At 45.0% G+C, this 60948-nt stretch overlaps 2 protein-coding genes across 8 annotated transcripts in view; both read right to left on the bottom strand.

The window, feature by feature from the left end:
• Positions 1–2915: 2915 nt before the first annotated feature.
• On the bottom strand, positions 2916–27872 carry LOC140728569 (dehydrogenase/reductase SDR family member 9-like). Of its 4 annotated transcripts, none has more exons than XM_073047501.1 (6): positions 24680–24929; positions 23889–23965; positions 22768–23088; positions 13996–14254; positions 10278–10441; positions 2916–3423 (listed from the first exon to the last, which is right to left on the bottom strand). In XM_073047501.1, the coding sequence occupies exons 3-6, from the start codon at positions 23078–23080 to the stop codon at positions 3200–3202; spliced, it is 960 nt and encodes a 319-aa protein (XP_072903602.1). In that variant the 5' UTR covers positions 23081–23088; positions 23889–23965; positions 24680–24929; the 3' UTR covers positions 2916–3199. The 4 variants fall into 4 exon arrangements, with proteins under 4 accessions (XP_072903602.1, XP_072903601.1, XP_072903603.1 ...); XM_073047500.1 differs by having other exon boundaries at positions 23785–23965; positions 24680–24927; XM_073047502.1 differs by lacking the exons at positions 23889–23965; positions 24680–24929 and adding an exon at positions 27727–27872.
• Positions 27873–48199: 20327 nt separating this feature from the next.
• Positions 48200–60948, bottom strand: part of LOC140728566 (dehydrogenase/reductase SDR family member 9-like) — a 21898-nt gene continuing 9149 nt past the window's right edge. For 3 of the 4 annotated variants that reach the window (XM_073047490.1, XM_073047491.1, XM_073047489.1), the window contains 3 exons: positions 59239–59503; positions 55516–55679; positions 48200–48707 (listed from right to left, as the gene is read on the bottom strand). In XM_073047490.1, the coding sequence (XP_072903591.1) occupies positions 48484–48707; positions 55516–55679; positions 59239–59503 (653 nt within the window). In that variant the 3' untranslated portion in view covers positions 48200–48483. The remainder of the gene's footprint in view (positions 48708–55515; positions 55680–59238; positions 59504–60948) is intronic. The other variant, XM_073047492.1, reaches the window with a different exon arrangement.

The raw sequence follows: 60948 nt of genomic DNA, 5'->3' as shown, positions 1-60948 counted from the left end.
CCTTACTTTCACAATAAGCCTTGCACGTGGTACCTTATCAAATGCCTTGATGAAATCCATATTACATCTACTGTTCTCCCTTCATCATCCTCAAAAAATTCAATCAGGCTCGTAAGGCACAACCTGTCCTTGACAAAGCCATGCTGACTATTCCTAATCATACTATAACTCTCCAAATGTTCATTAATCCTGCTTCTCAGGATCTTCTCCATCAACATACCAATCACCGACCATGTTAGCATTCATTTCAAGAGGACTAGACTATAAAAGCACAGATGTACCATTGAGGATTTATGAGCCACTGGTGAGGCCTCATTTGGAGTTGGGTAGTTTTGGGCAATTTGGGTAGTTTTAGGAAAGGAAGTGCTGACACTGGAGAGGGTTCAAAGGAGGTTTACAAAAGTGATTCCAGGATTGAACAACTTTTCATATGAGTTCACTGGAATTCAGAAGAATGGGGGCTGACCCAATTTAAGCCTATCAAATGTTGAAAGGCCTCGATAGAGTGGATGTGGAGAGTATGTTTCCTATGGTGGGAGAGCCTATCACCAGAGGATACAGCCTCAGAAAAGTGGGGCGTCCTTTTAGCACTGAGATGAGGAGGAATTTCGTTAACCTGAGAGTGGAGAATCTGTGGAATTCCTTGCTACAGACAGTTGTGGAGATCCAGTCATTGGGTATATTTAAGGCATAGGTTGATAGATTCTTGGTTGGTCAGGGCATGCTGGGATACGATGAGAAGGCAGAAGACTGGGGCTGAGAAGGAAAATGGATCAGCTATGATGAAATGGTGGAGCAGACTCGATTGGCCAAATGTGCCTAATTCTGCTCCTATACCTTTTCGTCTTCGGGTCCTATACGCCAGTGATATTCAATCTGATTCTGATTTGGAAATACAGAGTCTGGTATGAGCTCTACCCTTGTTGGACTGTCTACATACTGTTTCAAGAAATACTCCTGGTTGCCTATAATAAATTGTATCTCATCTGAACCTTTGGTCAGTTAAACTATTTCTCCCTCCTCTCCATGTCCCAGCCTTCTGAATGTTTTATGTTATCACTATCCACTCTCCGCTTTGCATTCTCCCTTTACCAATGTGTTTCGCTCCACACTGACTCCCTCACTTTCTGCTTTCCCTGACCAACAGCTGCCTTTTCTTTTCATATCCCTGAACCCTTCAGAAGTTTAAACATTTATTTTCAATTCAGTGGCACTTTGTTCTCTAAAAGATGAGGTGGATACTCTCATTGAACGTTGGATTTGTTTCTGTTTTCACTGTGATATTATGTACAGAATCCTACTGGCCTTGTGCTTATTAACAGTGGTATTTACCGGAAATGAATTACAAGCCATCAGTGGATGTGGGATCAATGTGGTCTCTAGTGAAATTGTTCTGATCAAATATTTTAATGTTGAATGTGTTTAAGATGATGAGAAGCATTCTTCGTGTGGAAGTCGGAGGCTTTTTCCCAGGGCTGAAATGGCAAGCACGAGAGGGCACAGGTTTAAGGTGCTTGGAAGCAGGTACAGGGGAGATGTCAGGAGTAAGTTTTTTACGCAGAGAGTGGTGAGTGCGTGGAATGGGCTGCTGGTGACGGTGGTGAAGGCAGGTATGATAGGGTCCTTTAAGAGACTCCTGGGCAGGTGTATGGAGGTCAGAAAAATAGAGGGCTATGGGTAACTGATGCACCATCAATAACTCTGAGACATGGGTTAAGGTAGGCTTTTATTGGCTGGAAGAAAGAACAAGCAGCAAGTGACCATCACACTGCATCCTGGAGACTGAGGCCGGGGCTGTGTCTCCAATCGCCTTTATACCGGGGTCTGTGGGAGGAGCCACAGGAGCAGTCAGCGGGGGTGGTGGGGGTCCAGACAGGTATAGGTAGTTCACCACAGTAACTCTGGGTAATTTCTCAGGTTCGGCACAGCCTTGTGGGCCAAAGGGCCTCTATTGTGCTGCAGGATTTCCTATCTTTCTATGTTTAATTTTGCACATTATTTTGAATGTTAAAATAATTGTCTGTTCATTCCTTTTCCAGAGCTGCTGCCTGTCCTGCTGAGTTCCTCCAGCATCTTGTCTGTGCTTCTCTGGATATCCATCGTCTGCAGAAAGAATCGCTTGAGTTTAAAATTCAAGTGAGCTGCTTTATTTTGCTACAGAGTTCAATCACTGTCCAGAGCCTACAAGCTTCCTTTCAGAGGGAATGATCATCAGAGAATATCACAAAGCATTATTGTGGATTTGTTTCTGACTAGTTTTAACATTGAATTACCAAGATACAAATCAATATTTGCTCTGTCTTCTTCGCACCAAATATTTTCTGAACTTTGGGTTGCTGTCAGAAAATGAAAAGAAGGAAATACATAATGCTTTAAAGAGAAAGGCTGTGTTAGTATAGGTATACCATGAGCATACAGCAATGTGCAAAGGTCTCTGGCACAGAAACAGAGCCTATAAGAAGTATTCGCCCACCCTGGAAGTTTTCATTTTGTAGAGATCTGTTTTCACTTTGCAATTAGCCTGCAGGCATTTCATCAGCAGTCGTGGTGACACTCTCAGTGCACAGGTTTTGGTGTTTCTCTCTGGGACTGCTCACATTTAGATAGGACCCCATTGCTTGCCTCGGTCCTGATTGGCTACCCCTCCAGCTGAACTTGAATTACTGTCAGCATCCTGTAAACTTGAACCAGTCTGGGCATTCTCCTCCGACCTCACTCATTAACAGGCACTTTCACCCACGGAGCTGCCACTCACTGGATGTTTCTTTACACAATTCTCTGTAAACTCTAGAAAGCCTTGAAAGGATTCACTCACGGCCTTCCGAAAATTCAACTGGGTGGCCGAGGAACATTTCTCAAAATTTGTAAAATATATATTAATACAACAAACTACAGCGTAAAGAAAGACACATGAATCAACTTATGACCTTTTATTTTTGACCAGAACATTGAAACTTCAGCAGTGATAAAAGCCTTTTAATTGATAACACCTCAAAATCTACACCTCAAATTTGCTCCAAATTGTGGTTCGATTCTCCAAAATCTTTGATAGTTTTGAAAGTGAATATACTGACTGACACCAGAGAAAGGAATAACATTGCTTATTTTCTATGATACAGCAAGAAAGGGATCACATCATATTTTACAGTAGCGTCACCAGTACTATTTCCTCTTTATCATACTCAATCCCAAAATGATGCTAAAAGAGAGCTTTTGCTGGCTTGGTTTTATATAAACTGACCAGAAAATCAGATATAGCAGTTGGCATATAGGAGAGAGGAATCCAAAAACACTTTGCATCTAATCCAGCAGAGTACCGAGTACGAGGATGAAGAGAAATCAGAGCGTGATTCAGACACCACACCACTTTCATCAAATCTGGGTTTAATTGCCCCAACATATTGGTCAGCGGTTTTGCAGAGACTGTAAAACAATATGAAAAGTACATTTAAAGAAAATTGTTTTTTATCTATGATGTTGATAAGCACCATATATAACACGCTGCAGAACATTAGAGGCACAGATCGTTTTCGCAAAGGAAGGGTGAAGTTAGTTTTCAAGTAGATTTTATTTTCCTAAGAGTCCGCTAACTTTTGTGATGAGTTGTTGACTTGTGCAGTAAAGGCACACTCTCTGTGTTATGTTTTGTAATTGACTCAAAGGAAGATCTGGGAGTCCGAAATGCGGGTTTAACTTTGAGTTTACTTTCAGCGAGGCACACGTGCATCACGTGGTAGCGTGATGACGTTTGTAATTAACATATTTTAACATTTTACCCATCATGAATAAACAAAACTGATTAATCAATTAATATCTACATAAGATTACTCAAATATTATTGAAACACACAACAATCTGTTTGCTCTCAGAAGACAAAATAGGTGGAGTTCCTGCCTCTTGTTGCAAGTAATGGCTCTTGCTACCTGAAATTAAACAGGAAGTCCCCGGCAGACATCAATTTTTATATCTCCCACCCCTCCCATAAATAAAACCCCATGTTATTACTCCTCGTGTCTCTTGCAACCCAGATGACTGAGGAAGGATTTAATGGATTCTTTTTCTTCAATTGATGCTGGGTATATCGGCTTCCTCTCCCTTCCGGGAGACTGCATGGAGCTGCTGCTGGTGGGCTGGTGATTTGAGAAACTGGGATGCAACCATGCAATGTAGAGTTAATGGACCACCTGAACTCTTTCTTCCCATTCATTTGCATTTTTATGACATATAGAATTACTGAAACTATGTGTATTAATGCTCTAAGTTGTGGTTCCATTCTCTGAAATCTTTGACAGTTTTCAAAGTCAAGGTTCCTGACTGAAACTACTGTGGTGAACTACGTATACCTGTCTGGACACGCCCCCTGCTGACTGCTCCTGTGGCCCCTCCCACTGACCGTGGCTCCTCCCACAGACCCCGGTATAAAGGCGATTGAGGCCTGAGCCTGGCCCTCAGTCTCCAGGATGTAGTATGGTGGTCAACTACTGCTTGTTCTTTCTTCCAGTCAATAAAAGCCGATATCTCGCCTCACGTCTCAGAGAGTTATTGATGGTGCATCAATTTCATTGACTGGAAGTTTTAAATCATGGAACGTATTTTACATCCGGAAAAATTGGATTTGGACCCCCAAGTTCCTGAAGCAGCTCTTGCCTTTGAACTCTGGCTTACATGCTTCCAATCATACTTGGAGGAGGTTAGTGCAACTGAACCCGCTGTTATGCACAGAATTCTCCTCTCGAGGGTCACCCCGAAAGTTTACTCACTTATCAGGGACCTGCCAACCTACCAAGGGGCACTGGATGCCCTCAAAAGACAGTACCTGCGGCCGGTGAACACTGTCTATGCAAGACATCGCTTAGCTACGCGACGACAGCGGCCTGGAGAGTTGAGCGCCGAGTTTCTCCGAGCCCTACAGACACTCGTGCGAACTTGCAACTGCAAAACTTTCACGGCGGAACAGCATGCGGAGCTCCTCATACGAGACGCCTTTGTTACAGGGATCAGGTCAGTGTACGTGCGCCAGCGGCTGCTGGAAAATGCCGATCTTACCTTACGCTCGGCGATCGAGATGGCCAACACGCTGGAGGCTGCTCTGCACAATGCTGACGCTGTCCAGCCGCGCGATCCCCCGCCGGTTCCGTGGACACCTCAGACCCCGCCGCCGTCGGTTCCCGCGAGCGAATTCGCCAATGCCGCTGCCAGTCGCGATTCCACGAACTCCCCGAACCCGACCACAGCTGCTGCCAGTCGCAAGCCCATGCAGTGTTACTTCTGCGGACTTGAAAAGCACCCCCGAAAACGCTGCCCGGCCCGAGAAGTGACCTGTTCCAGCTGCGGGAAGAAGGGCCATTTCGCCAAGGTCTGTAAGTCTAAACCACGAGCGGGGTCGGGCAGCGCTGCGTGTGAGGCATGGGGGCCGCCATCTTGCATGCCTGGATGAGGGCGGCCATCTTTGTCGGCGCCAACATGCCCCGCCCCCTACCCACCGGTGCTTACCGGGCACCAAGACGACAGTTCAACTCTGGCCTCCGTAACCCCCGACCAAAGCGCTCCACACCAGCTTGCAAAGTCAATGATGGACATCCTGGTGGAGGGGCACAGGACTAGCTGCCTGTTTGACACGGGCAGCACTGAGAGTTTTATTGACCCGGACACGGTGCAACACTGCGGACTCGTGACACAGCCGGTATGCCAGAGGGTCACCATGGCTTCTGGGTCGCATTCCACAGACATCCGGGTGGGTTGTGTAGCGACATTGGTGGCGCAGGGCACAGAATATCGGAACTTTTCGCTACTGGTAATGTCTCAACTGTGCGCGCCTGTGCTATTGGGGCTGGACTTCCAGAGCCACCTCGAAAGTGTGACTATGGCATATGACGGGCCCCTCCCACCACTCACAGTCAGGAATCCTCAGTTTGGTGGAACTTCGCCATATACCCCGCTACTGACCACACACACACACATCCCACCAAGCACCATGCCGACAGCTGTGCTACTGACACCACTTGCAGCCTCTCCACCCTCAAGATCCCTCCCCCACCGCTGTTCGCCAACCTGACCCCCGACTGTAAACCTGTGGCAACTAAAAGCAGGAGGTACAGCGCGGGGGACAGGGACTTCATTCAGTCAGAGGTGCAGCGGCTGCTCAGGGAGGGGATCATTGAGCCAAGCACAAGCCCTTGGAGGGCCCAGGTGGTTGTTGTTCGGAATGGGCAGAAAAATAGGATGGTCGTGGACTATAGCCAGACCATCAATAGGTTCACGCAGCTTGACGCGTACCCCCTACCCCGCATCGCGGATATGGTCAACCAGATAGCTCAGTACAAGGTGTACTCGACAATAGATCTGAAATTCGCTTATCACCAGCTCCCCATCCGCCCAGAGGACCGCCCCTACACCACCTTAGAGGCGGGCAGCAGGCTCTATCACTTCCTGCGTGTCCCATTCGGTGTCACAAATGGTGTCTCAGTCTTCCAGAGGGAAATGGACCGGATGGTGGACCAGTGCCAACTGAAGGCCACATTTCCCTATCTGAATGACATCACCATCTGTAGTCACGACTGGCCGGATCACAATGCCAACCTCCAACGATTTTTCCAAGTGGCCAAAGCCCTGAACCTTACTTATAATAGGGACAAGTGTGAGTTCGGAACCACCCGACTCGCTATCCTTGGGTATGTCGTGGAGAAAGGGGTCATTGGCCCTGATCCCGACCGTAACAGGTGAAAGTTCTAACAGGTTCTAACCCCTGTTAGAACTCCCTCTTCCCACCACCCTCAGAGCCCTCAGACGGTGCCTGGGCTTCTTTTCCTATTACGCCCAATGGGTCCCCCATTACGCAGACAAGGCCCGCCCCCTGGTCAAGTCTACCACTTTTCCCCTCTCTGCCGAGGCATGTGCAGCCTTCAGCCGCATTAAAGGGGACATTGCCAAAGCAACGATGCATGCGGTGGATGAGACCATTCCCTTCCGAGTAGAGAGTGACGCCTCCGATTTCGCGCTGGCTGCTACCCTCAATCAGGCAGGCAGGCCAGTAGCATTCTTTTCTCGTACCCTTCAAGGCTCTGAAATTCGGCACTCCGCGGTGGAGAAAAAAGCCCAGGCCATAGTGGAAGCTATTAGGCACTGAAGGCACTATCTCGCCGGCAAAAGGTTCACCTTTCTGACCGACCAGCGCTCAGTTGCGTTCATGTTCAGCAACCAACAGCGGGGCAAAATCAAAAATGATAAAAATTTTGCGGTGGAGAATCGAGCTCTCCACCTACAACTATGATATCCTGTACCGGCCTGGAAGGCTCAATGAGCCCCCTGATGTCCTATCCCGGGGAGGGTGTGCCAGCACACAGCTCGACCAGCTATATGCCCTCCATGCACATCTTTGCCACCCGGGGGTCACCCGATTTTACCATTTTGTGAAAGCCCGGAACCTGCCGTACTCCCTTGAGGACATCAGGATGATGACCAGGGACTGCCAAGTCTGCGCTGAGTGCAAACCGCACTTCTACCGTCCTGAAAAGGCGCAACTTATCAAGGCCACCCGCCCCTTTGAGCGACTGAGTGTTGACTTTAAGGGCCCCCTTCCCTCCACCGACCGCAATGTCTACTTTCTCAACATTATCGACGAGTACTCGCAGTTCCCCTTTGCCATCCCCTGCCCCGATACCACTGCCATATCCGTCATAAAAGCCCTGCGCCAGCTCTTCACTCTGTTCGGATATCCCTGCTATATCCACAGTGATAGAGGGCCCTCCTTTATGAGTGACGAGCTGCGCCAGTACCTGCTGGCTAGGGGCATTGCTACTAGTAGGACCACGAGCTATAATCCCCGGGGAAATGGCCAGGTGGAGAGGGAGAATGCCACGGTGTGGAAGGCCACACTTTTAGCCCTTAAGTCAAAAGGGTTGCCAGTCTCTCGATGACTGGAGGTCCTCCCTGAGGCACTCCACTCTATCAGCTCCCTGTTATGTACGTCCACCAATGCCACCCCTCACGAGCGCCTATTCTCTTTTCCCAGGAAGTCTGCCACTGGGACCACCCTCCCAGCTTGGCTGACGTCCCCAGAGCCAGTGCTGCTCCGGAAACATGTGAGGAGCAATAAATACTCCCCGCTGGTCGAGAGGGTTCACCTTCTACATGCTAACCCTCAGTATGCCTATGTGGTCTTACCTGATGGGCGGGAGGATACGGTCTCTGTCCACGACCTGGCGCCCGCAGGAGCAGCAGACCACTACCCCGAACACTCCACAGTAACTATGAACCCTGTACCGGAGGTGATACCGCACACACCGAGCCCTACACAGACTCCTCACGACACTCCTATACCGGGCGTCTCATACGCGCATATACCAGGCGCTTCGCACACGCATGAGGGATCACTGACGCCTAGATTGCTGACACCTCCAGTTAGGCTGGAACCAGCACAACCACCGTCTCCGGTGCAATCACCACCGGTACCTGTGCAATCACAGCCAGTGCTACGTAGATCGCAGCGACAGATTTGACCACCTGATAGACTTAACCTGTAAATATACTTGTAAGAAACTTCGCCCCGTGAGGACTCTCTTTTAAAACAAAGGAGGGGTGAATGTAGTGAACTACATATACCTGTCTGGACACGCCCCCCCCGCTGACTGCTCCTGTGGCCCCTCCCACTGACCGTGGCTCCTCCCACAGACCCCGGTATAAAGGCGATTGAGGCCTGAGCCCGGCCCTCAGTCTCCAGACACATCTACTGTTGTCTAACGTCTACAGACATAGCAGTAAATAAGGTTGAAAGAGTACAGAGAAAATTTACAAGAATGTTGCCGGATTTGAAAGACCTGAGTTATAAGAAAGTATTAAATGAGTTAGGACTTTATTCCCTGGATCATGAAAGATTGAGAGGAGATTTGGTGTACAAAATTAGGAGGGGTATAGGTCAGGTAAAGGCAAGCAGGCTTTGCAACCAGAGGTCATGGGGTAAGAGTGAGAGATGAAAAGTTTAAAGGGAACCTGAGGGGAAACTTCTTCACTCAGAGGGTTGAACAACCTCCTGAGCAAAAGGAAAAGAGACCACAGGTTGCAGGCGACTGTGCAATTGTTGAGTTGTAAATGCTAATATGAAATGCTTGAAGTGGGATGTGAGGCCTTCTTCAAAATTAGCATCTTGTACCTTCAAGTTTGTATTGCAAAGACTGGTTTACAAGGTTAACACAGATGGTTGATAACAAAGGAGAGATACAGTGCTGCAGTTGTGCTGCTGAAAGATAGATGCTTTGTGTGGGAGGATGAGCTAGGAAAGATGGCGGCATCAGGTTTTGCAGACCCAGGCAACCTTCCAGTTTGTCCAAGGGACAGCTTTTTCTTCTTCTCTTGTGTCTTTCTTTTCTGTTCAAGATGTCTGGGGTTCTGTCAGAGCCTGTGATCTACTATGAACTATGGTTCATCACAAGCAGTGAGTCTTTGAACTGGCTGCGCAGCTCGGTGCTTTCCTGTCTCCAGGAGCAGGCTGCAAGACTTGCACCTTTGTGTCTGGCCCCACAGATGACCCAGTTCCTCCCTGATATCACCACTGAAACGTCATTGGAAACTGAAATATTGGGACAGCAGACAGTGTGTGCTGCTGTCAGAAGAAGGACTCTGTACTCAATTCATCCTCTAACCTCCCCCCCAAACTGATGGTGAGTGAAAGCTGGCAGGGTACTTGGAGAAGTGACTTGGCAGATTGCAACAGTGGGCCAGAAATCAATCTCTCCCTCTCTCTCTCCCTCTCCCTCTCCCTCTCCCTCTCCCTCTCCCTCTCCCTCTCCCTCTCCCTCTCCCTCTCCCTCTCCCTCTCCCTCTCCCTCTCTCTCCCTCTCTCTCTCTCCCTCTCCCTCCCCCCCCCTCTCTCTCTCTCTCTCTCTCTCTCTCTCTCTCTCTCCAGCTGCTGCTTCTGCATGGAAGGACTTAGGGAGAGGCTGGGCTTTATGTTTCTGATGTTTCTATCATTCATTCTTTGGGTTTTATTGTTTTGTGAATGTCTGTGAAGAATAAGAATTTCAGGCTGTATACATTCTCTATATCAAATTGAACCAATTCATTTGAACCATTTATATATTGTATGAACATAAAAAAACTAATGAAAATGGATTTTGCATTTTCTAAACTATTCTGCTATTACAGGTGAAGCATAGCAGTTGCTGAATAACATTTATTGAGACAAGCTTCCTTTAGGTAATGTATCCATTTCGATCACAAGTTCATAATTGGATATCTTTAATTAAAAACATCTAAATGTATATAAAATAAAAACAACTAACCTTTATCCATGTAATCAACCCCATAGTCTTCTAGTACCTCTGGTGGTAATCTACTCCAGAGCCCGTACATTTGCTTCAGTGGGCGGTCTGTATCAGTCAAGGGTGTTTTGAAAGCGCCTGGCTCAATACAAGCTACTTTCACTCCAAAACACTTCATATCTCTCCTGCAAAATTACAAAATAAATCTGTCATGTTGTTACAAACTTTTGTCTATTGGCTTTTGTTTACTTTGTCCTTTTTTATTTTACGTAAAACACTGTTCATGCTGCTTCAAATGATAGACTATGAGGAGAAGCAGTCAATCTTTTGTGAAGGAATAATAATAACATATTTATAGAATGCTTTCCAACAGACGATGTAATTACAGGTGATATACAAACAATAAAGTTTAAAAATGAAAACAAAATACAAAACAATGTTTGTAAAAAGCAAGGTGGAATAAATAGGTAACACACACAAGATAGCAGAGGAACACAGCGGGCCAGCCAGCATCTATGGAAACGTGTACAGTCACTATTTCTGGACAAGATTTCTGCCTCAAATATTCCCAGTGATCTGGCCTCCATGGCCACATGAGGCAATGAATTCCACAGATTATCCACTCTCTGGCTAACGAAATTCCTCCTCATCTCTATTCTAAATGGATGTCCCTCTATTCTGAGTCTGTGTCCTCTAGTCTTAGACTCCTCCACCACAGGAAACGCCTCCACATACTCTCTGTCAAGGCCCTTCAACAATCAATGTTTCAATGAGATCACCCCTCAATCTTCTGAATTTCAGTGAATAGACACCTGGAGCCAGCAAACACTCCTTGTATGACAAGCCTTTCAATTCCAGATTCATTTTTGTCAACCTTCTTTGAACCCACCCCAATAACAGCAAATTCTTTCCTAGATAAGGGGCCCAAAACCGCTCACAGTAATCCAAGTGAGGCCTCACCAGTGGGTTATAAACCCTCAGAAGTACATCCTTGCTTTATATTCAAGTCCCCTTGAAATGAATGTTAACATTACATTTTCCTTCCTCACCACAGACTCAAACAAAACAATTCATCTTTATGGAATCCTGCATGAGCACTCCCAAGTCCCTTTGCACCTCAAATTTTTGAATTTTTTCTCCATTTAGAAAATATTCTTCCCTTTTCTTTCTTCTACCAAAGTGCATGACTATTCACTTCCCAACACTGTATTCCATGTGCCAATTCTTTACCCATTCTCCAAATCTGTCTAAGTCCTTCTGTAGCCTCTCATCTTCCTCAAAACTACCTGCCCCTCCACGTAAATGCACACCGTCTGAAAACCTGGCCACAAGGCCAGCAATTCTGTCATACAAATCATTGATATGTAACATAAAAAAGAAGCAGTCCCAACACATACTCCCGTTGTACACCACTAGTCACTGGCAGACAACTGGAAAAAGCTTGCATTATTCCCATTATTTCCCTCTTGCCAATCAACCACTGCTTTATCCATGCTAGTATCTTTCCTGTCATACAATGGGCTTCTGAAGTAGCCGCATGTTTGGCAACTTGTTAAAAGCTTTCAGAAAATCCAAGTATTCAACATCTGCCAATTCTCCTTTATCTATCCTGCTTGTTGTTTCTTTAGAATCAACTCTAACATCTTCCCAACCACTGAGGTCAGACTGACTGGCCTACAATTTCTATTCTTCTGCCTCCTCCCTTCTGGAAGAGTGGAGTGACATTTGCAATTTTCCATTCTTCCAAAACCACGCCAGAAACAGCAGGTTCCTGAAAGATCATTAGTAATGCCTCCAGAATATCTTCAGCTACCTCTTTCAGAATGCTGGGATGTACACCATATGGTCCAGGTAACTTAGCTACCTTCAAACCTTTCAGTTTCCCAAGAGCTTCTCCTTGCACTCACTTCAATCTCCTGACATCCTCGAAACTCTGGCATACTGCTAGTGTCTTCTACAGTGAAGACTGATGCAAAATTCTCATTCAGTTCATCCGCCATTTCCTTCTCCCCCATCACTACCTCTCTCGCCTCATTTTCCAGCGGTCCAGTATCTACTTTCACCTCTCATTTACGATTTATATATCTGAGGAAACTTTTGGTATCCTCTTTAATATTATTGGCTAGCTTTACTTCAGATTTCATCTTTTCCTTCTTAATGACTGTCATTGTTGCCATCTGTTTGTTTTTAAAAGCTCCCCAAATCCTCGAACTTTCCACTAGTTGTTACTCTATAATATGCCCTCTCTTTAGTGTTGATATGGACTTTGACTTCTCTTGTCAACCACAGTGCCGTCATCTATATTTAGAGTACCTCTTCTTCTTTGGGATGTTTATATCTGTTGCCTTCTGAATTGCAATTCCAGCCATTGCTACTCTGCCATCATCTCTGGCAGAGTTCTTTTACAATCAGATTTGGCCAGCTCCTCTCTCATGCCTCTGTCATGTCATAATTACTGGCCCTTAAGGGTTCTGTTACCTTGAATTCTCTAATTAATTAATTGTGCAATTCCCAATCCAGAAGAGCTGGTCACTACAAACTCCTCTACAAAGCCATCTCACAGACATTCCTGAAATACCCCTCTGAGACCTGATTTTCCCAATTTACCGGCATATTGAAATCCCCCTTGACTATTGTAACATTGCCTTGTTGGCATGTATTTTTTAGCTCTCATAGTAACTTGTAGACCACATCTTTATTACTGCTTGGGGGTCTGCATGTAGCTCACATTAGGGTCTTTTCACTATTGAATGCCTTAGCTCTACGCACAATGATTCAACACCATCTGGTCCTATGTCACCTTTCTAATGATTTGATTTCATTATTTTACCAACAGAGCCAAACACCTCCCATTCTGCCTACCTGTGTGTCCTTTCAATACAATGTCTATGTTTGGACATGAAGCTCTCCGCTACAATGTTCTTTCAGCCACAATTCAGTCATGCCCCCAATGCCATGCATGCCAGTCTACAAGTTCTTCCACCTTGTTCTGTCTACTGTGCATATTCAATCCTGTATCCAGCCATTTCGATTTTGTCCACCCGTCAGCACTGCAACTCATTCTGTTGACTGCAATTTTGCCCTATCGTCAGCCTCTCTTTGCTCGCAGTCACACTACATACTGCCTCTGTTTGTTAACCAACTACCTAATCCTTAGCACTATCACTCCAGTTCCATTCCCTTGCCAAATTTGTTTAAGCCCAACACAACAGTTCAAACAAACCAGCCCGCAAGGATATTGGACTGCTCAGTTTCAGGTGCAAACCATCCCTTTTGTACAGGTCATACCTTCCCCAGAAGTGACCTCAATGATCCATAAATCTGAAATCCTGCCCTCTACACCAGATCCTCTGGCACGCACTCATCTGCTAAATCATCCTAATGGATGTCACTCCTATTAATACCTAAACGTACTTTTATTTGACCTGTTACACTGTCATTTTATGAAGTTTCCTGTGAATCCAGGGAGTCTAAAGGGAGCAGGACATTTACAAGCACCCTGGTCCCCTACTCCAGCTGCAAAGATGACTATTTCCTGGCCCCTGGAGCTCTGGTCTCCAAGCCCTGGTACCAGCTCTTGGCTCAGGGCTCACTCTCAGTACCTGGCTGATATTCTGGAGCAGGAGCAAGTCAGATTGAGAACCACCAGGATTCCCAAAAAACAAAATGCCAGATTAAATTAATTTTACTGCATATACAAAGAGAAATATCAAGGAGAGCATCTTAATTTCAAACTCACCTGAGAATATCGTTGAAGGCTTCTACACCAAATTTAGAGATGCAATATGGTGCACACATAGGGCTGATCCTTCCAAATGTACTTGCAATATTTACTATTCTGCCTTGTGCCCTCTTTATCAGCGGAAGTACACTCAGTGTGACTTCAATAAGTCCAATCAGGTTGACATTCAGCGCGGGTTTGAAATCACTTATCGTAAGCCAGTCAATAGGTGCAACGGTGTGAATGATGCCAGCACAGTTAACCAGCCCCCAGAGTCCTAGAATTGTTGAAATGAACAAAAAAAGACTTAAATGTCAGATTACCCTTTATTATAATTGATTGGCTCCTAATACTGTCTTGTGATTTCACACTCATATCGAAGCAAAAACATCAGCTGTATAACTTAATACATATATTTACATGCAGCCCACATAAAAAACGCTAATGCTGTTGCCTTAGTGTTAAAGGTTCATTATACTCCTTGCCTTATATTGCACATTTAGATGGAGAAATAATTGTAACACTTATTTACAAGTGTCACTGTGACCAGTCCCACACACACACACTGACCCTCACTGGGTCCAGTCCCACACACACACACTGACCCTCACTGTGACCAGTCCCACACACACACACTGACCCTCACTGTGACCAGTCCCACACACACACACTGACCCTCACTGGGTCCAGTCCCACACACACCAACAGGCTGGTATATGTCTAGGGGAAAAGGAGATCCAGCTACACACCAACTCCACCTCCTGTACATGCAGGTGCTGTGAGAATCAAGTTTATGCCTCGCGCCCACACAGTATCAAATTCACACCAGATACCTTATGAAATACACTTTAAAGAGTTTACTAAAACTAAAAGAGTACTAGGCAATACAATATATATGAAAGGAAAGAAAAAAAACAAAAGGCGCCAACTTATCAAAGTTCAGTCAGTTTAGTGCACATCGTTGGATCTCAACCATCGAACCATTTGACCCCTCGTCGCTTGCCTCCGACCTCCACGTCTTCACACCTGGGACCACCCCCGGTGGTCAACCAAGTAGTGCAGCCCACGTCCACCTTCCTCGGCGTCTTCCTCCCGACTCCCCTCAAAAGACCCCCCCAAGTTCCCAGCCTCACAAGACAAAATAACATTCCCCATTGGTTAACAAATGAATACAATCCCCATATCAGCAAGTCTAAAGCTAAACAACTGCGAGAGAAACACTTATCAGACAAAGAAGCATTCCTACTCTTAACAAACCAAAGAAGCCATTTTGAGTAACATACACAGGACATTGTACATAATGTAAAGCTTTTTACTCACAGATATGAAGGATGTAAGAAATAAAGTCAATTCAATTCAATTCAATTCAATTCAAAGGTCTAAGAAATAAATTTAATCACAGTAGTGGATTCCAGTTAATTGAGCCATTGGTTAATCAGACAGTCCCCAATTTGACACAACTCTTAAAGAATAAAAACAGATAATCAAGAAAACAACCAGGATGCTCTTTGTTTATTTGGAACATCATGGTGTTTAATTAGGACAGGAGACTGTTGCTAAGCTGTTCCTGATTAGAGTCAGTTAACTGATGGTTTGTCTTTTTTTGTATACCTTTTTAACTATTTCCATGAAACTTTGACCAATCGTGGTAGCCACTTACCTGAGCCAAAATGTACTGATCCTGATATGTCCTAACTAACCAGAAATCAGATCAGAACAGTCACTCCAAAGACAACACGGGATTCAATCAACCGACACATAATGCCAGCAATACTCTTAAGAGTATGGAAACCATGTCTAAAAACGGATTTATTTATTGAGATACAGCGTGAACAGTCCTTTGCGGCCCTTAAACCCACGCCACTCAGAAATCCCCTGATTTAACCCTCGTCTAACTGGACAATTTACAATGACCAATTAACCTACCAACCAGTACTGCTTTGGACTGTGAGAGGAAACAGGGTCACCCATTTTCCAAAGCGGCCTGGTAAAGGGAAGTGCCTGGTGTGAGAAGTGCTAGTCTTTGGCTCGAGAGTCCTCGGCGAGGAGGCTGAGGGAGGAGACTAAGTCAAGCACAATTGGAGAGGGTGAAGACATGACCGCTAAGTTGATTCAGTGTGCTACGTGCATGATGTGGGAGGTCAGGGACACTGAAGGTGCCCTCGGCTGCTACAGCTGTGGAAAATGTGTCCAGATTCAGCTTCTGAAGGAGCACGTTGCAGCACCGAAGAAAGAACTGGATGACCTCAGGTTCATCCATGAAAACGAGAGTTTTCTGGACAGGAGGTTGTTACACCGAGGATACCGGAAGAGAGAAAGGGTGTGATGATGAGGATGGATAGGATGCTTGAAATACAAGAGACCCCAGGGGATGTACCTCTCGTAAACAGGTTCACCCTCTTGGAAGCTGTCAGTACAGAAGATACTGCCAGTCTGAGAGGCGGACCGGTCTGCGGGCAGAAAATTGGTGCAGAAGCAGAGCCGAGGAGTCAGACATCAGGAAGAGCCGTGGTAGTAGGGGACTCCATAGTGAGAGGCACGGAAAGAGGTTTCTGCGGCAACAGGCGAGATTTAAGGATGGTATGTTGCCTCCCTGGTGCTAGGATCCAGGACATCACGGACCGATTGCAGGGAATCCTCAAGGGTGAAGGTGAACAGCCGGAAGTGGTAGTGCATGTCGGCACAAATTACATCGGGAAGAAGAGGAAGGACATTCTGCAGCAGGACTTCAGAGAACTCGGAAGAAGGCTGAAAAGCAGGACTTCCAGGGTGGTTATCTCCGGTTTGCTTCCAGTTCCTCGTGCTGGAGAGGGCAGGAACAGAGATAACGGATCTGAATGTGCGGCTGAGGAACTGGTGCAGGAAGCAAGGATTTACATTCTTGGACCACTGGGATCTGTTCTGGGGTAGGGATGAATTTTACAAAAGGGACGGGTTGCACCTTAATAGGCGGAGGACCAGCATTCTGGCAGACAGGTTTGCCACTGCAACACGGATGTGTTTAAACTAAGTAGTGGGGGGAGGGGATGAACTGGAAATATAAGGATGGAGTTAAAGGGAAAGTGAAAATAAGAAAAGTTAAAAAGGACAACAGAATCAATGGAGTAGAAAGTTCAAGAAGAGATCATACGGTATGGCCAAGTGAAATAGAAATTGATATGAAAGGAGAGGGGAGTAACAAATTAGAAGTATTATATATGAATGCACGAAGTGTAAGGAATAAAGTAGATGAGCTTGAGGCTCAGTTAGAAATTGGCAAGTACGATGTTGTGGGAATAACAGAGACATGGCTTCAAGTGGACAGGACCTGGGAAATGAATATTCACGGTTATACATCTTATCGAAAGGACAGACTGACTGGCAGAGGGGGTGGGGTGGGTCTGTTGGTGAGGAATGATATTCAGTCCCTTGCGAGGGGGGACATAGAATCAGGGGATGTAGAGTCAGTATGGATAGAACTGAGAAATTCTAAGGGTAGAAAGACCCTAATGGGAGTTATCTACAGGCCCCCAAACAGCAGTCTGGATGTAGGGTGTAAGTTGAATGAAGAGTTAAAATTGGCATGTCGCAAAGGTAATGATACAGTTGTCATGGGGGATTTCAACATGCAGGTAGACTGGGAGAATCAGAATGGTACTGGACCCCAAGAAAGGGAGTTTGTGGAGTGCCTCCGAGATGGATTCTTAGAACAGCTTGTACTGGAGCCTACCAGGGAGAAGGCAATTCTAGATTTAGTGTTGTGCAATGAACCGGATTTGATCAGGGACCTGGAGGTAAAGGAACCATTAGGAGGTAGTGACCATAATATGATATGTTTTAACCTACAATTTGAGAAGGAGAAGGGAAAATCGGATGTGTCAGTATTACAGTTGAACAAAGGGATTATGGAGCTATGAGGGAGGAGCTGGCCAAAGTTCAATGGAACAATACCCTAGCAGGGAAGACAGTGGAACAACAATGGCAGGTATTTCTGGGAATAATGCAGAAGGTGCAGGATCGGTTCATTTCAAAGAGGAAGAAAGATCCTAAGGGCAGTAAAGGGTGGCCATGGCTGACAAGGGAAGTAAAGGGCAGTATAAAAATAAAAGAGAAGTATAACATAGCAAAGATGAGTGGGAAACCAGAGGACTGGGAAGTTTTTAAAGAGCAACAGAAGATAACAAAAAAGGCAATACGCCAAGAAAAAATGAGGTACGAAAGTAAACTAGCCAAGAATATAAAGGAGGATAGTAAAAGCTTCTTTAGGTATGTGAATAGCAAAAAAATAGTTAAGACCAAAATTGGACCATTGAAGACAGAAACGGGTGAATTTATTATGGGGAACAAGGAAATGGCAGATGAGTTGAACAAGTACTTTGGATCTGTCTTCACTAGGGAAGACACAAACAATCTCCCAGATGTAATAGTGGTCAAAGGAACTAGGGTAAAGGATGAACTGAAGGAAATTTATATTAGGCAAGAAACGCTGTTGGATAGACTGTTGAGTCTGAAGGCTGATAAGTCCCCGGGACCTGATGGTCTGCATCCCAGGGTACTTAAAGAGGTGGCTCTAGAAATCGTGGATGCATTGGTAATCATTTTCCAATGTTCTGTAGATTCAGGACAGCTCCTGCTGACTGGAGGGTGGCTAATGTAGTCCCACTTTTCAAGAAAGGAGGGACAGAGAAAACAGCGAATTATAGACCGGTTAGCCTGACATCAGTGGTGGGAAAGATGCTGGAGTCAATTATAAAAGATGAAATTACGACACATTTGGACAGCAGTAGAAGGATCAGTCCGAGTCAGCATGGATTTATGAAGGGAAAATCATTCTTGACTAATCTTCTGGAGTTTTTTGAGGATGTAACTTTGAAAATGGACAAGGGAGAGCCAGTGGATGTAACGTACCTGGACTTCCAGAAAGCTTTTGATAAAGTCCCACATAGGAGATTAGTGGGCAAAATTAGGGCACATGGTATTGGGGGCAGAGTACTGACATGTTTTGAAAATTGGCTGACTGACAGGAAACAAAGAGTAGCGATTAACGGGTCCCTTTCAGAATGGCAGGCTGTGACCAGTGGGGTACCGCAAGGTTCGGTGCTGGGACCGCAACTGTTTACAATATACATTAATGATTTAGATGAAGGGATTAAAAGTAACATTAGCAAATTTGCTGATGACACAAAGCTGGGTGGCAGTGTGAAATGTCAGGAAGATGTTATGAGAATGCAGGGTGACTTGGACAGGTTGGGTGAGTGGGCAAATGTATGGCAGATGCAGTTTAATGTGGATAAATGTGAGGTTATCCACTTTGGTGGCAAGAACAGGAAGGCAGATTACTATCTAAATGGAGTCAAGTTAGGAAAAGGGGAAGCACAACGAGATCTAGGTGTTCTTGTACATCAGTCAATGAAAGCAAGCATGCAGGAACAGCAGGCAGTGAAGAAAGCTAATGGCATGCTGGCCTTTATAACAAGAGGAATTGAGTATAGGAGTAAAGAGGTCCTTCTGCAGCTGTACAGGGCCCTGGTGAGACCCCACCTGGAGTATTGTGTGCAGTTTTGGTCTCCAAATTTGAGGAAGGACATTCTTGCTATTGAGGGAGTGCAGCGTAGGTTCACAAGGTTAATTCCCGGAATGGCGGGACTGTCATATGTTGAAAGATTGGAGCAACTGGGCTTGTATACACTGGAATTTAGAAGGATGAGAGGGGATCTTATTGAAACATATAAGATTATTAAGGGTTTGGACACGCTGGAGGCTGGAAGCATGTTCCCGCTGATGGGTGAGTCCAGAACTAGAGGCCACAGTTTAAGAATAAGGGGTAGGCCATTTAGAACTGAGATGCAGAAAAACTTTTTCACCCAGAGAGTGGTGGATATGTGGAATGCTCTGACCCAGAAGGCAGTGGAGGCCAAGTCTCTGGATGCATTCAAGAGAGAGTTAGATAGAGCTCTTATAGGTAGTGGGATCAAGAGATATGGGGAGAGGGCAGGAACGGGGGTACTGATTGTGTATGATCAGCCATGATCACAGTGAATGGCGGTGCTGGCTAGAGGGGCTGAATGGTCTACTCCTGCACATATTGTCTATTGTTTGTCACCCAGATGTAACCCACACGTTCGCAGGGCGTACACGGAAACTCTTACAGGCAGCAGCGGGAACTGAACGTGGATCACTTGTACTGTAAAGTGCTGTGTTGAACACTACACCACTGTGAATGTTCTGCCACAGGAGGGAGAGTAGAGGGGGATAACATGATATTCCTTTAGACTCAATAGGATGACTGGCCTAATTTTGCTCCTGTGCTTTATTGTCTTATGAAAACATCTGTTCAAACTGTAACAGAGTTAATGCTTCAGATCAATGAGAAAATAAATTGGCTTTCATTTGCAGAGAGGTTAGGAAAGAAATGGATTTGGCTGTAGTAATATCTCAGAGAAGCCGAGATCAGGATTGCCACAGGGATACGCTGTTAGAATATAGAATAGTGCAGTACAGGAACAGGCCCCAGCACATGTGCACAAACCATTATACCAATCTAGCTAATCCCATCTGCCTGGACATGGTCTATATCCCACAATTCCCTGCTTGCACATATATCTGTCTAAATGCACCTGAGGCCTTGTGCTGCCTCTATCACTTGCTTGCCAGTGCAGGCCAGCCCCAGAGCAGTCCATGCAAAAAGAAATTTGTAGTTCCTGAATCATTGAGTGTATGCCTTCAAGCTTCTGTACTTCCTCCTGAAGGTAGAAATGAGAACGAGGCATGACCTGGGTGGTGGGAGTCCTTAATGATGGATGCCAACTTTTTGAGGCATCGCTCTCGGAAGATGTCCTGGCTACTACAGAGTCTAGTGACCTGATGGTGCCGATTAAGTTCACAACGCTTTGCAGCTTGTTTCAATCTTGTGCAGTACCCCCCCCCCCCCCCACCCCAATACCAGACAGTGATGGAACCAGCTGGAATACTTTCCACGGAACACTTGTAGAACATTTGCTATTGTTTTGGGTGATGAACTATTCTCCTGGACCTTCAAATGAAATATAGTTGTTGCACTTAATACTCCCAATTTGGCCTAACTACTGTTTTACATGCTTCAACATGAACTCCCAATTTGTATACTCAATGCCCTTCTGCTTTCTTTACCACCTCATCCACCCATGTTGCCACTTTTAGGGAGTTATGCACCTGCACCCCAAAATCCGACTGAAAGCCTGTGTTCCTAATGGTCCTACCATTTACTGTCCTCTTGCGTTTGACCTTCCAAAATGCAACACTTTCAATTTGTCCAATGGCGAGGGAGTCTAGGGCCAGAGGGCACAGCCTCAGAACAGAGTGCTATACATTTAGTATGAGGGTGTGGAGGAATTCCTTTAGCCAGAGAGTGGTGAATCTGTGGAGTTCGTTGTCACGGGCAGCTGTGAAGGCCAAGTGATTGGGTATATTTAAGGCAAAGGTTGATGCATTCTTTATTAGTCAGGGCATGAAAGGTTATGGGGAGAAGGCAGGAGATTGGGGCTGAGCAGGAAATGGATCAGCTATGATGGAATAACAGAGCAGATTCAATGGGCTACATAGCCTAATTCTGCTCCTATGTCTTATGGAATTCTTATTGAATTTTACACGCAAGATTAATTCCTTGAACATGTCTGTCCTAAGCCTTTTAAGGTACCTTTTCTTTCTTCCTTGCTGTTATGGGACATGAGTTTCACTTGAAAGGCTAGTATTTGCCTTCCAAATTGATAACCCCTTCATAAGGATATGGAGAACTATCTGCTTAAACTGTGGTGTATCTGATGAAGATATGCATGTTGGTTGGAAGTTGCAGGGTGTAGACTCATCAATGATGTAGAAGTGGCAATGTTTCCAAGGCAGGAATGTGTGTGATTTTGAGTCAATGGTGTTCCTATAAGCATGCTGTCTGTGTTTGGGAGGTACTAATGGACAAGCGTAGACGAGCACCAGAAAGACAGTCTGTAATGATCAATAGGCAAGTTATTTGGAATCAAATGACCTTGTCTCATGTCTCAGGGTGGAGTGTGTCTGCACCCAGACTACCTCTACCCCTGGCACTACTTCTCTACCACCTGACTGACACCCCTCCCTCGGCGCCCCTCTATCACCATTCCTATTTGCTCTCGCCAGGTTTACATACTTGCTCCCTGCTCCACGTTCAGAAATACAGTACTGTGCAAAAGTCTTAGATACCCTAGCTCTATGAGTATGTGTACATTATATTTATATATAAAAGCTCCTTCAAACAGAGAATTTACTAATATGGAATATTACCGTCTGTCTTTTCAGTTCTGAAGGAAATGTGATAGCTACCCTTTATCTCTTTTACCAATCAACTTCCCAGCTCTTTACTTCACTCCCTCCCACTCTCTGAGTTTCAATTATCATCGGCCACCTTGCACATCTCCCCACCCCCCCACCGATCTTCTTACTCTGAATTCTCCCATTCCTTTCCAGTCCTGAAGAAGGGTCTAGGGGCAAAACACCAACTGTTTATTCATTTCCATAGGTGCTGCTTGGCCTGCTGAATTCCTCCAGCATTTTGTTTTGTAGAACACCTTATCACATTTTTATCTTTTCTCTGTTTGGTATTGCATTGTGCTGCTGCCAGAAAAATTGAGAAATTTATCAACATAAGCCAGTTGGCTTAAAACTGATTTGATTACTGAAGATTTTCAAAATGCTTTTACTGCATTACATGTTTTTAAACTGATAAATAGTTCACAGTGAGCAATGCGATCTAAGAATTGACAATTTTTGTTTGGCAAAGATGAAGGTTTAAATTTAAATTACCTTTTCCCTTTACCTCCGATTTTACAAATTCTGCTGCCTTCCCAATGCTCTCAGAGTTGGTAACATCAAGTTGAAATGTTTTGAGTCTCGATGATGTCCTGCTCTTCAGTTCTTCAGCACCCTTCTCGGTAAAACAGGCAGCCAGAACACGGAATCCCTGCTGGTCCAGATGCTGGGCCAGCAGATTTCCAAAGCCAGAGTCACAGCCTGTGATGTACACGTGCTTGTCAAATACATTTGTTATCTGTTTCCCGTCTCTGTACCGCCAGTACAGGAAGCAAAGTACCAGTGAAAGAATCAGATAGCCAAGCATTTCTGAAACTAGAGAAAAACACAGAGCGCTTCAGCATCATTGTACTTGAGAAACTATTTCAATTGTGTGAAGTCATTGAAAAATAATTCGGAGGTTCAACAAATCCACTGGGGAACACAAGAGTTCAGAAAATTTGTTGTAGTTTATTGGGAAGGTTAGATCCTACTGTAAGGGAAATAGAGATGTGGTGATGAATTCTCAAACTAAGAAGTGTTTTGCCTGATCGGGAGTTGTTCACAACTGAAGCACAAGTGTCTAACCAATGGAATCAATATTGTGAAGTGTGATGTTTCATCATCTTTAACACACCGTAAGCTACGTAAGCTTAATTGGCTTATCCCTTCGACTCATCCAGTTGTTACAGATTCAGCAACAATAAATAAATGAGTGAGGCAGGGTTTTTATAACAAATAAAACATTTATTAAACTCTGAAAAACAAACCCCCAAAAGTAAACAAACCACTCACGTAACCGGAAGTCAGCTGCTGTGCGGCAGCTTAAACAGTTCTTAAAGCAATGAAGCTTAAACAATTCTTCAAAGTAGTATTGCAAAAGTTCAAAATGCTTACAGTCCACTTAAGGGAGAGACTTTTTAAGATGATTTAAATTCTCTTTCACGTCGTGTTGCTGCAATTCCCAGTCAAACTACTTTTCACACGAAGAATTTACGAAGATGTAAAATGAAACGGCTTAAAGGCACTGACCTTTCCTTTACAACACTGTACTCAATCCTTTCTGCTATTTCACAAGGGTTAACACGAGCACAGTCAACAAATTCCCTCCGAATGAGGATCAAACAAGGTCGAACCTGTTTCACCGTCGAAATCGACTTTCCTCGATCTTTTAACTCCCGTACTCCGATCTTCACTCTCCACTGATTCTCAACTAGAAGTATTATAAAGAAACTGCTGGCAATGACCTTTTAAACTTTAGGCATTAGATAAAACTCCATCTTTCAACTAAACTGCGTCATAACAGTAAGTGATACTTTGTTCCCTGTTCTGATTAGAATTGTTAGTTCTAAGTTCTGCTCTAGTTTCTAGAGAGTCACTGTGAATCCCATCTCTTTGTCAAGATCCTAAACATCCATCAGATCTCCACTCAGCCTCCGGCACTAAAGAGAAAACAACCCAAGTTTATCGAGCCTCTCGTTAGAGCACATGCCTTCTAAAGCAAGCAGCAACCTGGTCAATGTCTTCTGCATGCTCTCCAATGCCTCAACATCCTTCCTGTAGTGGGTGACCAGAACTGTATGCAATACTCCAGATGTGTAACCAGAGTTATATTAAATTACAACATAACCTCCTGGCATTTGAACTCAGTGTCTTGACTAATAAAAGCAAGCATACCATAAGCCTTCTTAACCACCATGTTGACCTGTGTAACCATTTTCAAGGAGCTATGAACTTGGATGCTAAGATCTCTCTGCTCACCCCAGATGAGCTTCCTGCAATTGTGTAGAGGCATAGAATGCATTTTTTTTTCCAGCTATTCACTAAGAGCAACTTATGAACGTCTGTAAAAGTAGAACCTGTTAGTGACTCAGGGGTCACACTGTTTTAGAAAAGGCATAAGAGAGTAGGAACAAATAATCCTTACCTATTTGTGCTCTCTCTCTCTCAGTACTTCCTGCAGCAAATCTTGTTGCCTAATTTTAAGTGGTCTGTGGTATTTGGAAAATGAAAGCTTTCTTCAATTTTGTCCTCCTCCAACTTTGTTTTCCACGTCTGAACTGCAGGACTGTGAACGTTCTTGGTCAACTGAAGAGGGTTATACTGTTGGGTTGCTACTGGACTTGATGGGTCAGCCAACAGATTGTTTGTTTCTGTCAAAATTTGTTTTTTTTTATAGGGTTTACGAAATCTTTCAGAAGCAGGCTCCTCCCAAAAGGATATTTCATGCACTTGACACTGTAAGCTCTTTAAACTGCAGCCACTACAGCAAGATATTTTATTACACCCTCTCAGAAATCCCATTATGACAGTAACCTCCCTGTTTGCTGGAGAAATTGTGGAAATCAAAATGCAAATCATTATCATATTTTTGGGACTGCCCTGTTATCAAAAACTATTAGAGGGGGATACACAATGCCCTACAAGACATCTTTAAATGTGAAATACCCTTAGAGAGTAAGACCATATATTTTGGGTATATACCTCAAGAATGGTTGAAAAGAGATAAATAATTAATGAATATACTGTTGGTGGCTGGTAAAAAGACTCTTACTAGGCAATGGTTATCACAGGAGAGCCCAGCTTTAAATACATGGATGGAAATTACAATGGACATTTACAAAATGGAGAAGATAACAGCATCTGTTAATCATAAGCTGGAACAATTTGATTCAAACTGGGAAAAATGGTTTAACTACATAATACCTCATAGGCCTGATTTTATTCTCACAAATCAATGAATATGTTGTAAAAAAAAAGATCGCTCCCTACTTGTACACAGTTCTTTCCTTTTTTACTTGTTTTTTTCTTTCCACCCTTTTCTATAAGTGTATACCTCAGATAAAGACTTTGTGGAGATTTGTAACATATATGGTTATATGATATATATATATATTTACAATGTCTGAAATGCATCTTATGGAAATGTTTGTTTGATGATGAACTTCAATAAAAAAATAAATAAAAAGAAAGCTTCCTCCTGCTCTTCACCCCACCACCACTTAGTGTCATTGTGAAGCAGCTTATACAGTGGGGCCAAAACCTTTGAGAGGTCCGGAAGAAACTTGCCATAATAATTCACCATGACCAAAAATGATCTGAGTTCAGTGACGCATTGGGGCTTGGGGCCTCCTTAATAGCTCTCACTCTTTCCTCCACTGGACAAAGTCCCTCAGTTGTAATCTTGTGTCCCAGGTAGGTCACACTCGGAGCCAGGAACACACAACCGCAGCCCTGCATCTGAGAGTCTCTTCAGCACCTGTTCTAATTTAGCCAGATGCTCCTCCTCCATGGCTCCCGTGATCAAAATATCATCAAGATACACTGCTACATGCAGAATCCCCTGCAGCAAAGAGTCCATTGTCCTTTGGAAAACGGCGGGGCTAGACGCCACTCCAAACTCCAGGCAATTGTATTTGAATAATCCCTTGTGCGTATTGATGCTGATGTACTCCTTTGAATCCTCATCGAGCAGCAGCTATTGGTAGGCATAGCTCTTGTCCAGCTTTGTGAATAGTTTCCCCTCCTACAGGGTCGCAAACAGGTCATCCACCCATGGCAACGGGTACTCCTCCAGCTTAGAGACCTGATTCACCGTAAGCTTGTAGTCCCCACATATCCTCACTGTTTTATCTGCCTTCAAAACTGGAACAATAGGAGCTGCCCAACTTGAAAACTGGACGGGCTCAATGATGCCCAGCCCCTTTAAACGGTCCAGCTCAACCTCGACTTTGCCCTTCATGGCAAAGGGCACTGACCTGGGTTTATAAAAATGTGGTGTGGCCTCAGGGTCGACATGGAGTTTCACGGTCACGCCCTTCAGTGTGCCCAGCTCGTCCCTGAAAACGTCACTATACCACTGCAGAATGTCCTCCGTCGTGTGTCCATACTTAATTTCATGCCAGTCGAGCCGGATTTTCCGAAGCCAATCACGGCCCAAAAGACTGGGCCCACTGCCCTTAGCTATCACCAGCCTGGCTTCAGCCTTCTGGCCCCCAGCCGAAATATTCATATATAACACCCCTAAATGAGGTATGGGCTGCCCCGTATAGGTCCTGAGTTGGAGCTTAGATGGTCTGATAGAAGGCAGGTTGGATCCCCATATCCTCCTGTAGGTGTCTTCATTAATGACCGATTCAGTAGCCCCTGAATCAATCTCCAACTTAATGTCCTTTCCCTTGACAGTGACTGTGGCATAATATGGTTCAGGTGGTCCCTCATCCGTTTCCACCCCAAACACGTTGTAGGCACACGCTGCCTCTCCATCTGCTTCTCCTAGGTGGTGTGAGGCTGCCTGAGTCTGTTGAGCTTTCCCCTGCCCAGGCTTAACCTTACCCTTTATGCTCCTGCACTTTTTAACTAAATGTCCCTTCTTGCTACAAGCATGGCAGACAGTATCTTTGAATTTGCAATCATTTGCATAGTGCGTTCCTCCACACCGAAAACATTCCACCCGCTTTGCCTGTTTACCAGTCTCCCTCCCGACTTGGATCACTGCTGCCGACTGCGACCCCCCATATCCTTTCTGTATACCCTTGGCATTATCAGCAGCCACCTCCATGCCTTGAGCAATCTCTAGGGCTGTCTTGAAAGTCAACGGTGGGGTTTCTCCCAACAAGCGGCGTTGTACGGCGGCATTATTAATGCCACATACTAATCTGTCACGGAGCATGTCAGCCAACACGGCTCCGAAATCGCAATGCTCCGACAGCTGCCGAAGCTCGGCCACAAAATTGCCCACAGACTGACCTGGCTTCCGGGCACGGCTGCGAAACTTGAACTATCACCAAAGGCTTCGGATTGCGGTGGTTCCCCACGAGCTTGACCAGTTCGTCGTATGGAATTTCTCCCAGTTTCCGCGGCGTAGCTAAGTTCCGTATCAGCTTGTACGTCTTTGCCCCACACCCACTCAGGAGAATAGAGCGCTGCTTAGCCTCCTCAGTAATTCCATTAGCACAGAAAAAGCGGCCCCACCTTTCCTCGTACTGCGGCCACTCCTCGATTTGCTCGTTGAACACACCGACCGTTCCGAACGTAGCCATCCGAACACAAGGCTCCTCGCCCGCTCACAGCTCCTGATCGAAAATAGGGCCAACCTGTTCACAAAACCAGATTACCTCATCGCCAAAAATATGTGGTAACTTCTACTTTACAAAAAGACCACTCGACAACTTGTTGGTCAAAACAGCATCTTTATCTGGGACAATACAGAAGCTTCCAGGTACCTCGTGTGGCATGGGTAGAGGAACTACATACAATGCATACTGGGAGTCAAAAGAGTAAAGACCCTGCCAACCCCGGATCCCGCCTCTTGCTACCAACAGCTTCCCAATTAGTATTAACTTACTTTTAATAATACTCACATTACAACAGTTATCTGTTCTTCTTTAAAGACCAACAGATATTGTGGCAGAATTAGGCCATTTGGCCCATCGTCTGCTCCATAATTTCATCATGGTTGAACCATTATCCCTCTCAGCCTCAATCTCCAGCCTTCTCCCCATATCCCTTCATATTCTAACTAATCAAAAATCTATCAACCTCTGCCTTAAATGTACCCAATGACTTGGCTCCATTGCTTGCTTGCTTGCTTGTTTGTTTGTCTATTTATTTATCCATTTATTTATTTATTCATTCATTCATTCATTCATTCATTCATTCATTCATTCATTTATTCATTCATTCATTCATTCATTCATTTATTCATTCATTCATTCATTCATTCATTCATTTATTTATTTATTTATTTATTTATTTATTAGTATTGTTTCTCCTTTTTTCACTTGCACAGTTTGTTTTCTTCTGCACTCTGGTTGAACACCCAAGTTGGGCGATCTTTCACTGATTCTGTTATGTTATTTATCGATACATATATTGAGTATGCCCGCAAGGAAATGAATCTCAGAGTTGTATATGGTGACAAATGTGCACTTTCAACGAGGATTATCGTGTACAGTTCTGATAATCACATACGAGGAAGAGACTAATCTCAAGAACGTGCAGATAAGATGCACAAAAGGTTTGCCAGGATTGGAGGTTTCGGTTATAATGAGAAAACAGGGGGCTAGGTCTGTTTTCCCTCGAGTGAGGAGGCTCTGGGGTGACTTTATAGAGATCATTAAAATTTAGAGGGGCATAGGTAGGGGAAACAGGCACAGCCCTTTTCCCATGGTAGGGGAGTCTAGAATCAGAAGCTCAGGAGTAAGGTGAGTGTGAATTGATTTAAGGGAGAACTGAGGGGTCAGAGAGTGGTGATCATATGTACAAACAGTTAGAGGAGGTGATAGAGGCGAGTCCTATCACAGTGTTTAACATCAGCCTTGGACAGGTACACGGATAGGAAAGATGTGTCTGAATATTGGAGGAGAACTGGATTTGCTTAGGTATGTATCTTGGTTGTTGTGTATGAATTGTGCACTACAGCACAAGCTCATGTTTAAACACACTTGTCTGGGTGATCAGTTGTAAAACAGTAAAAGATTAGAGTTTATATAGCAGAGAAGCAGGTCCTTCAGTGCAACTTGCCCTGCCCTCCAAAGTGTCTTCCTGAGGTATGGAGGGTTATGGGGTAGTGTGGGTTTAGTACTTTATTTTTAAGGATTATATGGGTCGGCACAACATGGAGGACTGAAGGGCCTGTACTGTGCTGTAGTGTTCTATGGTTCTATGGTATCCCACTTGCACAGTGTGCTGTCTTCTGCACTCTGCACTCTGGTTAAACGTGATCTTTCACTGATTCTGTTATGGTTATTGTTCTATAATAATTCTATGCTGCAGAGAGTTGAGGACTCAGCCAAATATATCACAGGTACAGCCCTCCCCAGCATCGCTAGTACCTATATGAGCTGTTGCCTGAAGAAAGCAACATCTATTACCAAAGACCTCACCATCCAGGCCACGGCTGCCACCATTGGACAAAAGGTCCAGAAGCTCAAGCTCCACATCACCCAGTTCAAGAATTACTAATTCTCAGTTCTTGAATCAGCCTTCTCTAAGCCCAACTTCTGTATCACAATAACATGACCACTTTTGCAAATCAACAGGCTTCATATCTTTGTTCTAATTGTGTTATTTATTTAAAATCAGGTATAAATAATGCTTCCCTTTCTCTCTGTATGTACACACTGGAATTTAGAAGGATGAGAGGGGGTGGATTTCATTGAAACCTGTAGATGTGGAAAGGATGTTTCCCATGGTGGGGGAGTCTAGGACAAGAGGACACAGCCTCAGGATAAAGGGGTGTCCATTTAAAACAGAGAAGTAGACAAATTTCTTTAGCTAGAGGGTGGTGAATTTGTGGAATTTGTTACCACAGGTAGTTAGGTGTTTTGAAGGCAGAGATTGATAGGTTCTTGATTAGACATGGCATCAAAAGTTACAGGGAGTAACCGGGGAAGTGGGGCTGAGGAGGGGAAAAAATAATCACCCGTGACTGAATGGTAGAGCAGAGTCAATGGGCCAACTGGCCTAATTTGCTCCTATGTCTTTAGGTCTCATAAAACATTGGTTAGAGCACATCTGGTGTATTGTGTGTAGTTCTGGTCACCACTCTGTAAGAAGCATATGCTTGGTTTGGAGAAAGTACAGAGGTGACGCACCAGGATTGGAAAGTTGGGCAAGATTCATCAATGCAGAGGAAGTTGTGAGGTGACCTGATTGAAATATACAGAATTGCGTGTGTGATACAGAGAGGAGCTCAGAATTGCAGATGGTGACGTATATGTACTTTGATTATAAATTTACCAACAGTTGTTGCAGATGTAGTCGTTAGGAACCATAATGGTGTCGCCAGCTCCCACATCATACTGCTACAACACGTCACCTGATCCTGTATCCTTACTTCATTTAATTAGTTGCAGTTTGGTATCCCGCTACCAAACTTACCTGCTACTCACCTATGCCACCTCACCACAGAATCACACAATGGCTACTCCAAAGTGGAATGGGGAAGGTCTTGAGCGAAAGGTTCAGTTCCCCAGCCTATCTCTGTCCATGCCCACAATGGAGGCTCTGCTTACTTTTTATTGGCCCCAAGCAAAACTCTACGCAACAAAACTTCCTTTTTAATTGTTCTTGTTCTCAAAGAGATCCTGCTTTCGCTGATTTGCTCATTTCTGCTCTTGCACAGATATTTATTAAGCAAAATAAACTTTATTCATAATAAAAATTATTAACAAGTATATGATAACTCAGAGCATCAAGTCAAGTCAAGTCAACTTTTATTGTCATTTCGACCATAACTGCTGGTATAGTGCATAGTAAAAATGAGACAACGTTTTTCAGGACCATGGTGCTACATGACACATTACAAAAAAAACTAGACTGAACTACGTAATTAAAAAAACAGAGGAAGCTACACTAGACTACAGACCTACACTGGACTGCATAAAGTGCACAAAAAACAGTGCAGGCATTACAATAAATAATAAACAGGAGAGTAGGGCAAGGTGTTAGTCCAGGCTTCGGGTATTGAGGAGTCTGATAGCTTGGGGGAAGAAACTGTTACATAGTCTGGTTGTGAGAGCCCGAATGTTTCGGAGCCTTTTCCCAGATGGCAGGAGGGAGAAGAGATTGTATGAGGGGTGCATGGGGTCCTTCATAATGCTGTTTCCTTTGCGGATGCAGTGTGTAGTGTAAATGTCCGTGATGGCAGGAAGAGAGACCCCGATGATCTTCTCAGCTGACCTCACTATCCGCTGCAGGGTCTTGCGATCCAAGATGGTTCAATTTCCGAACCAGGCAGTGATGCAGCTGCTCAGGATGCTCTCAATACAACCCCTGTAGAATGTGATGAGGATGGGGGGTGGGAGATGGACTTTCCTCAGCCTTCGCAAAAAGTAGAGACGCTGCTGGGCTTTCTTTGCTATGGAGCTGGTATGGAGGGACCAGGTGAGATTCTCCGTCAGGTGAACACCCAGAAATTTGGTGCTGTTTACGATCTCTACCGAGGAGCCATCGATGTTCAGAGGGGAGTGGTTGCTCCGTGCCCTCCTGAAGTCAGCAACCATCTCTTTTGTTTTGTTCACATTCAGAGACAGGTTGTTGGCTCTGCACCAGTCCGTTAGCCTCTGTAAGCTGACTCGTCATTCATGCTGATGAGACCCACCACGGTCGTGTCATCGGCGAACTTGATGATGTGGTTCGAGCTGTGTGTTGCAGCAGAGTGAACAGCAGTAGACTGAGCACGCAACCCTGGGGAGTTCAGGGTTGGGGAACCCTGTGCTCAGTGTGATGGTTTTGGAGATGCTGCTCCCGATCCGGACTGACTGAGGTCTCCCATTCAGGAAGTCTAGGATCCTGTTGCAGAGGGAGGTGTTCAGGCCCAGTAGGCTCAGCTTTCCAATCAGTTTCTGAGGGATGATTGTGTTGAGTGCTGAACTGAGGTCTATGAACAGCATCCAAACGTATGTGTCTTGTTTGTCCAGGTGAGTTAGGGCCAGGTGGAGGGTGGTGGCAATGGCATCAACTGTTGAGCGGTTGGGACGGTATGCAAACTGCACGGGGTCCAGTGAGGGGGGCAGCAGGGTCTTGATATGCCTCACGACGAGCCTCTCAAAACACTTCATGATGATGGATATATGTGCAATGACGGTAGTCATTTAGACAGGACACTAAAGACATCTTCGGAACGGGGATGATGATGGCGGCCTTGAAGCACGTTGGAATGGTGGCACTGCTCAGGGAGATGTTGAAGATGTCAGTGAGAACATCTGCTAGCTGGTCTGCACATCCTCTGAGCACTCTACCAGGGATGAATTCTGGTCCAGCAGCCTTCCGTGAGTTGACCTTGCACAGGGTTCTTCACACGTCGGCCACGGAGAGACACAGCACCTGGTCATTTGTAGGAGGGGTGGACTTCCTCGCCGCCACGTCATTTTCTGCCTCAAACCGGGCGTAGAAGTTATTCAGCTCATTTGGGAGGGAGGCATCACCTGCACAGTCAGGTGATGTTGTCTTGTAATTGGTTATGTCCTGGATGCCCTTCCACATGCGCCACGTGTCGCCGCTGTCCTGGAAGTGGCTGTGGATTAGCTGGGCGTGTGCACACTTTGCCCCTCTGATGGCTCGGGACAGTTTGGCCCTTGCTGTTGTTAGAGCTGCCTTGTCGCCTGCTCTGAAGGCAGAGTCACGGGACCTCAGCAGCACACGCACCTCTGCGGTCATCCATAGCTTCTGGTTGGCACGTATAGTGATGGTCTTCATCAGAGCAGGTAGAACCAGTCAAGAATAAAGGAGGGAAGCAGATGAGATAGGTGAGATCTGAAATGAATACTTGGCATCGGTATTTACTGTGGAGGTCAGGGAGATCAGTGTGACGTGTGCTAAAGTGCCAGGGCATTTTTAGACAAAGTAAAGGGTAGTGTTGGATCTCTTAACAAACATGAGGGTGGAAAACACCTACTAGCTGGTTGTGATATACTCCATTTTATGGAGAGAGAGGCAAGAGTTTGGATTGCTTTTGCATTAAAGAGATCTTTGAGCCCTCTCTAGCCATATGCAAGGACCTGAAGAGCTGGTGAGTTGAAAATATTGTTATGTATTATCTAAAATATATTTAGTACACTTATCAAAAATGCATCATTCCAAAGGGCACTATAGTTGTTGGCTATGAGGCTCATTGTGTTTTACTATCACCTAATTACTGGAATCATATTGGGATCCCTCCTGCAGACTGTGATGTGTATTCTGTCTGGAGTGTACCGATGGGTGAGGAGGCGTAAGTGGATAGTTAACTCCCCAGTGGTAGAGCATGATGCTTTCCCAAGGAGCATGTTTCCAACTGTGCCTCATTTTTCAATAACGTCCATTTAAATCAGTTCAAATGGTGTTTGTCTTATAATAACTGTTCCTGCTTCTCCAACTGTTTAAATCCCTGAGAAACAGGATTTCCCAGTTTTTTATTAACCCCTACCATTAACTGAATGGTCCTCGGAGCCCCAATTTCGGAGACTCACCTCCTCCCTATGTCTGGTCCAGCGGCCTTATTCGTTCCACTCTGAACACTAGTATTCAAACTTATGATGCTATCAGTTTTGTTTAATACAACATATTGGTCCAAGATTGTCTTCTTGATATTTATAAACACATCTTCCCATTGTATGTTGATGAGGGCAGTTGGTGAATAGGAACACCATGCAGCCCTTGGACATCTGGACCCACTCATCTCACCCCACACATCTGCCCTCTCTGAACTGAAGGTGGGAGCACCAGATGAAATTCACAGCACATAAGGAGGAGCCAATGAGCTGAAAAGACAGAAAGCATTTCTCAACAGGAAGTGAGCTTCAGAGTTCGGTCAGATCCAGATCACAGCACAACAGTTGTCCTGTTCTAAAGAGTCAGTTAATTTATTTGTTGGAGATTGTGCAAAGCCAGTTGGAATGTATAATGATTGATGTCCTCAATCTGGACAGACTTTAATGATGATTTCACAACTGTAGTTCATGAAGAATTGTAATACCTATGGACATGCCAGCAGGAAAGCTTCACCCAACTCTTTAAACACCGTCCTGTATTAGTTTGGGAATGTAATCATTTCACCACTGGCGGTCAGAATTTGGATGTCAAGGTCCTAGTTTTTGGAATTCTCGTCTTGCACCTCTCTTCTATCCTTCCTTTCTCTTTGAAACATTCTTCACAAAAACTACCAAATTGTTCAAGCATTTATTTACTGTACCTGATTTCCAATTATATTTTTTCAGTGACAAGAGAAAAACCATGCTTATTTGAAGTGATTTGGTATTTTTTTTCCCAATTAAGGTGCTCAGTATCCATCATCAGGGATCACCCATGCTCTCTTCTCACTGCTACCATCAGGAAGAAGATACAGGAGCCTCAGGAATCACAACACCTGGTTCAGAAACAGTTATTACTGTTCGTCCATCAGGCTCTAAAATAAAAGGGGATAACTTCACTTGCTCCATCATGAACTATTCCCACAAACTATGGACTCACTTTCAAGGACTCCTCATTACACATTTTCAATATTTATCACTTAATTATTTACATTTGCACTTGTACAGTTCATTGTCTTCTGCTCTCTGGTTGATCTTTCTTTAATCCTGTTCTACTTACTATTCTATAGATTTGCTGAGTAAGCCTTCAGGAAAATGAAGCTCAGGATTATATGTCATAACATTTGTGTACTCTGATAATCAAACATACTTTGAACTTGAAATGAAGCTGTGCAAGGTCATAAAAATAACATAGCCGGACAAAATTCTAACTGTCATTGAACTCAAGGCAACCTGAGGTCCCCAGTTGTTTCAAACAGGCTTCAGTCATACTGGTGCTCAAGAGGAACGTGGTAACCTGCCTCGATGAATATCGAGTAGTTACAGTAGATCCACTGTGATGAAGTGCTTTATGAGGTTGGTAATGAAACATATCAACTCCTGACTGAGAAGTGACTTGGTTCTGCTCCAATTTGCCTACCAGCAAAACAGGTCAACAGCATATGCCATTTTATTAGCTCTTTAATCATCTAGACGGCGAAGATACATACTTCAGGATACTTTCCATTGGCTACAGCTCAGCATTCAATATTATCATCCACTCAGAGCTAATCAATAAGCTTCGAGACATTGGCCTCAATATCTAATTGTGCAATTGGATCCTCGGTTTCCTCACGTGCAGACCCTGATCCGTTCCAATTGGCAACAACATCTCCTCCACAATGTCCACAGGTGCACCACAATACTGTGTGCTTAGTGTTACGGATTCAGCAACAATTAATATATAAGTGAGGCAGGGTTTTTTATAACAAATAAAACATTTATTAAACACTGAAAAACAAACCCCCAAAAGTAAACAAACAACTAACGTAACCGGAAATCAGCTGCTGTGCGGCAGCTTAAACAGTTCTTAAAGGAATAAAGCGAAAACAGCTCTTAAAGCGATGTTGCAAAAACAGTTCTTCAAAGTAGTACTGCAATAGTTCAAAATGCTTACAGTCCATTAAAGGAGAGACTTTTTAGATGATTTAAATTCTCTTTCACGTCGTGTTGCTGCGGTTCCCAGTCAAACTATACTTTTCCCGGAGAATTTACGAAGATGAAAATGAAACGGCTTAAAGGCACTGACCTTTCCTTTACAAAACTGTACCCAACCCTTTCTGCTATTATTTGCAGGGGTTAACACAGGCACAGCCAATGAATACCTTCCAAATGAGGATCAAACAAGGTCAAACCTGTTTTTCCGTCGAAATCGATTTTCCTCCATCTTTTAACACCCGAACTCCGATCTTCACTCTCCACTGATTTTTAACTGGCAGTATTATAAAGAAACTGCCGGCAATGACCTTTTAAACTTTAGGCATTAAATAGAACTCCACCTTTCAACCAAACTGCATGATAATATTGGACCACGCAGTAGCATGGAGTCAAAATGGCAAATCCAGCCATGAACTGCCCCTCCTCACAGGGAGGGGTCCTCCTTTTATACCCTGTAAAAAAAACCTGTCACATGACCTCTACTGGTGGGAAAATGACATCACTCCACCATCACAAGACCACTACCTTAGGTCCAGTATATCTTCAACACCACTGTCACGTGACAAGTACAAGATACCCACGGGTATCTAACATTAGCTACCAGTTCTTTTCGCTTTACACTTCTGACTGTGAGGCTAAGCACAGCTCCAATACCATATTTATGTTCGCTGACACCACCACTGTTACTTGACAAATCACCAGGTAAGAGGGAGATTAAAAATCTGGTTGAATGGTGCTACAACAGCAACCTCTCACTCAAAGTCAGCAAAACCAATGAGCTGATCATTGACAAAAGGAAGAGGGAACCGAAGGTTTATGAGCCTGTCATCAGTGGAGAGTCATTTAATTTCGGTTCCTTTAAAATCAGAGAATGTTTACATATACAACCTGAAATTCGTACACTTCACAGACATCCACAATGCAAAGGTGGAGACGGTCAATATCTTTAAATACCTTGGTGTATCATTTTAGAGGATGTGTCCTGGGCCTAGCATGTAAGTGCAATTACAACGAAGGCACGGCAGTTTCAAGATTCAAGATTATTTAATGTCATTTCCAGTCCACAGGTGTAAAGGGAAACAAAATTATTGTTCCTCTGGATCTGTCGCCATGCATAAAGACACACTAAGATAAAAAAACATGATAATAAAAAACACAATAAATATAAGTACATGAGATATTTTATATATATAGATGGACATGTACATAAAGTGACACGAGGTACAGGAATGTCTGTGTATACGGTGACTGTGACAGGAGATAGGTAATGCAGAAGTGGGTTCGGTGAGGTGTTGATCAGCCTTACTGCTTGGGAAAAGTAACTGTTTTGGGTCTGGTGGTCTTGGCATGGAGTACAGTTCCAAACCCATCAAATGCTCTTCGTGCACGAACCTTTTCATTGCCAGGATCACTCATTCCTGTGAACCTCTTCTGGATCCTCTCCAAAGACAGCATATCCTTTCTTTGATAAAGAGCCCAAACTATTCTCAATACCCCAAGTGTAGTCTGAACAACATTACAGTATTGCTTTAATATTCTAGTCTTCTTGAAGTGACTGCTAACATTGCATTTGCCTTCCATACCACCAACTCACCTGCAAGGTAACCTTCAGGGAAACCTGCAAAGGATTCCCAACTCCCTTTGTACTTCTAACTTTTGATTTTTCTTCTCATTTAGCAAATAGTCTATGCCTTTATTTCTTCTTCTAAAGTGTAAGACCATACACTTCCTGACACTGTATTCCATCATTTAGCACCCTATGCATTCAGTAAACCTATCTAAGTCCTTCTGCAGACACCCTGCTGCCTTAACATGACTTATTCTACCACCTGCTTTCGTATCATCTGCAAACTTGGCCACAAAACAATCAATTCCATCATCCAAATTTTTTCGCATATAACCTGAAAAGAAGCAGTCCCAACACCAACCCCTGTGGAACACCACTAGTCACTGGCAGCTAACCAGTAAAGGCCCCCTTTATTCCCACTCTTTCCCTCCTGTAAGTCAGCCAATCTTCTATCTATGCTAGTATCTTTCCTGTAATACCACGTATTCTTATTTTACTTAATGGACTTTGACATCCTGTCAACAGCCTTCTGAAAATCAAGTAAACAATATCCACTAACTCTCCTTTATCATCACTGCACGTTATTTCCTCAATGACTTCCAACACACCTGTCAGATAAAATTTATCTTAAGCAAACCATGCTGACTTCAGCCTATTTTATCATGTACCCAAAATCCTCCACAATCTCTTTGCTACCTCTTTCAGAACCCTGTGGTGTAGTCCATCTGGTCCAGGTGAAGTATCTACATTCAGGTCTTTCAGCTTCTCAAGCACCCTCTCCTTAATAATAGCAACTACACTCACAACTGCCTTGTGACTTTCTCTAATTTCTGCCATCCTGGTCTTGTCTTCCACAGTGAAGATTGAAGCAAAATACTTACTGAGTCAATCAGCCAATTCTTTGTGCTACCTCTCCAGCATCATTTTTTAACGGTCTGATGTTCCTCTTGCCTCTCTTTTATTCTTTATATATCTGAAAAACCTTTTGGTATCCTCTTTAATATTATTTTCTAGCTTACCTTCATATTTCATCTTTTCTCTCATAGTTTTTTTTAAGTTTCCTTCTGCTGCTTTTTAAAGGCTTCCCAATTCTCTAGCTTCTCAGTAATTTTTGCTGTATTGCATCCATCCCTTCTGATATGCTCTTTTGCGGACACTGATTTCCCGTTTCAACCACAGTTGCCTCATCTTCCTTTTAGAAGACTTTTTCATGTTTGGGATGTATCTATCCTGCACCTCCGAATTGCCCCCAGAAACACCATCCATTGCCATTCTGCTCTCATCCTTGCTAGTGTCCCTTCCAATCAACTTTGTCCAGCTCACCTCTCATGCCTCCATATTTGGCTTTACTGACTTTGGCTTGTCCCTCTCAAACTGCAGGGTGAAATGAATCTTATCATATTATGATCACTACCTCCCAAGGGTTCTTTACCTTAAGCTCCCTAATCAAACCTGTTTAATTACACACATCCCAATCCTGAATTGCCTTTTTTCCCTAGTGGGCTCAACTACATGATTCTCTAAAAAGCAATATCATTTGGCATTCTACAAATTCCTTCTCCTGTGTTCCATCACCAACCTGATTCTCCAAATTTTCCTGCCAATTGAAATATCCCATGACTATTGTAACATGATAGGAATCCAATTTCTACTGATAGGGATACTCCTGGCCTTTAATCTGTATCCCTGTGTATTACTTTGTGTAAACATACTGCTGTCATTGATAAATTCTCTTTTTCATGTTCTTATACAGTACCTCATCATCATGTGCCATATCATATGAAGTGATCGATCATGGACTTTGACCATGATTGTTCTTAGCAATTTTCTTTTGCACAGAAGAGTTTTGCCACTGCCTTCTCCTGGGCAGTGTCTTGACAAGATTGGTGACCCGAGCCATTATCAATACTCCAGAGATTGTCTGCCTGGCATCAGTGGTCGCATAACCTGGACCTGTAATATGTGCTAGCTGCTCATATGACCATCCACCACCTGCTCCTATGGCTTCATGTGACCCTGATTTGTGAGGGGGTGGGGGGGGGGGTGTTAAGCAGGTGCTACACCTTGCCCAAGGGTGATCTGCGGGCTAGTGGAGGGAAGGAGCACCTTACACCTCCTTTGGTAGAGAACTATCTCCACCCTGTCACACATAGCTTGTAGCTTACTTGATAAGTAGTTTCGAAGGTGACATATGTAGAATGCACTGCTTTTCTTAAGGCAGCTTATGATGTCCATAGGATTAGAAAATGGACCATTCTACTCATATATATGGTTGTCTAGATTCCAATTCTGATCAGACTAATGTAATGCCCTGGTTCACATCTTTATTGCTATGCTGTAGGTATTTCATTTAGCAGTTCTGTAAGAGCAGTTCTGCTTTCAGCCTGTTTGGGTTATTGTTGAAGATAAGGGATAATGAGGAATGTGTGCCATCCAATTAGGATGCTGGAACTGGGGGGGCAAAGATTTTTTGGTGAGGGACACAACTGTTGGTCTTGGAGCTTTTGTTCGGCGGTAGATGAAGAGAAAAACTGGGGAGGACCAGTCATAGGATACGAACCAGTGGGAGACCATCTGTTCGAGATGGATTGCGAGCGACGTTTGGAAGGTGGTGTGAGCTTTCTCTCAGACCGACGACCCAGTACACGAGTGACCGAGAAGTATGGGTATTGAATGGGGTAGACAGTCATATCCCCAACAAATTGTTGCTACAAACTTGAAATACCATTAAAGCATTAGGAACAGTTACGATCATGCAGCGGAGGTTTGACAAATTGGTCAGCAAAGACTTTGATTCAATTCAAACTAGCACTGACATAATGTCAGTGGAACAGCCTGGTACAATTGGGTCCCGGGAGAGGTTGGTGGGGGCATGGGCTGTCCATACTTTCTGGGAGGAGGGCAGCATAGGCAAGCATGCTGAATTGGAAGCTGAGTTTCCCTTAGCTGGGGCCAGAGACTTCAAAGTCAAGTTGCTCTCATTTCTGCAGATCAAGGGGAAGGAGTGATCTGGCTCAGGAGGTCTAATGTGTCTTCCAGCGAGGGGTGAGCGTTTTGAGTTTGTATCTGCCCTTAGCTCTCTGGCAAATAGGTGGCCAAGTGCATAGGCAAGGGGTCTAAGTTATCAAAAGCTGAGAATGCTCTCAGGAGTGGGCCCCTGGGTACCTAAATGGAGAGGCCCGGTAAGGGAATGACTAGGTATCCTGGGGGGTAACACATTCCAAGTAATATATCAAGGAACACCCTAAAGCACAAAATCCTATTCCTGAAGGCTGAGTGGGGGTCAAGCTCCAGTGTATCACTACAGATTGAGGCTAGAGCGATACTTGACACCGGTTCTCAGGTTACTCTGTACTGTTCGGTTTACAACTGGTATTTGACACATTTACCATTGACGCCACTCAACACGCTAGACATCTGGGGTCTTAATACGGATGACTATCCATACGATGGTTACTCCTCATTGAAGCTGGAGTTTTCAGAGGCAGATAGGGAGTAGCCAAGGTTGTTGATACTTTAGTGTTGGTTTGTCCGGACCCAGTCGAGAAGGACGAAGCTTCAATTCTTGTGGGGAATGCTTGTATTGTGAAGAGGCTAGTGGGATCCTGCAAGGCGAAAGTTGGAGAGAACTTCCTGAAAATAGAAATGTATTTTCCATTCACCCTGTGTTCCAAGCTGCTTTTGAGGAAGTGAGTGACTGCACTGGGCTGGATGATGAGCATAAATGAGGGACTGTGTGGTACACCCAGTCCAAACCAGTCGTGTTACAGCCTGGGGAATTAGCTAGAGTGAAGAGAATGCCCAAATTTCCCGGAACACCTAATGCCGAGGCCCTCTTGGCGGATGCTCCCGAAGACCACGAACAGGAGTTATGCTTACCTGCTGGGGTACTGGTGAGGCCCAAACTGCAGAAGTCCTCGGTTGTATGGGTGAACAGGATGACAGTGAGTGTCAGGTACACCTCAGAGGGGAAGGTCACCCTCAGGCGAGGGATGCCAATGGCGCACCTCTTTCCAATGACGGGTAATGTCTAGAGTCCCTGTCAGACAAGCCAGAGAGAAACTCTCTCCCAAAAAGGGAAAGTTGACTGCCGAGTCATGCAACTTTGGGGACTCCAGGGTACTTGGAGTTTGGAAGAAGAGCTTGATAGAACCGATGTGGAAGCTGGAAAATGTCTTTTCAATGGAGGAGTTTGATGTGGATTGTTCCAAGAGCTCTCGCCACACCATCCAGGTGACAGAGGACAGCCCGCTCAGAGAAAGGTCGCAGCGACAGTCCCCAACCAGTATACGGTCCGAGTATACAGCGAGTGGCTCTCCTACCCGACCGCGTGCTAGCGAGGCTGACGATGGGCCTCGTTCAGGCGAAGCGGCAAATATGATTGAAATATTGAAAGAGATACGGGAGTTCCAGAAAGATATAAAACAGCAGCTACATGATATCAAGTCAGAGCTCGCCAACGTCAATCAACAAATAGCAGTGGCAGAGGCTAGAATTGAGAAGGTGGAAGATCGCATTCAAAACGTGGAACGGATACTAAGTAAGATGATAGAAATATTAAATCAACAAGAAGGTAAACTGCTTGACCTGGAGGGAAGATCACGGTGGAAAAATATCAGGATATACAACATTTCCAAAGGAGCAGAGGGTTTTTCTATGACGGAGTTTGTCGGAAAGTTGCTGCGGGACGTGCTGGAGCTTCCCTCAACTATGGAGCTGGAAATCAAAAGACCCATCGTGCGCTAGTCGCGAAGTCTACCCAAGATAAGCCACGTTCAATAATAATTAAATTCCTTCTGTACAGCACCAAGGTGGAGATTCTACCAAGGGCCTGGGGTAAGAAGAGAGTGTTTTTAGATGATAAAGTAATATATTTCGACCAAGATTACCCCCCCTGCCCGCAGTCCTGCAGAAACGTAAAGAATACTCTGAAAGTAAAGCGAGTACTAAAGCAAAAAAAGATTAGATTTCAAACTCCGTACCCTGCTAAACTCGAGTGTTTTATGACGACGAGACGCAGTTGTATCAGACAGTGGAAGAGGCGACTACAGACATGAAGACCAGAGGGTTGCCCATCAGCGTGACCAAACTGAGAGAAAGCCTGGCAGAGGAATTATCCCACTCCGCTTGGGAAATAGTGCGAGAATCGAGAAGGCAGGAGACGGGAGGAGTCCGAGAGAAGTATATCAGGAAGAGACCAGGAGTTTCCCAAAGACAGTCCTCACCCCCTTCAGAAGAGCCATAAGGTTTGGCTAACTTTAAAAATGTTGAGAAGCTAAACGGCAGCAAAAGTAGACGGTGATATTGTCAGGAGGGGCCGGATGGACCCAAACACAAGACGCAGACACTGAAGTACTGGGGGGGGGGGGGGTCATGATGGGGATGCCATGGCACTAAAGGGTAGAGCTGGGGTTCAGGTAAATAGAGTTCAGGCAGGCGGAGCGGAGCGGCTCCCGAAGTTCAGGCAGGCTGGCAGGCAGATAAGCTGTCAGAGAGCCCTCCCTGGGCGGGCCACGTATATCCCGGGTAGGGACGCCTCCCAGGCGGAAACACCGGAGGCCTGGGCACGAACGGACCCCTAGGCGGGTGCGGGGCACTATCCCAGGGTTCGGGCGGAAGAGAAGGACGGGGCAGAACCCCCACCGGGCAGCGGCAGGTCGGCCGGACCTGCCCGACGGAGGCAAGGGGTAGGAACGGGCATAGGTCCAGGGTGACCAACACAACAGTCACGATAACAGGAAAATCGGAAACGGCCAGCAGACAGCGCAACCGTGCGAACAAAACAAACGAGCGGAGAAGCGGGACCAGTGCATGGGAAGAAAGGTGGGGGAGTGGACCAACCTGGTAGTACTGGCACAGGGCAGTGAAGCCTGATGAAGAGAAGATCTGAGCCCGGGCGGAATCACAGAATGCAAAGCAGAGTTCGGAGCCGGCGGAGAAACGGGAAACAGAACAAAACGACCACCCGCCTGGTCCCAGTCCCAAGGCCCCTTATAAACACCTGCAGCTCAATGAGTTACAGGTGTGCCTCCTTGAACCAGGAGGGTCCTAACTAGATCACGGGTGACGGGAGGGACAACTGCAGGACCCGGATTCCGGAGCCCCCGGACCGGATCAAAACCCGGAACGTAGTTCAGGGCTGGACCCTGACAGATATACCTATCTCGAGAAATATTTATTATAATATGGATTTTATATTACTCAGTTATTATTCTTAAGTGACTTGTGTTATGAATATGAAGCAACTCTGAGGGGCCGAAGGGTACAAAGTCGCCCCCTCCTTTTTGAGAATCGCAAGATCGCTATTAATTCGGGTCTGGGACCCAGGAAATGAGAGAGAGACTTGCAGAATACACAAGGTTTGGAATGTGTCCTGGCCTCAGCGGAACGGATCCACTGATAACGGCCATTGTCTCTTGGAGACGGAATTGTGTATTGAGTACTGTACTATTCATTGAAAACCCTCAGGGAACAGCCAGAGAGGTCTGGTTGAGGGATTGCATCATCTCAACCTGATTGACATCTGAGACCCCGTGAGTAAGGATAAAAGAGGGGTCTGGGGAACAACCCTTTAGATGCACCAGGAGAAACGCTGGAAATCCAGTGACAGCGTTTTATAGCGAAAGCCGGTGGGGGCTCGTGTGCGTCCTCCCTTGCCTGGGTGGCGGGCTCACCACGAAAGAACAGTTTAGCTAAAGGAGAGGTCACAATTGAAATGCCACGACAACGAGACACCTGACGGATCAAAATCATAAAGGAAGGTTGGAAAAACCTGACGGATCAAAATCATAAAGGAAGGTTGGAAAAACCTGATGGATCGAAATCATGAAGGAAGGTTGGAAAAACCTGTAGCGGTAAATGTTCCCATTATCTCTCTCTCTCTCCAACAAAGTGTAACACAGCGAAAACCAAAAGACGGCAGCTTGTGGAACTGCATTGAACTTTATATTTCCATCGGATAATACATTATCCCCTAGACAATGATAGAGTTTATTTCTTATTGATTATTATTATACCCGCACTTTTAGATTTAGTATTGATGACGTAGATAATCTGTATATTTGCATTGATATTATTTTTGTGTATTTTTACTAAATAAATACTGTTAAAAATAGTATCATCAGACTTCAATGGACGTCTCCATCTTTGCTGGTAAGTGACCCAGTTACGGGGTTCGTAACACTTGGAAATGTTCTTTTATCCATTTTCTGACCTGTACTTTTCAATAATCTTTTTGTGGATTTGCTTGGAGTGTTTTTTGTCTTTGTGGTGTTGTTTTTTTGTCAGGGTACTGAATACATTTACAATCCAGTTTGTGTTTATATTGGTAATTAATTTAGATCACCTTGTTGAGATTTGTTTTCACTTTGACACAGAAGAGTCTTTTACTGTTGATCGGAATGGTAAACCGATGGAGGGGCAGGTGGTTATAAGGAAGATGAGAGGCTACTGAAGGATTTGGACAGAATGGACAAAGAAGTGGCAGATGGAATACAGTGTCGGGAAGTGTATGGTCATTCACTTTGGTAGAAGACTCTCTTCTAAATGGAGAAAAAATACAAAAATCCTCCACATTGCCAAGAGTCTTACCATTAATACTATATTCTGCCATCATATTTGACCTACCAAAATGAACCACTTCACATTTATCTGGGTTCAACTCCATCTGCCACTTCTCAGCCCAGTTTTGCATCCTATCAATGTCCTGCTGTAACCTCTGACAGCCTTCCACACTATACACAACAACCCAACCTTTGTGTCATCAGCAAATTTACTAACACATCCCTCATCTTCCTCATCCTGGTCATTTATAAAAATCACAAAGAGTAAGGATCTGAGGTACACCACTGGTCACCGACCTCCATGCAGAATATGACCGGTCTAGAATCACTCTTTCCCTTCTGTGGGAAAGTCAGTTGTGGATTCACCAAGCAATGTCCCCTTGGATCCCATGCCTCCTTACTTTCACAATAAGCCTTGCACGTGGTACCTTATCAAATGCCTTGATGAAATCCATATTACATCTACTGTTCTCCCTTCATCATCCTCAAAAAATTCAATCAGGCTCGTAAGGCACAACCTGTCCTTGACAAAGCCATGCTGACTATTCCTAATCATACTATAACTCTCCAAATGTTCATAAATCCTGCTTCTCAGGATCTTCTCCATCAACATACCAATCACCGACCATGTTAGCATTCATTTCAAGAGGACTAGACTATAAAAGCACAGATGTACCGTTGAGGATTTATGAGCCACTGGTGAGGCCTCATTTGGAGTTGGGTAGTTTTGGGCAATTTGGGTAGTTTTAGGAAAGGAAGTGCTGACACTGGAGAGGGTTCAAAGGAGGTTTACAAAAGTGATTCCAGGATTGAACAACTTTTCATATGAGTTCACTGGAATTCAGAAGAATGGGGGCTGACCCAATTTAAGCCTATCAAATGTTGAAAGGCCTCGATAGAGTGGATGTGGAGAGTATGTTTCCTATGGTGGGAGAGCCTATGACCAGAGGATACAGCCTCAGAAAAGTGGGGCGTCCTTTTAGCACTGAGATGAGGAGGAATTTCGTTAACCTGAGAGTGGAGAATCTGTGGAATTCCTTGCTACAGACAGTTGTGGAGATCCAGTCATTGGGTATATTTAAGGCATGTTGATAGATTCTTGGTTGGTCAGGGCATGCTGGGATACGATGAGAAGGCAGAAGACTGGGGCTGAGAAGGAAAATGGATCAGCCATGATGAAATGGTGGAGCAGACTCGATTGGCCAAATGTGCCTAATTCTGCTCCTATACCTTTTCGTCCGGGTCCTATACGCCAGTGATATTCAATCTGATTCTGATTTGGAAATACAGAGTCTGGTATGAGCTCTACCCTTGTTGGACTGTCTACATACTGTTTCAAGAAATACTCCTGGTTGCCTATAATAAATTGTATCTCATCTGAACCTTTGGTCAGTTAAACTATTTCTCCCTCCTCTCCATGTCCCAGCCTTCTGAATGTTTTATGTTATCACTATCCACTCTCCGCTTTGCATTCTCCCTCCTCACAACCTTTACCAATGTGTTTCGCTCCACACTGACTCCCTCACTTTCTGCTTTCCCTGACCAACAGCTGCCTTTTCTTTTCATATCCCTGAACCCTTCAGATGTTTAAACATTTATTTTCAATTCAGTGGCACTTTGTTCTCTAAAAGATGAGGTGGATACTCTCATTGAACGTTGGATTTGTTTCTGTTTTCACCGTGATATTATGTACAGAATCCTACTGGCCTTGTGCTTATTAACAGTGGTATTTACCGGAAATGAATTACAAGCCATCAGTGGATGTGGGATCAATGTGATCTCTAGTGAAATTGTTCTGACCAAATATTTTAAAGTTGAATGTGTTTAAGATGATGAGAAGCATTCTTCGTGTGGAAGTCGGAGGCTTTTTCCCAGGGCTGAAATGGCGAGCACGAGAGGGCACAGGTTTAAGGTGCTTGGAAGCAGGTACAGGGGAGATGTCAGGAGTAAGTTTTTTACGCAGAGAGTGGTGAGTGCGTGGAATGGGCTGCTGGTGACGGTGGTGAAGGCAGGTATGATAGGGTCCTTTAAGAGACTCCTGGGCAGGTGTATGGAGGTCAGAAAAATAGAGGGCTATGGGTAACTGATGCACCATCAATAACTCTGAGGCATGGGTTAAGGTAGGTTTTATTGGCTGGAAGAAAGAACAAGCAGCAACTGACCACCACACTGCATCCTGGAGACTGAGGCCGGGGCTGTGTCTCCAATCGCCTTTATACCGGGGTCTGTGGGAGGAGCCACAGGAGCAGTCAGCGGGGGTGGTGGGGGGTGGTGGGGGTCCAGACAGGTATAGGTAGTTCAGCACAGTAACTCTGGGTAATTTCTCAGGTTCGGCACAGCCTTGTGGGCCAAAGGGCCTCTATTGTGCTGTAGGATTTCCTATCTTTCTATGTTTAATTTTGCACATTATTTTGAATGTTAAAATAATTGTCTGTTCATTCCTTTTCCAGAGCTGCTGCCTGTCCTGCTGAGTTCCTCCAGCATCTTGTCTGTGCTTCTCTGGATATCCATCGTCTGCAGAAAGAATCGCTTGAGTTTAAAATTCGAGTGAGCTGCTTTATTTTGCTACAGAGTTCAATCACTGTCCAGAGCCTACAAGTTTCCTTTCAGAGGGAATGATCATCAGAGAATATCACAAAGCATTATTGTGGATTTGTTTCTGACTAGTTTTAACATTGAATTACCAAGATACAAATCAATATTTGCTCTGTCTTCTTCGCACCAAATATTTTCTGAACTTTGGGTTGCTGTCAGAAAATGAAAAGAAGGAAATACATAATGCTTTAAAGAGAAAGGCTGTGTTAGTATAGGTATACCATGAGCATACAGCAATGTGCAAAGGTCTCTGGCACAGAAACAGAGCCTATAAGAAGTATTCGCCCACCCTGGAAGTTTTCATTTTGTAGAGATCTGTTTTCACTTTGCAATTAGCCTGCAGGCATTTCATCAGCAGTCGTGGTGACACTCTCAGTGCACAGGTTTTGGTGTTTCTCTCTGGGACTGCTCACATTTAGATAGGACCCCATTGCTTGCCTCGGTCCTGATTGGCTACCCCTCCAGCTGAACTTGAATTACTGTCAGCATCCTGTAAACTTGAACCAGTCTGGGCATTCTCCTCCGACCTCGCTCATTAACAGGCACTTTCACCCACGGAGCTGCCACTCACTGGATGTTTCTTTACACAATTCTCTGTAAACTCTAGAAAGCCTTGAAAGGATTCACTCATGGCCTTCCGAAAATTCAACTGGGTGGCTGAGGAACATTTCTCAAAATTTGTAAAATATATATTAATACAACAAACTACAGCGTAAAGAAAGACACATGAATCAACTTATGACCTTTTATTTTTGACCAGAACATTGAAACTTCAGCAGTGATAAAAGCCTTTTAATTGATAACACCTCAAAATCTACACCTCAAATTTGCTCCAAATTGTGGTTCGATTCTCCAAAATCTTTGATAGTTTTGAAAGTGAATATACTGACTGACACCAGAGAAAGGAATAACATTGCTTATTTTCTATGATACAGCAAGAAAAGGTTCACATCATATTTTACAGTAGCGTCACTAGTACTATTTCCTCTTTATCATACTCAATCCCAAAATGATGCTAAAAGAGAGCTTTTGCTGGCTTGGTTTTATATAAACTGACCAGAAAATCAGATATAGCAGTTGGCATGTAGGAGAGAGGAATCCAAAAACACTTTGCATCTAATCCAGCAGAGTACCGAGTACGAGGATGAAGAGAAATCAGAGCGTGATTCAGACACCACACCACTTTCATCAAATCTGGGTTTAATTGCCCCAACATATTGGTCAGCGGTTTTGCAGAGACTGTAAAAGAATATGAAAAGTACATTTAAAGAAAATTGTTTTTTATCTATGATGTTGATAAGCACCATATATAACACGCTGCAGAACATTAGAGGCACATATCGTTTTCGCAAAGGAAGGGTGAAGTTAGTTTTCAAGTAGAATTTATTTTCCTAAGAGTCCGCTAATTTTTGTGATGAGTTGTTGACTTGTGCAGTAAAGGCACACTCTCTGTGTTATGTTTTGTAATTGACTCAAAGGAAGATCTGGGAGTCCGAAATGCGGGTTTAACTTTGAGTTTACTTTCAGCGAGGCACACGTTCATCACGTGGTAGCGTGATGATGTTTGCAATTAACATATTTTAACATTTTACCCATCATGAATAAACAAAACTGATTAATCAATTAATATCTACATAAGATTACTCAAATATTATTGAAACACACAACAATCTGTTTGCTCTCAGAAGACAAAATAGGTGGAGTTCCTGCCTCTTGTTGCAAGTAATGACTCTTGCTACCTGAAATTAAACAGGAAGTCCCCGGCAGACATCAATTTTTATATCTCCCACCCCTCCCATAAATAAAACCCCATGTTATTACTCCTCGTGTCTCTTGCAACCCAGATGACTGAGGAAGGATTTAATGGATTCTTTTTCTTTAATTGATGCTGGGTATATCGGCTTCCTCTCCCTTCCGGGAGACTGCATGGAGCTGCTGCTGGTGGGCTGGTGATTTGAGAAACTGGGATGCAACCATGCAATGTAGAGTTAATGGACCACCTGAACTCTTTCTTCCCATTCATTTGCATTTTTATGACATATAGAATTACTGAAACTACGTGTATTAATGCTCTAAGTTGTGGTTCCATTCTCTGAAATCTTTGACAGTTTTCAAAGTCAAGGTTCCTGACTGACACTACTGTGGTGAACTACGTATACCTGTCTGGACATGCCCCCTGCTGACTGCTCCTGTGGCCCCTCCCACTGACCGTGGCTCCTCCCACAGACCCCGGTATAAAGGCGATTGAGGCCTGAGCCTGGCCCTCAGTCTCCAGGATGTAGTATGGTGGTCAACTACTGCTTGTTCTTTCTTCCAGTCAATAAAAGCCGATATCTCGCCTCACGTCTCAGAGAGTTATTGATGGTGCATCAATTTCATTGACTGGAAGTTTTAAATCATGGAACGTATTTTACATCCGGAAAAATTGGATTTGGACCCCCAAGTTCCTGAAGCAGCTCTTGCCTTTGAACTCTGGCTTACATGCTTCCAATCATACTTGGAGGAGGTTCGTGCGACTGAACCCGCTGTTATGCACAGAATTCTCCTCTCGAGGGTCACCCCGAAAGTTTACTCACTTATCAGGGACCTGCCAACCTACCAAGGGGCACTGGACGCCCTCAAAAGACAGTACCTGTGGCCGGTGAACACTGTCTACGCAAGACATCGCTTAGCTACGCGACGACAGCGGCCTGGAGAGTCGAGCGCCGAGTTTCTCCGAGCCCTACAGACACTCGTGCGAACTTGCAACTGCAAAACTTTCACGGCGGAACAGCATGCGGAGCTCCTCATACGAGACGCCTTTGTTACAGGGATCAGGTCAGTGTACGTGCGCCAGCGGCTGCTGGAAAATGCCGATCTTACCTTACGTTCGGCGATCGAGATGGCCGACACGCTGGAGGCTGCTCTGCACAATGCTGACGCTGTCCAGCCGCGCGATCCCCCGCCGGTTCCGTGGACACCTCAGACCCCGCCGCCGCCGGTTCCCGCGAGCGAATTCGCCAATGCCGCTGCCAGTCGCGATTCCACGAACTCCCCGAACCCGACCACAGCTGCTGCCAGTCGCAAGCCCATGCAATGTTACTTCTGCGGACTTGAAAAGCACCCCCGAAAACGCTGCCCGGCCCGAGAAGTGACCTGTTCCAGCTGCGGGAAGAAGGGCCATTTCGCCAAGGTCTGTAAGTCTAAACCACGAGCGGGGTCGGGCAGCGCTGCATGTGAGGCATGGGGGCCGCCATCTTGCATGCCTGGATGAGGGCGGCCATCTTTGTCGGCGCCAACATGCCCCGCCCCCTACCCACCGGTGCTTACCGGGCACCAAGACGGCAGTTCAACTCTGGCCTCCGTAACCCCCGACCAAAGCGCTCCACACCAGCTTGCAAAGTCAATGATGGACATCCTGGTGGAGGGGCACAGGACTAGCTGCCTGTTTGACACGGGCAGCACTGAGAGTTTTATTGACCCGGACACGGTGCAACACTGCGGACTCGTGACACAGCCGGTAAGCCAGAGGGTCACCATGGCTTCTGGGTCGCATTCCACAGACATTCGGGTGGGTTGTGTAGCGACATTGGTGGCGCAGGGCACAGAATATCGGAACTTTTCGCTACTGGTAATGCCTCAACTGTGCGCACCTGTGCTATTGGGACTGGACTTCCAGAGCCACCTCGAAAGTGTGACTATGGCATATGATGGGCCCCTCCCACCACTCACTGTCAGGAATCCTCAGTTTTGTGGAACTTCGCCATATACCCCGCTACTGACCACACACACACACCGACCCGTACATCCCACCCAGCACCATGCCGACAGCTGTGCTACTGACACCACTTGTAGCCTCTCCACCCTCAAGATCCCTCCCCCACCGCTGTTCGCCAACCTGACCCCCGACTGTAAACCTGTGGCAACTAAAAGCAGGAGGTACAGCGCGGGGGACTGGGACTTCATTCAGTCAGAGGTGCAGCGGCTGCTCAGGGAGGGGATCATTGAGCCAAGCACAAGCCCTTGGAGGGCCCAGGTGGTTGTTGTTCGGACCGGGCAGAAAAAATAGGATGGTCGTGGACTATAGCCAGACCATCAATAGGTTCACGCAGCTTGACGCGTACCCCCTACCCCGCATCGCGGATATGGTCAACCAGATAGCTCAGTACAAGGTGTACTCGACAATAGATCTGAAATTCGCTTATCACCAGCTCCCCATCCGCCCAGAGGACCGCCCCTACACCACCTTAGAGGCGGGCAGCAGGCTCTATCACTTCCTGCGCGTCCCATTCGGTGTCACAAATGGTGTCTCGGTCTTCCAGAGGGAAATGGACCGGATGGTGGACCAGTGCCAACTGAAGGCCACATTTCCCTATCTGAATGACATCACCATCTGTAGTCACAACTGGCCGGATCACAATGCCAACCTCCAACGATTTTTCCAAGTAGCCAAAGCCCTGAACCTTACTTATAATAGGGACAAGTGTGAGTTCGGAACCACCCGACTCGCTATCCTTGGGTATGTCGTGGAGAAAGGGGTCATTGGCCCTGATCCCGACCGTATGCGCCCCCTGTTAGAACTCCCTCTTCCCACCACCCTCAGAGCCCTCAGACGGTGCCTGGGCTTCTTTTCCTATTACGCCCAATGGGTCCCCCATTACGCAGACAAGGCCCGCCCCCTGGTCAAGTCTACCACTTTTCGCCTCTCTGCAGAGGCATGCGCGGCCTTCAGCCGCATTAAAGGGGACATTGCCAAAGCAACGATGCATGCGGTGGATGAGACCATTCCCTTCCGAGTAGAGAGTGACGCCTCCGATTTCGCGCTGGCTGCTACCCTCAATCAGGCAGGCAGGCCAGTAGCATTCTTTTCTCATACCCTTCAAGGCTCTGAAATTCGGCACTCCGCGGTGGAGAAAGAAGCCCAGGCCATAGTGGAAGCTATTAGGCACTGGAGGCACTATCTCGCCGGCAAAAGGTTCACCTTGCTGACTGACCAGCGCTCAGTTGCGTTCATGTTCAGCAACCAACAGCGGGGCAAAATCAAAAATGATAAAAATTTTGCGGTGGAGAATCGAGCTCTCCACCTACAACTATGATATCCTGTACCGGCCTGGAAGGCTCAATGAGCCCCCTGATGTCCTATCCCGGGGAGCGTGTGCCAGCACACAGCTCGACCAGCTATACGCCCTCCATGCACATCTTTGCCACCCGGGGGTCACCCGATTTTACCATTTTGTGAAAGCCCGGAACCTGCCGTACTCCCTTGAGGACATCAGGATGATGACCAGGGACTGCCAAGTCTGCGCTGAGTGCAAACCGCACTTCTACCGTCCTGAAAAGGCGCAACTTATCAAGGCCACCCGCCCCTTTGAGCGACTGAGTGTTCACTTTAAGGGCCCCCTTCCCTCCACCGACCGCAATGTCTACTTTCTCAACATTATCGACGAGTACTCGCGGCTCCCCTTTGCCATCCCCTGACCCGACACCACTACCACGTCTGTCATAAAAGCCCTGCGCCAGCTCTTCACTCTGTTCGGATATCCCTGCTATATCCACAGTGATAGAGGGTCCTCCTTTATGAGTGACGAGCTGCGCCAGTACCTGCTGGCTAGGGGCGTTGCTACTAGTAGGACCACGAGCTATAATCCCCGGGGAAATGGCCAGGTGCAGAGGGAGAATGCCACAGTGTGGAAGGCCACACTCTTAGCCCTTAAGTCAAAAGGGTTGCCGGTCTCTCGATGACTGGAGGTCCTCCCTGAGGCACTCCACTCTATCCGCTCCCTGTTATGTACGTCCACCAATGCCACCCCTCACGAGCGCCTATTCTCTTTTCCCAGGAAGTCTGCCACTGGGACCACCCTCCCAGCTTGGCTGACGTCCCCAGGGCCAGTGCTGCTCCGGAAACATGTGAGGAGCAATAAATACTCCCCGCTGGTCGAGAGGGTTCACCTTCTACATGCGAACCCCCAGTATGCCTACGTGGTCTTACCTGATGGGCGGGAGGACACGGTCTCTGTCCACGACCTGGCGCCCGCAGGAGCAGCAGACCACTACCCCGAACACTCCACGGTAACTATGAACCCTGTACCGGAGGTGATACCGCACACACCGAGCCCTACACAGACTCCTCACGACACTCCTATACTGGGCGTCTCATACGCGCATATACCAGGCGCTTCGCACACGCATGAGGGATCACTGACGCCTAGATTGCTGACACCTCCAGTTAGGCCGGAACCAGCACAACCACCGTCTCCGGTACAATCACCACCGGCACCTGTGCAATCACAGCCAGTGCTACGTAGATCGCAGCGACAGATTTGACCACCTGATAGACTTAACCTGTAAATATACTTGTAAGAAACTTCGCCCCGTGAGGACTCTCTTTTAAAACAAAGGAGGGGTGAATGTAGTGAACTACATATACCTGTCTGGACACGCCCCCCCTGCTGACTGCTCCTGTGGCCCCACCCACTGACCGTGGCTCCTCCCACAGACCCCGGTATAAAGGCGATTGAGGCCTGAGCCCGGCCCTCAGTCTCCAGACACATCTACTGTTGTCTAACGTCTACAGACACAGCAGTAAATAAGGTTGAAAGAGTACAGAGAAAATTTACAAGGATGTTGTCGGATTTGAAAGACCTGAGTTATAAGAAAATATTAAATGAGTTAGGACTTTATTCCCTGGATCATGAAAGATTGAGAGGAGATTTGGTGTACAAAATTAGGAGGGGTATAGGTCAGGTAAAGGCAAGCAGGCTTTGCAACCAGAGGTCATGGGGTAAGAGTGAGAGATGAAAAGTTTAAAGGGAACCTGAGGGGAAACTTCTTCACTCAGAGGGTTGAACAACCTCCTGAGCAAAAGGAAAAGAGACCACAGATTGCAGGCGACTGTGCAATTGTTGAGTTGTAAATGCTAATATGAAATGCTTGAAGTGGGATGTGAGGCCTTCTTCAAAATTAGCATCTTGTACCTTCAAGTTTGTATTGCAAAGACTGGTTTACAAGGTTAACACAGATGGTTGATAACAAAGGAGAGATACAGTGCTGCAGTTGTGCTGCTGAAAGATAGATGCTTTGTGTGGGAGGATGAGCTAGGAAAGATGGCGGCATCAGGTTTTGCAGACCCAGGCGACCTTCCAGTTTGTCCAAGGGACAGCTTTTTCTTCTTCTCTTGTGTCTTTCTTTTCTGTTCAAGATGTCTGGGGTTCTGTCAGAGCCTGTGATCTACTATGAACTATGGTTCATCACAAGCAGTGAGTCTTTGAACTGGCTGCGCAGCTCGGTGCTTTCCTATCTCCAGGAGCAGGCTGCAAGACTTGCACCTTTGTGTCTGGCCCCACAGATGACCCAGTTCCTCCCTGATATCACCACTGAAACGTCATTGGAAACTGAAATATTGGGACAGCAGACAGTGTGTGCTGCTGTCAGAAGAAGGACTCTGTACTCAATTCATCCTCTAACCTCCCCCCCAAACTGATGGTGAGTGAAAGCTGGCAGGGTACTTGGAGAAGTGACTTGGCAGATTGCAAAACTGGGCCAGAAATCAATCACTTTCTCTCTCTCTCTCTCTCTCTCTCTCTCTCTCTCTCTCTCTCTCTCTCTCTCCTCGCTCTCGCTCTCTCGCTCTCTCTCTCTCGCTCTCTCTCTCGCTCTCTCGCTCTCTCTCTCTCGCTCTCTCTCTCTCTCCAGCTGCTGCTTCTGCATGGAAGGACTTGGGGAGAGGCTGGGCTTTACGTTTCTGATGTTTCTATCATTCATTCTTTGGGTTTTATTGTTTTGTGAATGTCTGTGAAGAATAAGAATTTCAGGCTGTATACATTCTCTATATCAAATTGAACCAATTCATTTGAACCATTTATATACTGTATGAACATAAAAAAACTAATGAAAATGGATTTTGCATTTTCTAAACTATTCTGCTATTACAGGTGAAGCATAGCAGTCGCTGAATAAAATTTATTGAGACAAGCTTCCTTTAGGTAATGTATCCATTTCGATCACAAGTTCATAATTGGATATCTTTAATTAAAAACATCTAAATGTATATAAAATAAAAACAACTAACCTTTATCCATGTAATCAACCCCATAGTCTTCTAGTACCTCTGGTGGTAATCTACTCCAGAGCCCGTACATTTGCTTCAGTGGGCGGTCTGTATCAGTCAAGGGTGTTTTGAAAGCGCCTGGCTCAATACAAACTACTTTCACTCCAAAACACTTCATATCTCTCCTGCAAAATTACAAAATAAATCTGTCATGTTGTTACAAACTTTTGTCTATTGGCTTTTGTTTACTTTGTCCTTTTTTATTTTACGTAAAACACTGTTCATGCTGCTTCAAATGATAGACTATGAGGAGAAGCAGTCAATCTTTTGTGAAGGAATAATAATAACATATTTATAGAATGCTTTCCAACAGACGATGTAATTACAGGTGATATACAAACAATAAAGTTTAAAAATGAAAACAAAATACAAAACAATGTTTGTAAAAAGCAAGGTGGAATAAATAGGTAACACACACAAGATAGCAGAGGAACACAGCGGGCCAGCCAGCATCTATGGAAACTTGTACAGTCACTATTTCTGGACAAGATTTCTGCCTCAAATATTCCCAGTGATCTGGCCTCCATGGCCACATGAGGCAATGAATTCCACAGATTATCCACTCTCTGGCTAACGAAATTCCTCCTCATCTCTATTCTAAATGGATGTCCCTCTATTCTGAGTCTGTGTCCTCTAGTCTTAGACTCCTCCACCACAGGAAACGCCTCCACATACTCTCTGTCAAGGCCCTTCAACAATCAATGTTTCAATGAGATCACCCTTCAATCTTCTGAATTTCAGTGAATAGACACCTGGAGCCAGCAAACACTCCTTGTATGACAAGCCTTTCAATTCCAGAATCATTTTTGTCAACCTTCTTTGAACCCACCCCAATAACAGCAAATTCTTTCCTAGATAAGGGGCCCAAAACCGCTCACAGTAATCCAAGTGAGGCCTCACCAATGGTTTATAAACCCTCAGAAGTACATCCTTGCTTTATATTCAAGTCCCCTTGAAATGAATGTTAACATTACATTTTCCTTCCTCACCACAGACTCAAACAAAACAATTCACCTTTATGGAATCCTGCATGAGCACTCCCAAGTCCCTTTGCACCTCAAATTTTTGAATTTTTTTTTCTCCATTTAGAAAATATTCTTCCCTTTTCTTTCTTCTACCAAAGTGCATGACTATTCACTTCCCAACACTGTATTCCATGTGCCAATTCTTTACCCATTCTCCGAATCTGTCTAAGTCCTTCTGTAGCCTCTCATCTTCCTCAAAACTACCTGCCCCTCCACGTAAATGCACACCGTCTGAAAACCTGGCCACAAGGCCAGCAATTCTGTCATACAAATCATTGATATGTAACATAAAAAAGAAGCAGTCCCAACACATACTCCTGTTGTACACCACCAGTCACTGGCAGACAACTGGAAAAAGCTTGCATTATTCCCATTATTTCCCTCTTGCCAATCAACCACTGCTTTATCCATGCTAGTATCTTTCCTGTCATACAATGGGCTTCTGAAGTAGCCGCATGTTTGGCAACTTGTTAAAAGCTTTCAGAAAATCCAAGTATTCAACATCCGCCAATTCTCCTTTATCTATCCTGTTTGTTGTTTCTTTAGAATCAACTCTAACATCTTCCCAACCACTGAGGTCAGACTGACTGGCCTACAATTTCTATTCTTCTGCCTCCTCCCTTCTGGAAGAGTGGAGTGACATTTGCAATTTTCCATTCTTCCAAAACCACGCCAGAAACAGCAGGTTCCTGAAAGATCATTAGTAATGCCTCCAGAATATCTTCAGCTACCTCTTTCAGAATGCTGGGATGTACACCATATGGTCCAGGTAACTTAGCTACCTTCAAACCTTTCAGTTTCCCAAGAACTTCTCCTTGCACTCACTTCAATCCCCTGACATCCTCGAAACTCTGGCATACTGCTAGTGTCTTCTACAGTGAAGACTGATGCAAAATTCTCATTCAGTTCATCCGCCATTTCCTTCTCCCCCATCACTACCTCTCTCGCCTCATTTTCCAGCGGTCCAGTATCTACTTTCACCTCTCATTTACGATTTATATATCTGAGGAAACTTTTGGTATCCTCTTTAATATTATTGGCTAGCTTTACTTCAGATTTCATCTTTTCCTTCTTAATGACTGTCATTGTTGCCATCTGTTTGTTTTTAAAAGCTCCCCAAATCCTCGAACTTTCCACTAGTTGTTACTCTATAATATGCCCTCTCTTTAGTGTTGATGTGGACTTTGACTTCTCTTGTCAACCACAGTGCCGTCATCTATATTTAGAGTACCTCTTCTTCTTTGGGATGTTTATATCTGTTGCCTTCTGAATTGCAATTCCAGCCATTGCTACTCTGCCATCATCTCTGGCAGAGTTCTTTTACAATCAGATTTGGCCAGCTCCTCTCTCATGCCTCTGTCATGTCATAATTACTGGCCCTTAAGGGTTCCGTTACCTTGAATTCTCTAATTAATTAATTGTGCAATTCCCAATCCAGAAGAGCTAGTCACTACAAACTCCTCTACAAAGCCATCTCACAGACATTCCTGAAATACCCCTCTGGGACCTGATTTTCCCAATTTACCGGCATATTGAAATCCCCCTTGACTATTGTAACATTGCCTTGTTGGCATGTATTTTTTAGCTCTCATAGTAACTTGTAGACCACATCTTTACTACTGCTTGGGGGTCTGCATGTAGCTCACATTAGGGTCTTTTCACTATTGAATGCCTTAGCTCTACGCACAATGATTCAACACCATCTGGTCCTATTTCACCTCTTTCTAATGATTTGATTTCACTTTTTTACCAACAGAGCCAAACACCTCCCATTCTGCCTACCTGTGTGTCCTTTCAATACAATGTGTATGTTTGGACGTTAAGCTCTCCGCTACAATGTTCTTTCAGCCACAATTCAGTCATGCCCCCAACGCCATGCATGCCAGTCTACAAGTTCTTCCACCTTGTTCTGTCTACTGTGCATATTCAATCCTGTATCCAGCCATTTCGATTTTGTCCACCTGTCAGCACTGCAACTCATTCTGTTGACTGCAATTTTGCCCTATCGTCAGCCTCTCTTTGCTCGCAGTCACACTACATACTGCCTCTGTTTGTTAACCAACTACCTAATCCTTAGCACTATCACTCCAGTTCCATTCCCTTGCCAAATTTGTTTAAGCCCAACACAACAGTTCAAACAAACCAGCCCGCAAGGATATTGGACTGCTCAGTTTCAGGTGCAAACCATCCCTTTTGTACAGGTCATACCTTCCCCAGAAGTGACCTCAATGATCCATAAATCTGAAATCCTGCCCTCTACACCAGATCCTCTGGCACGCACTCATCTGCTAAATCATCCTAATGGATGTCACTCCTATTAATACCTAAATGTACTTTTATTTGACCTGTTACACTGTCATTTTATGAAGTTTCCTGTGAATCCAGGGAGTCTAAAGGGAGCAGGACATTTACAAGCACCCTGGTCCCCTACTCCAGCTGCAAAGATGACTATTTCCTGGCCCCTGGAGCTCTGGTCTCCAAGCCCTGGTACCAGCTCTTGGCTCAGGGCTCACTCTCAGTACCTGGCTGATATTCTGGAGCAGGAGCAAGTCAGATTGTGAACCACCAGGATTCCCAAAAAACAAAATGCCAGATTAAATTAATTTTACTGCATATACAAAGAGAAATATCAAGGAGAGCATCTTAATTTCAAACTCACCTGAGAATATCGTTGAAGGCTTCTACACCAAATTTAGAGATGCAATATGGTGCACACATAGGGCTGACCCTTCCAAATGTACTTGCAATATTTACTATTCTGCCTTGTGCCCTCTTTATCAGCGGAAGTACACTCAGTGTGACTTCAATAAGTCCAATCAGGTTGACATTCAGCGCAGGTTTGAAATCACTTATCGTAAGCCAGTCAATAGGTGCAACGGTGTGAATGATGCCAGCACAGTTAACCAGCCCCCAGAGTCCTAGAACTGTTGAAATGAACAAAGACTTAAATGTCAGATTACCCTTTATTATAATTGATTGGCTCCTAATACTGTCTTGTGATTTCACACTCATATCGAAGCAAAAACATCAGCTGTATAACTTAATACATATATTTACATGCAGCCCACATAAAAAACGCTAATGCTGTTGCCTTAGTGTTAAAGGTTCATTATACTCCTTGCCTTATATTGCACATTTAGATGGAGAAATAATTGTAACACTTATTTACAAGTGTCACTGTGACCAGTCCCACACACACACACTGACCCTCACTGGGTCCAGTCCCACACACACACACTGACCCTCACTGTGACCAGTCACACACACACACACTGACCCTCACTGGGTCCAGTCCCACACACACCAACAGGCTGGTATATGTCTAGGGGAAAAGGAGATCCAGCTACACACCAACTCCACCTCCTGTACATGCAGGTGCTGTGAGAATCAAGTTTATGCCTCGCGCCCACACAGTATCAAATTCACACCAGATACCTTATGAAATACACTTTAAAGAGTTTACTAAAACTAAAAGAGTACTAGGCAATACAATATATATGAAAGGAAAGAAAAAAAACAAAAGGCGCCAACTTATCAAAGTTCAGTCAGTTTAGTGCACATCGTTGGATCTCAACCATCGAACCATTTGACCCCTCGTCGCTTGCCTCCGACCTCCACGTCTTCACACCTGGGACCACCCCCGGTGGTCAACCAAGTAGTGCAGCCCACGTCCACCTTCCTCGGCGTCTTCCTCCCGACTCCCCTCAAAAGACCCCCCCAAGTTCCCAGCCTCACAAGACAAAATAACATTCCCCATTGGTTAACAAATGAATACAATCCCCATATCAGCAAGTCTAAAGCTAAACAACTGCGAGAGAAACACTTATCAGACAAAGAAGCATTCCTACTCTTAACAAACCAAAGAAGCCATTTTGAGTAACATACACAGGACATTGTACATAATGTAAAGCTTTTTACTCACAGATATGAAGGATGTAAGAAATAAAGTCAATTCAATTCAATTCAATTCAATTCAAAGGTCTAAGAAATAAATTTAATCACAGTAGTGGATTCCAGTTAATTGAGCCATTGGTTAATCAGACAGTCCCCAATTTGACACAACTCTTAAAGAATAAAAACAGATAATCAAGAAAACAACCAGGATGCTCTTTGTTTATTTGGAACATCATGGTGTTTAATTAGGACAGGAGACTGTTGCTAAGCTGTTCCTGATTAGAGTCAGTTAACTGATGGTTTGTCTTTTTTTGTATACCTTTTTAACTATTTCCATGAAACTTTGACCAATCGTGGTAGCCACTTACCTGAGCCAAAATGTACTGATCCTGATATGTCCTAACTAACCAGAAATCAGATCAGAACAGTCACTCCAAAGACAACACGGGATTCAATCAACCGACACATAATGCCA

The sequence above is a fragment of the Hemitrygon akajei genome, chromosome 5 (assembly GCF_048418815.1).
Source record: "Hemitrygon akajei chromosome 5, sHemAka1.3, whole genome shotgun sequence".
NCBI classification, from domain to species: Eukaryota; Metazoa; Chordata; class Chondrichthyes; order Myliobatiformes; family Dasyatidae; genus Hemitrygon; species Hemitrygon akajei.
Note: the sequence above shows the minus strand (reverse complement) of the source record. Positions and strands in the feature narration are given on the sequence as shown.

Excerpts from the sequence above, each read along its gene's own strand:
- LOC140728569 (XM_073047502.1), bottom strand. The coding sequence starts at position 23,080 with ATGCTTGGCTATCTGATTCTTTCACTGGTACTTTGCTTCCTGTACTGG. Across the intron at positions 14,255-22,767 it reads ATCGGAGGTAAAGGGAAAAG|GACTCTGGGGGCTGGTTAAC; the intron begins GTAATTTAAATT and ends CAACAATTCTAG. Across the intron at positions 10,442-13,995 it reads GCCTTCAACGATATTCTCAG|GAGAGATATGAAGTGTTTTG; the intron begins GTGAGTTTGAAA and ends GTAATTTTGCAG.